The 70375-nt window shown below is 51.9% G+C and overlaps 2 protein-coding genes across 2 annotated transcripts; both read left to right on the top strand.

Annotated features, from left to right (window-relative positions):
* Positions 1 to 6741: 6741 nt before the first annotated feature.
* Positions 6742 to 19929, top strand: LOC128799354 (serine/threonine-protein kinase pim-1-like). The gene is made up of 6 exons (XM_053963698.1): positions 6742 to 6874; positions 12783 to 13378; positions 13750 to 14116; positions 14669 to 14842; positions 15071 to 16318; positions 19629 to 19929. The coding sequence occupies exons 1-5, from the start codon at positions 6742 to 6744 to the stop codon at positions 15175 to 15177; spliced, it is 1377 nt and encodes a 458-aa protein (XP_053819673.1). The 3' UTR covers positions 15178 to 16318; positions 19629 to 19929.
* Positions 19930 to 48867: 28938 nt separating this feature from the next.
* On the top strand, positions 48868 to 53900 carry LOC128799399 (zinc finger protein 572-like). The gene is made up of 2 exons (XM_053963770.1): positions 48868 to 48982; positions 53121 to 53900. Exon 2 carries the CDS (start codon positions 53206 to 53208, stop codon positions 53788 to 53790), a length of 585 nt encoding a protein of 194 aa, XP_053819745.1. The 5' UTR covers positions 48868 to 48982; positions 53121 to 53205; the 3' UTR covers positions 53791 to 53900.
* The last annotated feature ends 16475 nt before the right edge of the window (positions 53901 to 70375 follow it).

A 70375-nucleotide genomic window follows, 5' to 3' on the forward strand; every position in this document is an offset into this window, starting at 1 on the left:
TGGGGCTTCCGTCCTCGAGGGCGTGCCTAGGAAGACGATTACTGGCTCGTAGACTAGGGTCCTCATCTCGGTCCTACTACTTTTAGGTGGTGGTGACCTCCAGAACTCGATTGATGGCATGGGAGGACTCTTCCCACTAGGTCTAGTCACTTGGTTCCTCGAATTTCCACGTTAGTTTGGTGTTTTTAGGCCCTTTTGGTGGATTCTGTTCTGCTTCACCTCATTTGCATATTGCCGAGGCTGTTTCTGGCCGCCATTTTGGGAGCAGCGAAGGCAATACCCGAGGGACTGAATGAGGGTAACAATAAAGGGATTTGACAAGGGGTAACAGGGGGGTATTATGCAACCCTAGTGAACATGGGGGAGCATATAACAACCAGGGGGGTATTACAACAAGGGTACAGTTAGAAGGGACATGGGGAGACATATAGAAGCAGCAAACAGGGGGGTGTATTACAACCAGGGCACAACTGGAATGAACAGGGAGAGGCATTCACAGTGGGAGAAATAACAAGGGGGGGTACAATTGGAATGAACATGGGGGCACAACAAATATGTAACTTTTACTGAATTCATTCATAACAGTCATCAGCCTCCTTTTAATTTCATTTTGCCTGTTTACCACAAGGAGGCCCAGCAGCTCCTTGCTGAGGGCCCATTACATGCAAGAACTGGCACTCAGAATATTAAATCAATTAAAAAGAAAAGGATGGGGGAAGGCAGCAGTGAGGTGGCCTCAAAGGTTCAACTCTGCACTCTGCATTTGTCACCAACATTAGCCAAGTTCCTGTGCTTGTTTTCCTGGAGAATTTGTAGTCAACAGAGCTTCAACGCCTTTGATCAGATCACCTTAAGAGCAGCTCAGCTCTGGGTCAGTCATTGAGACCTGAGCACAGACTGGGGTCCAGCCAACAAAAGAACATTAGCTGCCGACCACCCACCCAGCTTTTCTTATTAATGAGCACAAAGCCTTTATTTTTGCAAACAGAGGGATGTTGGGAGGGTTTTTGCACCATCAGGCCGAGGCACAAGGCTCTGCATCCTCCCAAGGAGCAGAGCCAGCCCCCTTGAGTGCCAGAAGGCACGGCCTCACTTGTAGCCCCTGTGCCTCCTGTGCCCCAGGGCACGGCCCTGGCTGTAAATGTCTTGGGCTGCAGCACAGGGCCAGGGCGGAGCTCAGCAGCCTCACCAGAGCCCAGGGCCGCGGCCCTTCCCTGCTGGGGCCCTCGCCTGGCCCGGCCCGGCCCGGCCCGGCCTGAGCAGCCCGGTCTGGCCCCAGGGGATGGGCTCGGCCCGGCCCCTGTGCCCACAGCCTTTTGGGCCCACGGGTTTGCAAGAGGCTTTCTCCCAGCTTTGCAAAACCTTGGCCAAGTGTCCCTTTGCTGTGCTGAGAAGAGTAAAAAACCCCCTCACATTTACCCTGGTGCACAGCTCATGAGGGATCCCGGCACACCTTAAGAGAGGCCAGAAATACTCCTGTGTGCCTCATGAGGCATCCCTGCACACCTCAGCAGAGACCCCAAAATATCCCTGTGTGCCTCATGAAGTCCAGGCCCAGATGATCCCACTGGAGGAAATGTGCCCTCAGCCCAGGGACGCTCAGCATGGTCTCCCCCAGCCCCTCGGGGCCCCGCTGCTGCTCACAGTAGCCCCTGCCTGGCTCCTGCCTGCCCTCATCGTGGGCATCCACGGCTGCTCCTGGGCACGGAGCTCAGTCAGCGCTGGTGCCGGCTGGGCTTTGCTGGTGGTACCACCCGGACATATCTATGACAACTCTATTTTTTTATTTGAACATAAAATGTGGGCCAAGCCCTGCCCTGGCAGATGAGGCCTGCCCACCTTTAGTCGTAGTTGGGGAACAGGACCAGGGGGCTCAGGGTTGGAGGGTCTCGTTGTGGAGGGGTGGGTTTGGGGAAGGGCTCAAGAGGGTGCTGCAGCTGCGGCAGGGAATATGGGGACAGAAGTAAAGAGCTGGGAAGACGGGTCAAGTTCTCTTTGCCGGAGTTGTTAGGCTTGTCTTCTGAAGATGGGCAGGAGCACCTTTGGAGAGAGGAGTGGCTGAGGCCCCCAGCTGCCAGTGGCACACCGGGACCCTCCTGCACAGCAGGGCCCAGAGCTGGCAAGGCTCCCCAGCACGGCTGGAGCTGCTGGCACACCTTGGCCCAGCTGGACAGCTGCCCCTCAAGGCCCTGGTGAGCAGGGGACGGCTCTGGGCAGGCTCCCTGGCCAGGAGCGGGCCCCAGAGCACGACTGCCTTTCAAGGGCAATCTCGTCCCTGCTCTTTCTCCTCCCCACCTTGCCTTGCCTCTGCCCTGTGCCCCTGGGGCTGGTCTTGGCCAGGCAGCCTCAGTGGGAGCAAGCACTGGCTGCAGCCCCAGCGGGCCCCCCAGGACAAGGCCCAGCAATTAAGAGGCCAATGAAAGCACTGGGCAGCAGCAGAGCCCTCAGCAGAGTTCTTTGGACAACCACAGACTGGCCACAACTCCACTGTAGCCTCACTGCGAATGTTCCCTGACTATCAGCAGCATTAAGGGAAGCTGCTGAGGTAGAGATCAGCAAAACACTCACCATTTTCTCTTCCAGCAATACCAAATTCCAGCAGAGCAAATCATCAGGCAAAGTGCGGCACGAGCCTCAATGGCCATCAACTTAACCAAACAAGGTGTTCCCCAGCAGAAAACTCTTCCCGGCCATGGCCGGGAACAGGCCCTGAGCTCCGCAGGAGGATGGAGCTGGGCCACAGCCAAACTCAGCCCAAGGCAAAGCTGGGCTCGGCAGCCAGGGCTGCTGAGGTCTGGGGACAGAGGTTGGTGCTGACAAATGTTCTGGGCGCCCTCCCTGCTCTGTCCATGCCCCCAAGGGCACAGAGCAGCCTCCTCTCTTGGGCACTTGCCTGTTTTCAATGCCTTGCACAGGCGCTGGCCCTGCCCCACAAGGCCTGGGCTGAGTCCTGCCCCTGCACACTCAGCCAGGCTGAGATGGACACTGCTGGTTTCTGGGCCAGGCTCTCGGAGCCCAGCCCAGCTCCCTGCAAGCTCTGCCAGCTGCCCTGAGCTCTGTGCAGCACCAAGAGCCTCTCCCCAGCACAGCCCAGCCGGCTCTGGCCCCACAGCTCTGCTCAGGCCAGGCTGCTCTGGCCACTGGCCCCATGGCCTCAGCCCCTGGCAAGGGCACAGCAGCAGCTGCAGCTCAGCCAGGACTCAGCCCCAGCCATGGGGGAAGGGGCTTGGCTAAGGCAAAAGGAGGCTCCCTGGCTGCCCTGCTCCCCTCGGGCTGAGGTGCTGAGAGCTCTGCAGCCCCTGCTGCCATCCCATCTGCCCAGGCCAGCACAAGAGCCCCAGCCTTGGGGCCCTCCAGAGCTGCTCCTGCTCCAGGCCCAGGGCCCATCCCAGAGCTGGGGCAGCCACAGAGCTGTGCCCATTTCTGGTCATTGCTGCTCTGATGGGGATGGATCCTCAGCACCTTGGAGGTTGTTGATGAATTTTACTACTCCAGAGGCCTCTTCTTTCTTGACTTCTTCAGTTCAGGAATTCAGTGGGAAAAGCTCATAAACATTTGTTCAAGACACCCAAACAAGAAAGACCTCTGGGAATAATTGGAGTTTTCAATTCTTCTGTAGTTAATTAGACAGATTTCAGAAGTTTACTGAAAGTGAATATACTATATTGAAAACAATGCAGAGAGAACTGGTTTGCCCTGTTTCCTTTTCCTGTTTGTAGATTGATATCATCAATGTCCAATTGATATTGACCCCCAGCACCTTCTAATGCAGTCGGAATAGATATGAAAATCAAGACCCTTCATGGCTGACAATCAATAACACTTTGTCCCCAGCCCCTCCCCACAATTTCCCTCATCCAACTTCTGGCACTCAGAGCAGCTGAGGAATGGAGTCACATCCAGGGGTGTCCCCAGGGCTCAGGACTGGGGCCAAGTCAGTGAAATCTCTTTACTGCTGATCTGGACGAGGCCATCGAGGGCACCCTCAGTCAGTTCCCAGATGAGCCCAAGCTGGGTGGGAGTGTGGCTGGGCTGGAGGGCAGGAAGCTCTGCAGAGGGATCTGGACAGGCTGGAGCCATGGGCCCAGGACAATGGGATGAGGTTCACCAAGGCCAAGGGCTGGGTCCTGCCCTGGGTTCATAACCACCCCAAATCCCCGGCCGTGCCCTGCCCCTGATCCCCACAGCCTGTCCTGTTTCCTTCATCCCTGCATTGCCAGGGACCTTCTGGGACAAGGCAACTCTGCTCTGGGGATGGAGGGAGGTCCAAGTGCCACCACTGGAGTGGGAACCACAGCTCATCAGGTTTGTGTCCAATGGGGGTCAGGAACTGGTGAGACTCAGAGGCACATAAAGTTTCTCTTCATGGCCAACAGACCATAGTTGAACAGGACACAATTTAATAACAATCACACTCTTCCCTGAGCTATGTGCAACGTCCCAGCAGTGTCTGATGAGTCCACCATGCACAAATGATTTCCATACTAGTATTGATTTTAGACAAACGTGGTTCTGTGGTAGATATAACCACAATTAAGTTCTTGTATCAGGATGCTCATCCTGGCAAAACAGCTCAAACAATTCTTGATTTGCAAAGCTTTCAGTGGTGGATGGAGAAGGGAGGTCAGGCTGCTTTTGGTGTTGAGGAAATGCTGAAACCAGCCTGACTAATTTCGTCTTCTCATGGCCTGGCTGATCTCCCCTCTTTCCCCTTCCACCCATTGGCTTTTGTCTCCCACCAGGCCCCCCGGTGAAGAGCCTGGCTCTGTGTTCTCCATCCCTTCCTCGCTGGCACTGCCAGGCTGGGATGAGGAGCCCCTCAGCTTTCCTTGCTCTGGGCTGGACAAGCCCAGCTCCCTCAGCCTCTGCTCACAGCCCAAGGGCTCCAGCCACAGCTTGGAGGCCCTTCCCTAAGCCTGCTCCAGCTGCCAGGTATCTTTCCTGCCCTGGGGAACCCAACCCAGGCCACAGGGACCTGGATAATCCACGTCCTTGATGCCCTGGTCACACAGCCCTGGCCCCTTTTCCCCATGTCAGGCTCTGGGCTGGATCCTGTGGAACATCCTTTGGTGGAGGCTGTGGCTGCAGGTGAACTGGGGGGATAGCGGGGGACAGGGACCCCGCTGGGCATGAACAGCATTGGACTTGTTGGGAGAAACTGTGAGGGGGAGCTGGGGAGGAGTGACCAACCCAGTGACCTCACACAGCCCTCCTGGGATGTCACACAGCCCCTCTGTGATGTCACAGCTCATTCTCTAATGTCACACAGCTGGTCTCTGATGTCACAGCCAACTCTGTGATGTCATAGTCTGCTCTGTGATATCAGACCTCTGCCCTGTGATGTCACAGAGGCAGTCGATGATGCTGTAGCTGCTCAATGACCTCACATAACCCTCTCTGTGATGTCATAGCCCACTCTGTGACCTCATGTTACCAGATGATAAATTGTCTCCACCAGGTGAGCTAACACCTGGAGCTTGTTCTCCAAAAACCCAGGCCTATGGAAACCACACAATGCCCATTGTGAGAGAAGGGGAACTGGAAGTTCACCAGCCTCAGTGTCATGCCAGCTCAGCCAGACCGACTGGAACATTGGGGTCCCCGGCCACCAAGGATCACCAGAGAGACCCCCAGGACAGAAGAATGCATGGGTAAAGGGGAGGGGAAATATGTTAATGATTTGGGGGAAATTATTATTGTCTGTGTGTTTAGTCCAGGACAATCAATGAATATGTGTACAAAATACAGAATATGAACAGAAACTTTCCTGCATTCAGCATGCTCCGCTTTTGGAGGAGCTATCCCCCGCGCATCCAGCTGAATAAAGAATGCTGCTTCTTAATGCTGTATTGGTGTGAAGGAGTTTTCTGTTTTACCAAATTTTTGGAAAGACTCCCAAGGAATGTTCTGTCTCCTGCTGTTCCCAAACAGAGAAGGGCTGGTGGCAGATGTGGGGGTCGGAGGCTGCCTGGGGCACAAGTGACCATGAAATAATCAAGTTTTCAATGTTCTGTGAAAGAAGGAGGGGTAGCAACAAAACTTCCATACTGGAATTAGGAAGGGTAGACTTTGGCCTATTTAGGATGCTGATTTGGGGAGTACCGAATCAGGTACTGATTTTTTTTAAGGGAAACAGCCCTTAAAAACAAAGGGGTCCAGGGAGAATGGACACATTTCAAGAAAGTAATCTTAAGGGGGAAGGAGCAGCCTGTCCCAGTGTGGCAAAAGATGAGCTGGTGAGGAAAATGACTGCCCTGATTGCCCATGGAGCTTTTGTGGGAACTGAAGGGAAAGAAGAGGATGCATCAACTTTGGACAGAATGTCAGGCAACTTAGAAAGTGTTTGAGGATTTTCAATATTAGGACAGGTTGTCCTCAGGACAAGAGTTCTCCTGAGCTGGCAGATGTGCACAGGGAGCAGAACAGGCCCCTGTAATCCAGGAGGAAGCAGCTGGTGACCTGCTGAGCACTCAGATGCTCAGAGGTGTATGGGATCAGATGGGATCCATCCTAGGGGGATGAGGGAGCTGGTGGATGAGCTCCCCAAGCTGCTGTCCATCATTTACCATCAGTCCTGGCTCACCAGGGAGGTGCCAGAGGACTGGAGGTGCCAGTGTGAGCCCATCCCCAAGAAGGGCTGGAAGGAGGATCTGGGGAACTCCAGGCCTGTCAGCCTGACCTCGGTGCCCAGCAAGGTTCTGGAACAGATCACCTTGAGTGCCATCACAGGGCACCCACAGGATGGCCGAGGGATCAGAGCCAGCCAGCGTGGATTTCAATACATGCATTGATGATCTGGATGAGGGGACTGAGTCCAACATCAGCAAAGTTGCAGATGAAACGAAGCTGGGTGTGAGTGTGGAAGTGCTGGAGGGTAGGAGGGCTCTGCAGAGGGCCCTGGACAGGCTGGATCCAGGGCCCAAATCCAACAAGGTGAGGTTTAACAAGTCCAAGTGCTGGGTCCTGCACTTTGGCCACAACAACCCCTGCAGTGCTAGAGGCTGGGGACAGAGTGGCTGGACAGCAGCCAGGCAGAAAGGGACCTGCAGGGACTGATGGACAGTAGGCTGGACATGAGCCAGCAGTGTGCCCAGGTGGCCAAGAAGGCCAATGGCTCCTGGCCTGAATCAGGAATGGTGTGGCCAGCAGGAGCAGGGCAGTGATTCTTCCCCTGTGCTGGACACTGATTGGGCAGCACCTTGAGTGCTGTGTCCAGTTCTGGGCCCCCAATTTGGGAAGGACATGGAGGGGCTGGAGCATGTCCAGAGAAGGGCAACAAGGCTGGTGAGGGGTGTGGAGCACAAGTCCTGTGAGGAGCACCTGAAGGAGCTGGGGTTGCTTATCCTGGAGAAGAGAAGGCTCAGGGGAGACAAGGCGGTGTCAGGGCACAGGTTGGACTTGATGATCTCCAAGGACATTTCCAGCCTTACTGATTCTTTGATTCTCTGAAACCACCCTTGGAGCAGTTGCAGGAGGAGCCCTGGGCCTCCTCTTCAGAAGCTGCAGCAGCCCAGGTCCCTCAGCTTCTCCTCAGAGCCCCAAAGCCCATCCTGTCAGTCCTGCAGAGCCTCTGCAGCTCCTCCTCCTTGCCCAGAACAGGGAGCCCCACAGGCAGACACAGCAGCCCAGATGTGCCCCCCTGGCCTGGGCTGCCTCTGGCAAGGGAGCAGCACCAGGCACTGCAGGAGCCTGCAGACAATTCCTGCAGCAATTGTGGGATGATCCTGCTCCCCAAGGGATGTTCCCATGGTGTCAAGTCAGGAACTGCAATGGGGAGTGGGGCCAGAGAGGAGAGGGCAAATAGGGATGGGCTGTTTGCAAGGGAAGGAACAGGGGTGGGCAAGAGGAAGAAATTTGTATCAGGAAGAGTAAAGAAAGCAAAGGAGAAGCCAAGGAAATGCTCAGGGCAGTTTGGAGGTGCCTGCCAGGCAACCCTGGCTCTGAGCAACAGCATCTGCAGCGGGACAGGACACTCCCAGCTGATGGGAACAAACTTTCTGGCTGACTGCAGAGGCCAGGACAAAGCTAAGTGGTTTCCCTGGCGTCCCCCAGCCCTTCCTGGCCCCAGGGGCTGATGGCATTTGTGCTCCCTCAGGTTCATGTCCCCACAGCACGAGCATGGGGGTGCTCCTGCCTGCTGTGTACAATGCAAACAGGGGCTCCTGAGCCAGCACTGCCGTGTCTGTGCCTGCAAGGATGTGGCACCTGTGTGAGCTGGGGGAGAGGCCAGGGCTGCAGAGGGGGAATGTTGCTGGCAGCTCCATGAGGACGCTCTGGGACGCTGCCCTGGGCTGTCCAGCGCACTGGGGATGGATCAGCCCCTGCTCTGCTGCTCCTTCCCGTCTCCCCCAGGGCCCTTGCAGAGCACCAGCCGTGCTGTTTGCCCCCAGCCTGCCCATGGCCAGCCTGGGGCTGCTCACAGGGATTTTCTGTGCTGAGCATTGGTCTGGCTGTGTCCTTGAGAGAGCCTGGGCAAGGAGCCTGGAGCCCCCAGGCCCTGGCCTGAGGCGTCAGCACTGCCCCAGCAGTGCCCATGACCTGTCCCTGCTGCAGCCCCGGCACTGCCACCCCCAGGACTGTGCCCGGCCCCGAGAGCACTCAGGCCCTGCAGCAACACCAGGACAACCAGGGCAGCGGGGCAGGGCCACAGGAGCAGCACTGGCAACACCAAGTGCTGCTGCTGCTGGGCACAGCTGCTGTGCCAGCACTGATCTGCCCCCAGCTCTGCACACAGACATTGCTGCTGCAGCTCCAGAGAAGGCAACAAAAGGGGGATCTCCAGTGAAAACTCTGCTGGGAGATCCTTTCATTCATTTAAAGTGGCTGAGAGCACAGCTCCTCCTTGACACAGTCTGGAGCCTCAGCAAAGGTGGAGAGAAACAAAATGAGAAATGGCACAAGCAATGGCATTTCTTTGTGGACAACATTAAAAAACCAAATCAGAGGAATAAAAAGAAGAAACCAACCTCAAAACCCAACAAGAAATATCAAAGATTAATTTTATTACACATGATTTGCAGAAATAGGCCGTAAGTCTACTGTTTCTGAAATCGTCCAGTGATCAGTCTCCACAGTTGCAGCCTTGAGCTCCTGGTTCCTCAGGCTGTAGATGAGGGGGTTGAGGGCTGGAGGCACCACCAAGTACAGAACTGACAGGGCCAGATCCAGGGATGGGGAGGAGATGGAGGGGGGCTTCAGATAGGCAAATGTGCCAGTGCTGAGAAAGAGAGACAGGACGGCCAGGTTAGGGAGGCAGGTGGAAAAGGATTTGTGCTGTCCCTGCTCAGAGGGGATCCTCAGCAGAGCCCTGAAGATCTGCACATAGGAGAAAACCATGAACACCAAACAGGCAAAAGCTAAGAAGGTAGTGAAAACAGAAACCCCGAGTTCCCTGAGGAAGAAATATGAGCAGGAGAGCTTGAGGATCTGTGAGATTTCACAGAAGAACTGGCCCAGGGCATTGCCCTGGCACAGGGGCAGGGAAAATGTATTGGCCGTGTGCATGAGAGCATTGAGAAAGGCACTGGCCCAGGCAGCTGCTGTCATGTGGGCACAAGCTCTGCTGCCCAGGAGGGTCCCATAGTGCAGGGGTTTGAAGATGGACACGTAGCGGTTGTAGCACATGATGGTCAGGAGGGAAAACTCTGCTGAGATGAAGAGAAACAGAAACAGCTGAGTAGCACATCCTGTGTAGGAGATGGTGCTGGTGTCCCAGAGGGAATTGTGCATGGCTTTGGGGACAGTGTTGCAGATGGAGCCCAGGTCGCTGAGGGCCAGGTTGAGCAGGAAGAAGAACATGGGCATGTGCAGGTGGTGGCCGCAGGCTCCGGCGCTGATGATGAGGCCATTGCCCAGGAGGGCAGCCAGGGAGATGCCCAGCAAGAGGCAGAAGTGCAGGAGCTGCAGCTGCCGCGGGTCTGCCAGTGCCAGCAGGAGAAGTGGCTGATGGAGCTGCTGTTGGACATTTTTTCACTCTGGGAGTCATGGACTATTGAAAGAAGATATTGACAAGCTGGGAGAGATTTCATTGTGTCATTCCTATGATTTTTTTATTAAGAATCCCCTCAAAAATACTTCACTTTTTTGGCTGAACTTTGCTCAGCCTTTTTTCTCTGAGCTCAGGTTTGTGCTGCTGCCTCATCTTTGACACTGCTCTCAGCCTGAACCCTGGGGAGCCCAGAGGGAAAACAGGGCTCCCTGTGCCCCAGTGCAGTGAGACCTGCTGGTCCCACACAGGTGCCCTTTGCTCATTTCACCTTCCTCTATTTCAGAGTGATCCTACTTCCAATGTGCTTGAAAAATAATGTGGCCTTTTTGAAGACTTCAGTTTCATTGTCAGCATCTCTAATCTTTTCTACATTTCCCTGTGCAGCTGTAAATGGAGGGGTACCAAGGGTTGGTCTGGCTCTCTGCTTTTTTTGTCAGTGCTACCCAGAGTGATTTTGTGACGGGAAACTCAGACTTTTTGTCAAAGGCATCATGATTAGCAGATCTTGAAATGCTCCCTTGACTCCTCATTGTCTCTGCTGGACCCCGCATCCAAGAGCCAAACCCAGCCCCTTCTCTGCCTTTCCTCCCCCTGCCCCAGGGGCTGGCAGAGCCAGGGTGGCACAGGTGACCTTTGGGCTTTGCAGGGCTCAGGCACAAGGGCCGTGACAGAGCCAGGGTTGAGGTCACACTCTGTGGGCTGGGGCAGAGCCCAGCCAGAAATGAGCCCTGAGGCAGCAGCTCTGCAGTGCTGGCCACCAGGCCGGCTTGACAAGGGAGGCTTCTGGCCATGCCCTGCAAGCAGCTGCTGCTGCCAAGGTGCCTTTGGTGCCTCAGGCTCTCCCTGGCACAGCTCCCAGCACGGCACTCTGCCCTTGTGCCCGAGGCCTTCCCTGTACTGGGGCTGGCCTGGGGCTTTTCCTGCAGCAGGACCTGCCCTGCTCCTGGCACAGGAAAGGCAGTTCCTGCTGGAGCAGGAGGCTCAGCCTGCAAAGGGCTCAAACAACTCCAGCAAGGCTCTGTTTGCAAAGCCCCCAGTGGGAAATAAAGGAGGGGGGTCGTGCTGCTTTTGGGGTAAATAATGCTGAAACCAGCCTGATTCCTCCATCCCTAAATTCCACATCCTCAGAGGGAGCTGAAGCTGTGTCAGGGCTGGAAAAATCCCCAGAGAAAGGAACAACCACGTGACACCACTGAGAGCTTCTGCAGAGCTGCTGAGCTGGCTCAGCCTGGGTACATCTGACCAACAGGGCAGCACTTCAGACTAGAAAAGCCCCATCCTAAATTTTAATGGCACTGTCTCCTGACATTTCCCTTCTTGGGGGCTGTGGAGATTCCTCCCTGCAGTGGAGACACCCCTCAAGGTCACTGCTCCAGGCTGAGCCTGAGATTTGCCCATGGTGGTTGGTCTGGGGGAGTGACATCAATCTCTGCTTAAGAACTGGTTTTTGTTTAATACAATTGCTTCAAAATTTAACACAATGGCCTCCTGTTTCAGCCTGAGTGTCCCTGCAGAAGAACAGGGCACCTTTCAGGCAGTTCCAGAAGCTCCGGGTTCTCATTTCATGAGAAATCTGGGATGCAAATGGCCTTGTAAGAAGGATAAAAGCAGAAGCAATGGACTAGAAATAATTAGAAAAAAATACCCTTCTTCCAGACAAAGTTCACCAAGTCATTCCCTGCATTTTTCCTTTTCAAATTCTTTCTGTCACCTGCTCTCAGATGTCCAGCTTGTCCTGGTGCTTATCATGAACTGACTGTGCTCTTGATTTATACCAGTGCAGGAGATGTAGAATCACCCAAACTGAACACAGAAACAAACAACCTCTGTCAGCCCATTTTCATCTTCTAGATCACTTTCCAGGTGTCCATGGAGATGTGGGAATGATTATCACACAACTCTCCATTTCTGGCTGCAGGCTCTGGAGATTCTTTCTCTGCATTGTCAGGCTTGTATTCTCTAACAAGTCCTGGTTCCACCTCCTGTTTTCCAAGGCTGGAACAGTCACAATGAAAACCTCACCAGTGGCACAACTGCCCAGCTCACCAGGAAAAGAAAGAATAAGCTGTCAAGTTCTCCAAACCTTTGTCCTGCTTGGCTGCAAGAGTCCTGCTGCACACACGGTGGAAAGCCAAGAAAAGCTGCAGTTGGTGGCACATCTTGTGACAGGAGCTCAACCTCGTTCTCCAGGAAAGGTTCTTGAGAAGAGCAGACAGGACTGTGGACAAGATTCCAGGAAAACTTAAACAGCTTTCCAGAAGTGAAATGAAAATTGGAAGAAACAATCCAATATGTTTTCCTCCATTTATTTCTCTGCTCCCTTTTTCCATCTTGCACTACTTCTCCATTGCATGAATTCCAAATGCATCTCACCTCTCAGATTGGTGACTTAGTGAGCTCTAGACACTCTAAAATACCATGAGCTACATACAGTTTGCCTTCCAATTTTTGCTGGAAAGCAGTGCTGGACCCTTAAGCACAGGGCCAGGGCCAGGGAATCCTCCAGCCAGGCAATGTGCCCTGATAGGGTTTGATCCTCAGCAGGGACAATGCACAGCATCGACCGAGAGAATTCCTCTGCCACTGTGCAGGAGTCCAGACTCTGGGTCTGGGCTGAACAGGGCAAAGTTTCCGTGTTTGGACAGGCTCAGGGGCTGCCCTGGGGAGCGCGGGGCTGGACGCAGGGGCGAGCGGGCAACGACCAAATGGACACGGGAACAAACGGCCCCGGAGCTTCAGTTGCAGCGGCAGCAGCGGCAGCAGTGAAAGCAGCGAAAGAAGCAGCTTTGTCGAGTCCCTCTTGCATCTCCTCTCCCTTTCGCGCTGTCGCCTCCTCTCTCAGTCTCCCTCTCCCCCTGTGGGGCCGGGCCATGCCCCCGGCCCCGGGCGGGGCTGCCCCGTCCCCGCCCCCGGCCGTCCCGCTGCGGTCTCGGCTCCGCCCGGCTCTGGCTGTGCTGGCGGTGGCGCTGCTGGGCGGGCATCAGTGCCTGGGGCTGGGGCGGCATCGCCGCCCTTTGGCTCCGCCTGGCCGGAGCCTGGCCCCAGCCCCGGCTCCTCCCGGGCCCCGCGGAGGACACAGGCGGCGCGGCCGCTCCCGCCGCCTCCGCTGCGGCTTCCCCGGCCCGAGCTCCGCCGCTCGGCAGCGCGGCCGCCGGCCCCGAGCCGCCGCTGTCCCGTTGCCAGGAGCGAACGCCTGGGGATGGCCGGCCCGGGGCGCTCGGGGGGCGCTCGGGGGCCGCTCCTGGCCGCGGGCCGAGCGCTGACAGCCGCGTCCCGCCCGCAGGGAAGGCGCAGGAGGCCCTGCAGGAGCGGTACCGGCTGGGTTCGCTGCTGGGCAGCGGCGGCTTCGGCAGCGTCTTCGCGGCCACGCGGCTCTCGGACGGCGCCCCGGTGAGCGGCGGGGCCGGCAGTGGGCGCAGGAGGAGGAGGAGGAGCAGGAGGAGGAGGGGGATGGGGTTGGGCTAGGCGGGGGGCGAGCTGAACCCGCTGCTCTCCCTTGCTCGCGGGTGGCCATCAAAAGGGTGCCGCGGGATCACATCCGGCACTGGGGCGAGCTGGTGAGTGAGCGGGGCCAGCGGCAGAAGCCGGGCCGTGCCGGGCGGGGATGAGCCGGGGCCCGGCAGGGTGGGAGCTGCCGGGAGCCCTGCAGGGAGAGCAGGCGTGGGCTGAGCGGGGCATGCAGAGCATCCCGGGCTGGCTGATGGGTTTCCCAGCCCCGGCACGGCCTCAGCCCCACTGACGGCATCGCGCTCCTCCCGCAGCCCGATGGCACCAGCGCACCCCTGGAGATCGTGCTGCTGGCCAAGGTGTCCTCTGGCTGCGCTGGTGTCATTCAGCTCCTGGAGTGGCTTGAGCTCCCCGACAGTTTCTTGCTGGTGCTGGAGCGTCCGGAGCGGTGCCAGGACCTGTCGGGTTTCCTGGCGGAGCGGAGGTTCCTGCCGGAGGAGGAGGCGCGGGGGCTGTTCCGCCAGGTGCTGGAGGCCGTGCGGCACTGCACCAGCTGCGGGGTCCTGCACAGGGACATCAAGCCCCAGAACATCCTGCTCGACCTGGCCACTGGGCAGCTGAAACTGATCGACTTTGGCTGTGGTGCCTTCCTCCAAGACACAGCCTACACCCAGTTTGCAGGTGAGCCCTGCCAGGGGATGCTGGATTAATGCTGGAGCCAAGTTGATTTGAGTAGGGGTGTGAGGGGGTCCAGCTCCCAGCCCTGCTGACAGCCTTCAGCACCCACTGTGCCCTGGGCTGGGGCTGGAGCTGAGGCAGCCAGCCTGACAAAAACCCCCATGGGGGTAGCAGAGAGGGCGGTCTGACCCCGTGCCCTGGACGGTTTGGTGTGCAGGCGAGGAAGGGCTTAGACTGCTCTGCTCCCCTTGTTTGCCTTGGCTTGTTAACATTTTTGGGGGGCTGTGCAGGTAGGTAGTCGAGTGGGTTTCTCCACCAGTGGATGAGTTTTTCTTTTGTGTGTCATGATTGGGCCTTCCCAGGGTTTCTGCTGCCCTCTTCCAGCACCAGTGGCTTCTTTTCCAGCCCCGAGTCTGTACACAAGTCCCAGGTGCTGGTGAGAGGGCAGCGGTCACCCCGTGTGCCACTGGGGCAGCCCCCACATGCCCAGGGGTGCTGGGGCCAGGCTCTGGGAGCAGCAGCATCCCCCTGCTGAACTCTGTCTGTGTTCCACAGGAACCCTGTCCTACAGCCCACCAGAGTGGATCCACCACCAACGCTACCACTGCGAGGCAGCCATCTGGTCCCTGGGCCTCCTGCTGTACCACCTGGTCATGGGCAAGCACCCGTTCAGGAGGGGCCAGGAGATCATCTGGGGGCAGATCTTGTTCCCACGACGGCTCTCTCAAGGTGGATCCTCATCTCTGGCCACGGGGGCAATACCAGTGCTGGGAGACAGCAGCAGCTTGTGGGCATCCTGCTCTGGCAGCTGCTGAGGAGATGGCACATGTCCTGCTCTCCTCCAATCAGAGAATACATGGGGAAGTTTAGGCCCAGCTCTACACACATCCATCATGGGCACACCCATCATGGCCTGGGCATGGGAACTGACTGGTGATTTCTGGTTTCTCTCCCCAGAGTGCCAGGATGTCATTAAGAGGTGTTTGTCCATGCAGCCCTTGGACAGGCTGTCCTTAGAAGAGCTTTTCTGCGATCCTTGGGTGCAGGGTGTTCCTCTGCCCTAGAAGATGGGAGAGTTCCACGTGCACAGTTGGATCCAGGGGCCTGGCAGGTATCAGCTCCACACATCTCTTTGCAATCAGTGACAAAGCCAACCAGACAGGTTTTGTTCTGCCTGTAGCTCTGAGCAGGGGTCAGCAGAAGGGAACATGCAGCTCTTGGGCTGGAGCTGAGCTAGAGACCTGGTGTGGCAAGCACTGGTGGCTACCATCTGAGCTGGTTTTGCTTGTCCTGGTTCACTGACCGCTGAAGCCCTGGGCAGAACCCTGACAGCCTGGTCTGGCCCCAGGGAAGGAGAAAGAGCCCCTGGAGAAGCTGTACCCAGTGGGGCTGCTGCTGGAGACACCAAGGACAACTTCAAGGACGACAATGTCTTACTTGGCCTGGCCAGCTGAAGATGATGGACTTTGATTCTGGCACCTTCTCCATAGCCAGGCTCCACAGGGAATTTGCAGATGAGTCCACACGCAGGGGGATGCTCCCAGATTTGGGCATTGCACAGCCTGGCCGGGAACCAAAGGTTCCCCTTTGCTGGGGCAGATGCAGCTGATCCTTCAGTTGGCTGCCAGGCTGCTTTTGGCAGGGCTCGGGGCATGGGCTGGGGTGGGTACGAAATGGGAGTGGGCTCCTGGCCCTGCCAACAGCCCCCACCACCCACCATGCCCCAGGCTGGGGCTGGGGCTGGGGCAGCCAGCCCGACACAAACAAACCCCCATGGTGGGAGCAGAGGTGGGACTCCAGAACCTGTGCAGGGGCTGATTTGCTTTGCAGGCAAGGAAGAGCTTGGGCTGCTCCACTGCCCTTGTTTGCTTTGGGATCACCATGGGGGGCAGTGCAGTGGGGGAATGGCGAAAGCCTGGGCCTCCCTCACCTGTGGGTGGGTTTTCCTGGCATGCAGGGCTCGGGCCTTTCTCAAGCCCCTGACAGAGGTAAGATTTCTGACCTTTTTTCTTGTTTTCCTTTTTGTCTATAATATATTTTCAATAATTTGTTGTGTGTTTTTCTAGAGGAAGCGTCCTCTAGGTGGGGTCCAGTCTGGATGGGGAAGTGCTTGGGAGCAGCTGCGGCATGGATGGGCCGTGCCCTTGGAGAAGGCTGAGGACATCATTTGGGACCAGCTTTTCTTCGAGCGGTGGATGGCGTCAGGTGGGTCCCGTCTTCTTGGCATGGTGGGATCAGAGCTTTGGGGAGATGGCAGCGAGCACAGGAGCATCCTGCTCCGGGCACCTGCTGAGGGCTGGATGTGCCGTGGCTGGCTGCAGGCTGGGCACATGTCCTGTCCTCCTGCTCTGCTGCCAAAGGCAGCTCTGGGCACTGTTCTGGGCATGGCCTGGGCACCGCGGGTGGCTGGGACAAGGGGACAGGAGCCTTCAGCTGACGGGCGCTATCTGGTTTCCCTCCTTGCACCCGGGCTCTGTGGGTGCTGAGGCTGCTCTGGGCTCTGCCAGGGCTCTGCTGGAGCTCAGCACCGGGCCAGAATCAGCCAAAGAAGAAATGGTCTGACCTGCAGTACAGACTTGCTTGAGCATTTCAGCAACACAGCTCAAATGTTTTTAGAGTGTACACCTCCCAAGGAAAACATGACACCACCCAAAAAATAAACTTGTTCAATAGCTTCTGAAATGAAATCAATCTGGGATAACCCCAAATGACATTTTGCAGCTTGCTCAAGCAAGTTTCTCTGAACTGTTCTCTCTCCCACCTGCCTTTTACTTCCCATCTGCTCCCTCTTTTCCCCCAGTGAGTTCCCAGCCCATGGTAGTCTCCATCACACTGTTGCCTTCCTTGGTGCCCCTCACCACGAGGAAGGCCGAGCCCCTGGCTTAGGGACTCATCCTGTCACTGGCTGAGGAGCAGCAATGTCTCAGAGGTCTGGTAGGCTTTTAGTGTCATTCAGAGCTGCTCTCCAGCCCTCAGCTCTCCTCAATGGTGAGTTCCCACTCCCTTTTCCTCGTCTTTGCAGCTCTGTGAATCCCCTTGAGCCTCCCCACTCTTCTCAGCCCATGCACCCACCTCAGTTAGGCTGAGGCTGAAGCTTCTTTGTCTCCTCTGGCACACCAGTCCAGTCCCAGAGCACAACACACAACAATGCACTCCGGGCTGGAGCAGCTGCCCTGCAGCTCTGGCTTGGCTCTTTGTGGCAAGGGAATGCTCCCTGTTTGCAGCTGTCCCTGCAGGATGGCCCCAGGGCAGAGCCCAGCCGGGCTCCCATTGCAGCCCTGAAGCTTGGGGCAGACAGTGGTCCCAGAGCTGAGGTTCACGGGGAGCACCTGGAGCTGTGGCTTGCAGTCAGTGTTGGCAAATGTTGTGTTTTCATCTCCTGCAGCCTGTAGGGAAAGCAACCTGTGCTGCCAGGCCTGTGTGTGCCAGGCCTGTGTGTGCCAGGGGCTCTTGGATGTCTCTGTACCCATGGACAGAAGGCTCTGTGTGTGCCAGGGGCTCTTGGATGTCTCTGTACCCATGGACAGAAGGCCCTGTCTGGGCCAGGGTTTCCATAATGTCTCTGTACCCATGGGTATAGAATAGCATGGACAGTGACAGTGTCAGTCGTGTTGCTTGCACGCTCCTTCCTTTGCATACAAGACACATCCATGCACACCCCCATGTACAGATACATTAAAAGGACAGGGAGGGAGAGAGATTTCCCACAGAGCTCTAACTTTGGCATAACTCACCTTGTAATCTGGCGGCCAGGGGATTTTTTCCCCAGCTCTGTGTGAGAAGGTGTCCAGGAGCTGAAGGAGCAGCATTTAGAAGCAGTTTCAGGATTTCTAGGCAGGAAGTGGAGCTGACCACCATCCACGTAACTCACCGTATTCATCAGGATGTGCTGCTGGTTTTTTAGGAATATGGCCCAATGGAGACATGAGACTTGGAAAAATCCCAGCTCTCTGTGGATTTGTGCAAAGGGGGAGCAGCAGAAACACTTTGTGTCTGCTTTGGGGACACAAGGTCCAAGGAGCTGCGGTGGCAGAGGGTGACCTGGGCTGGTGGCAGGTGAAGTCCTGGTTCATGACATCCCAGAGTGGCACAGGACAAAGCTCCAAGCACCCCCAACCCCACTGATGAAGTCTTTCTGATTCTGCACATCCTATAGGAAAAGCTGCTGTCACACAATGGACTGGGATTTGTAAGTTTCATTTTCAATACTTTAGGTCCCAGTTTCAAACTACAATATTTTTGCCCTCAAGGCACAGTCATGCACAATCCATCTCTCATCCTCCTGTTGCTTCAACTCCAATTAAAAAAAAAATCTTAATATTGGAAACAAAACCCAAAATCTTTAAAAAATGACGCTGAGGTCAGTTCGTAAGATGGATCCAGGCCATCTGAACATGCACAAAGTAAATGAGTTCTCCTTTTAAAAAGATCAATTACCTCTTAATCCAAAGTTACAGAAGATTTTCACTACACATTTGTTTCTTGTTTTTATCTTTCATATTTTTCTCATTTTTGTTTTTAAGCAGATAACATGTCCTGAAAAAGAAATGTACAGCAAAATGAGATACATTTCTGATAAACAATAAAAATATTTACTTTTCTCTGGATACCCTGATGTAAAAAATATAGCAGATATGAGCAGGGGTGTAAAGTGTTTGCTTTGGATTAAGATGGAGTTCAGCACTGCTGACATCCTGATCCAGCCAAGAGTTGCAGAATTCTTTTGCACATCTCGAGCCATGTGTTTGCAGGCACAGCACCTGCAGTGCTGACACACCAGTGCACGTGAATAACTCTGTTACTCCCTCCAGAATTTGGGCTGTGCCCCAGAACGAGGTGCTACAGCCCTTTGCTCCTGGTTCCCGTGGGGAGCAGCTCCCTTCCCTCTGGCTGAGCTGCTCAGGCAGAGCCCGGCAGCTCCTGGCCCTGCAGGGCTGAGGCTTTTCCCCGTTGCTGGGCACAGACTGATGGAGCAGCACTGCTGAACACGGGCACACAGAGGGACCAGCAGCAGCTGCCTTTGGCCACCTGAGGCTCCAAGGCCCAAACTCGGAGCAGACAGGGCTGGGAGAGACTCACAGGCTCCCTGCTGGCTCTGCTGCCCCACTTGTGCCCACCTGGGAGCCCCCAGTGCCAGCAGGGACTTGAGATGGCAGCCCTGGGCTCCTGGAGGTTGTGCAAGGAATGCAGCTGGGGACTCCCTGTCCATGGAGAGCTTCCAGATGGAAAAGGCTGCTGTGCCCAGGCAGTTCCAAGGGCAGAGAAAGGAGGGTCTCGACCACGGGATCTGTGCCAGTCCCACAGTCCTGGGCAGCAGCCACCAAACCCTGGGGGAGCAGAGGGCACAGCAAGAGGGACAAAAGCAGGCAAAGTCAGAGACTGGAGAGAGCCAGACCTGGGAGCAGGAACAGCTGCTCCATTGCACTCTTGGAGAAAGCTCTTGGCTGGTTCAAAGTGCTGAAAGGCGTGAAGGGCAGAGAGGAGGCCACAGCAAACAATGCTCCTGTTTCCACAGCCTCCCCTCTCTGTGTCCCAGAAGAAATTGGATGGATTGTGTTTTTCTCTCCGAGTCGTCTCGTTCAGCATGAGCAGCTGAGCACCAGGAGCTGAAGGAGCTGAAGCCTCAGGCCACAAGAGCTGGGCCAGATGAGACTTTCTGAACAAATGAATGCTGCTAACATGGACCTGGCTGAATGCAGCAGATGGAATCATGGAATCACAGGATCCTTTCTGTTGGAAAAGACCTCTGAGCTCATCCAGTCCAGCTGGTCACCCAGCAGTGTCGAGCCCACCACTAAACCATGTCCCTGAAGTGCCAAGGCCTGGACAACAGCCCTGAGTGAGGCCTGAACAACAGGCCCTGAGCCAAAGGTGACCTCTGGATGAACCTTCCAACCAAAGGTTATCTTTGTATCCGCTCATTAATGAAATATGCATGGTCATTAGCACTGTGATAGATGTATCCACTCATTAGTGAAACATGTATTGGCCTTTCCCTATTTAGAAGCCAGACAAGGACATGAAATCTGACATCTGGCCTTGTCTGGGGCTGAATGGTCAAAGTCACCTCCCTTGGTTCCTCCTTGGGCCCTGGCCAGGCTTTGGGAGGAACCTGAGAGGAGAATGAAACCAGATGTTCCCACTCCAGAAGTGCTGTCAGTTTGTTCGTTCAGCACTGTCAGAGCTGGGCCCTCTCACAGCGAGGTTGGAGCCTCACCTGTGGCTGGAGGCACCTGCAGGAATTCCCAGTGTCCAGGAGTGGCTCTGCAGCCCTTGGCTGTGACAGCTTCCCCAGCTGCTGTGTGGATCTGGGGGATGGCAAAGCCTCAGGGTAACTGGTGCTGGATCTTTCTTAATCACTGCTGCAATCTTTGGTGGTGATGGTTGGGTGCATTGCTGAGCTGCTCCTTTTGTGATTCTTTGCTGCTTTGAGCTACAGTAAATGACACTGATTCCTTCAGTTGATGTCTGTGTCTTTGGTGCTGACCCTGCCCACTGGTAAGACAAAACTGGCACAGTCTGGCCAGATCACCACAAAATGTCACTTTTTGAATGTAAATGTGAGGAATCAGTCCCATCAGAAATTCCCAGATGGGAAGCCCTTCCCTGGAGTTCCCTGGCTGTGGAGTGGGCTGAGGTGGGAGCACCGTGTAAGCAGTGGGGCAGTCGGTTAAAAGAGGCTGAACCCCTGGATGACTTAAAATGCATCCAAAAATTGCATATGGAAGAAGGAAAAGAATTGTGTGTTTGGGAAGACGAGGGTGAGTTTTGTTAATGGCACATTGGAAACAGCACCAACAGAAGGAAGAATTGGTTTTGGAATGCTCCCACATGGAGGGACAGAGGAAGGTTTAAATCTTGAGCTCAGGTTCATTTGTGCAAGTGAACTACAATGTTGTTGTGTGAAAGCTGGGCCCTCTCACAGCAAGGTTGGAGCCTCATTGTCTGCAAAGCTGGCTGCACCTGCAGGAATTCCCAGTGTCCAGGAGTGGCTCTGCAGCCATTGGCTGTGAAAGTGTTAAAAGCACTGTGCCTAGGAATACTTAGGCAAGAATAAGATAAATTGTACCCAATGTGGAAGCTAGCAAAAATTAACCACAAGCTAAAGACACAGGATGAAACTTGGCAAGAAACAGGGAACAAAACTTGCAGAAATGAAGGGCAGAGCTTGCTAAAACCAGTGAGGAAATTGCTGAAACTGCCAACAAGAGACTGCACATGCCTAGAGGAGAAAGGTGAAAAGGGCACAGTGATGAAGACGTCCAGCCTTCATCAGGGGACCACAGAGGAAGACGCGGAGCCTTCCTCAGTGCCACCTCCAGCGTGCACTGTGCCTGCGCCTGGCGTATGCTGATGATTATAATGAGTACTGAGAAATACTTTGCATAACCACACCTTTTCTAGGGCAAACCGTGAATATGCATAAAGAATAACCCTATATTGTAATCTGCTGTGTGCCTGAGCGTGTGTTAGGAGGAGATATCCCCGCGCACCCGGCGTGCTGAATAAAGCAAATCCCTGCTCCTTGGACTTGGTCTCGGAAGTGTCTCTTGGCCCGGTTTGGGGCCATTCACGTCCACGGGGTTCTGTCAAGTCACAGTGGAACCTTGGTGCCACATTGTTCCATGGCTTCACAATGCTCTCCTGGCTGCCATGAGGTCCCTCCCTCTGTGACACACTGCAGCCCTGGTTCCATGAGGGTCTCTTGGGTCCCACGGTGCACGCCTTTTTCACATCTGAGCCTTGCTTCCATGGGTTCCATGGACTGACAATGGCCGTCTGCATTCCATGGGCCCAGCTAGATCACAGCAGAGCCTGGCTTTCATCAGATTCCAAAACCTGTTCTGCCAGCTGACAGGGGTGATTTAAAGAACACAGAAACCGACGGAAGGAACGGTCTTATTTTACTGTGAGTGTTAAGGCAACACAGAAGTAAAATTATACATTCAATAAAACTACGTGCTTGGCTTTAGCAACAAGCAAAAAGAAGCAAAGTAATGTACCTGATCATTATTATAGGAGAGAAAGAACAGGGATTGAGAAAGATACATCCCCAATTGCCTAAATACTTTACCATCATCCAGAGCCCTCAGTTGCTGGGGAGCCCCGTTTCACAGCAAGGATCTGGAGAACCCTTCCAAACAACTGGGAAAATCAAACATGTTGCATCCACACGTAGGGTGAGGTCTCCGAATTTGCTCCAAAAGTGGGTCCAGCGTTTATAGGCCCAAATCAGCAAAACAAGTGACTTGATGATATTTTTAGCACATAAACTCCTGGGTCTTATAGCACTTTTGCTGACCAGGAGAGCCCAGGGCTTGGCCAGAGCCCAGTCCCTGGCTTGGAGGGTTTCCCCTAAAATATCCTACAAGCCTCCAGTCATGTCAGTTGGGAACATTTCTTAAAATTATACATTTCTTGCAGGTAACTGCACAAGAGTATGTGACAGTTTCTAAAGCAGCCGGTTTGGTGTTAAACAGCTGGAATAAGCATCTGGGTCATCCATTTTTAGCTAACTAAAACTGATGGTGTTAGTCACATAATGCCCAGGGTTCATCCTGTAAGCCAGCTCTGGCTGAAGCCTGCTACTCAGACCTAAGCACATCAGAAGCTGAAGTGACCACGACTGGGAATGGCAAAAACACCCCACTGGGGCCCCAGGACTCCCTGGCGTGGATCACCTCAGGAGACAGTATTCCAGGGAGCCCAAAGGGCTTTTGGGAGAGCTGCTGTGAAGACAGAGGGAATTCCATAGCTCAATCCCTTGTTGGGGCTCCCAGAGGACCCTTCTGCTGTGGGGCTGCTGAGGGTGGAGGAACAGCAGGCACCGATGGCCACCCCAAAACAGGGCCCTGTTGGCAACACGGCACCGACTGGGACTGCGGGACCCCATCCCTGGGGTGAGTCAGGAACTGCAGAGCTGGGAGTGCTCAGCCAGACCCGCTGACCCTTCAGTAGCCCCACATGGCCAGAGCGTGAGCCCAGTGGGGAGTGGCCACTGGCAGGGACTGTGGGGGCCTGAACCAAGTCCCAGCCCCACTGAGAGCGGCTGTGCTGGACATGCTGGAACTCCAGGAGCAGCTGGAGTCTGAGGCAGCCAAGTGGTGGCACCATCAATGTTCCTTTCTTCTCCTTCAGAAAGAACACTGGGAAGCTGGGGAAGTGTCAATGAAAGGAGTAGGTCTGGTAGAAGTTGTAGAACAGCACTAACATGATGTCCTGGTTTAGGGCAAATTTGGGAGAAAACTTCCAAAAGGGGCCCCTTCAGAAAGCAAACCACACAGCCCCTCCCCAAACTGGTTTGGGAAGAATTTCCTCAGAAATTCTTCGAGGTGGAAAAAAAAACACCTTGAAGAATTTATTGAAACAGGCAAAGCACTCCCCAGCAGAAAAAAATGAACAATACCAGATGACAAAACCCATTCGCTGGTTTGAAGAGATGACAAATTCAGAAAGTCTCTCCTGTGGGTGGTCACTCTGTTATCGGTCCCTCCAGCTCTGGGAAATGCTGCTGCTGCCCAGAGAACGCCCCAGTGGGCTACAAAGTGCAAGCTCTCGGTGCTTCCCGGGTCCCAGTCCGGAGCAGGTTTGAACAGTTCAGGTTTGAACAGAAAAGGGAAGGAAAACCAGTCCAGGGAACTTCTCTGCCTCAGCTAGCTAAAACTAACTAAAAATCAAAGAAGCACTCTGTTCTGCTCTGTCCGTGCCCAGACAACACAGTGGAGTAGAATGTGGAGGAGTGGAGGAGTGAGTGCAGGCTGATAACAAACTCTGTGCTTCTTCTTCATCCCGCCTTCACTCTCAGAGCCACTCTTGAAGGCACAGAATGTAATATCCATCATAAACAGAACACACCATTGGGGATACAAGCTTCTAGGACACATGAGAAACCCAAACTCTTCTGAGAAAGGAGGGCAGAAATCCCTGGTGCCCAGCATCCTGCCAGAGAAACCCATTCCCAGAATTACCAACATAAAACCATCCTCCAATTCTCTGGATTGTGCTGCTCCTGACCCACTAAAACCTTCCCACCAGAGTGAAGCTCAGAAGTGGGACTGATGGGGGAAACCTGAACCCTGAGCCATGCCAGGGTCCGTGCCAGGAGCATCCCCTGGCGCTGTTTAACACCGGCTCTGCAGGAACTGGGGATGCAAACAGGACGAACCTGAGCATCTCCCACCAGCAGATACCTTAGAGCTTACACAGCAACACGGCCATGACTCTCCCAAACTGGATTTAGGTACGGCACACCCACTGTAGCCATTGGATCCAGACCTGTCCAGATCCCTTTGGGACTCCTGCTTTTGGTGTCTCTGCCTCCTCTCCCTGCCCCAAGGAGGCTCCTCTCTCCCTCTCCCTGCCCTGACAAGACAGTCACACAAATAAAGACGTGGGATTGCCTGGTGCTGAGGGGCTGTAGAAGGAGCCTTCTCCAGGTCTGGCCTGATTCCAAAACCCACAGAGTCTCCTGCAGCAAGGAACCTCCTTGTTCAGCCTCTCCAAGCCTGTCAAGCTCAGGAAGCTGGGCACACCCTGCCCAGCTGGGGGAGCTCCCGTGTCTCCATACAAGGGGATAAAACCAAACACCTGGGGAACACCCCAGGAACCCTGGGGGCACTGAGATTGTGGCATGGGGACATCTGTATTTATTTCCCAGTGACAAACAAAAATATGGAATGGTGCCAGAGCTTGTTTTGATCTACATCAACCTTTGATAAACGTCCCTCCGCCTGACAGTGACTCCTCTGCAGCTGCTCTGGGAGATCTCCTGGGCTGAGTCCAGTAAGAGGAGATTTCAGTGGTGCTGAGGTGCTCGAGGGGGCCCATTTCAATGCTCTGCTGAAGTCCAAGGACATTGTGTTTCCCCAAGGAGCAACGCTCCTTTCTGGCACCCACTGCCCTGTGAGGGACATTATTCAGTTGCTGCTGTTGGGTGAGTTCCAGCCACAGGGAGAGGGAGGAGGACATGATCCCACCCATGGCTGCTGCTGGCTCCAGACATTGGGTGAGATAAAGCTGAGACAGAGCTTCAGCATCTCCCCCAAAATCACACAATCACAGAATGGCTTGGCTTGGCTTGGAAGAGACCTTCAAGTTCATCTCATTCCACCCCCTGCCGTGGGCAGGGACACCTTCCACTATCCCAGGCTGCTCCAAGCCCTGTCCAGCCTGGCCTTGGACACTGCCAGGGATCCAGGGGCAGCCACAGCTTCTCTGGGCAAGCTCTGATCTCTGCCCAGCTGAGCAGGGACAGGACCTGAGGGAACAGCTGGAGCTGGGCCAGGGCAGGGCTGGGCTGGAGATCAGCAAAAGCTTCTCCCCCCAGAGGGGGCTCAGGCACTGCCCAGGCTCCCCAGGGAATGGGCACAGCCCCGAGGCTGCCGGAGCTCCAGGAGCCTTTGGACCCCGCTCCCAGGGCTGCATGGGCTGCGATTGTTGGGGTGTCTGTGCAGGGCTGGGGGCTGGACTCGATGATCCCAATGGGTCCCTCCCAGCTCAGCCCCTTCTGCAGTTCTCACCCTTTGGCTCAGCCTTTATGTCTCCTCGAGGCGCTGGCAGAGCTGCTGGGGACAGGGCAGGAGCGGGGCAGCCCCAGCGTTCCCCTGTCTGTGACACCCCAGCGGTGACAGCCCCAGCGTTCTTCTGTCTGTGACACTTCAGCGGTGACAGCCCCAGCGTTCCCCTGTCTGTGACACCCCAGCGGTGACAGCCCCAGCGTTCCCCTGTCTGTAACACCCCAGCGGTGACAGCCCCAGTATTCCCCTGTCTGTGACACCCCAGCGGTGACAGCCCCAGCGTTCCCCTGTCTGTGACACCCCATGGGTGACAGCCCCAGCATTCCCTCCCTGGAGAGGCTCCAAGGGAAGCGTCCAGAGCCGCGTCCAGGCAATGGAACTGACCGGTCACTGCCCAGCCCTGCCTGGGCTGATGTGGATTCCTCTGCAGACAGCTTGGGGAAGGTGCCCCTGGCCACCTGCACAGTGCCACAGACAAGTGTCAGACAGTTACAGAGCTCTGCCCAGAGCTGCCAGGGGAGTTAATTAAAAAAAACTAACCAACAAATGAAAAACCCCATACCAAAACAAAAAAGCCCCCCACCCCTAACAAACAAACAAAAAACCCAAATTCCAAACCAAACAAAAACAAACAAAACTAAATAAATAATTAAAAAGCCAAACCAAAAAAAAAAAAAAACAAAAAAAAAATCCAACAAAACAAGAAAATGAGAACTGATAGAAATGGGCCAGGAGACCAGCTCCTTTTTAAAGGTCTTTATTAAGTGATCAGCTCTGGGTGGGGGCCTGAGGGGTCGCGCACACCGCCGCTGCTCCCTTCAGCGACACAGAAGAGCAGGTGATCAGTTTTACTTCACAGCAGAACTGGGACTCCCGTCCTTGCGGGCGTGCCTAGGAAAACGTCTTCCAGTTCGTCGGCTAGGGTCCTCATTTCAGTCCGGTTACCCTTAGGTGGTGGTGATCTCCAAAACTTTGTTGATAGAATAGGAGACTTTTCCCCAACAAGTCCAGTCACTTGACTTTCCAAATTTCCAGGTTCTTTTTTTGGATTTCCTTCTGCTTTGCTTAATTTGCATATTACCGGGACTGTTTCTGGCCGCCATTTTGGGAGCAGCGGAGGCAATACCCGAGGGACTCAATAAGGGTACAGGTAAAGGGATTTAACGGTGGGGGTGATACAACAAGGGTATCTAATAACTAAGGATATATGTAAGAAGATTAACTATGAGGGGTACAACCAGGGTGGGTGTGGGGTGTTAACACAAGGGGCGGTACAACGAGGGTGTCTAATAACATTTATCAGCTTATTACCATTGTAAGTATTTCAACAACTTTAACTTTACTGAACTTGTTCATAACAAGAACTCCTCCCAGCAGAGCTCTTCCATCCTTCAGTTTTCACACCTGCACTCACACAACACCTGCGGGGGGGGCTGCAAACAATGAGGATTCATTGGGCACATTTGCAGGAAAAGCAGGTTTAGGACAGGCTCTCAGCAGAACTGTTCTCAGCTGAGCCAAAAAGGCCCCTTTGGCACCTGCAGGGCCACTGGAAATGCAGAGCCTCAGCCCACAGGGGAGAAAAGGGCTCCAAGTTCCCCTGCCCTGACACTAAACCCTGTTCCCAGGCTGCTTCACACACAGAGTTCTTCTGGAGCACTGCGCAAAGCTGAGAGTAAGCTCTGGCTTCTCCATGTTGCGTGTCCTAAAGCTGCCTGGGAGAAGAAATTTGGGGTCAGCTCAGCTGGCACAATCCATCCTGGTGCAGGGCACAGCGCCGGGAAGGGCTTTGCGTGCCGAGGCTTTGCTGCAGCCCAGGAAAGCTCCTGTCTCAGGCTCATCTTTGCTGCTCAGCCAGAGCCCCGAGTGCCCCAGCAGCAGCAGGGAATGGCAGCATTGCCACGGGCTGGCACAGGAGAGGCAGATTTCCCCTGGAGAGAGGCTCATCTTCCAGCTTTTGCATTCAGGCAGCTGCAGATGCCTCAGCTTTGGCTGCACAGCAGCTGGAAATGCAAGCCCAAGAGCTCTGTTCATGGCCAGCCCCAGCAAGAGACAGCAAGGACAGGGCCCTGGCAGCTGCAGGACATTTGCAGGGAGCGCCTTCAGCAAGCCCTGGGGCCTGGGACTGGGTGCAGAAAACGCCCTGGGTGTAATGAACAGTTTCCACGTGTTCCCCAGAGATGCGGGGCAGGGCCTTCCTAGTTCCCATGGCAACACTAAAAAAACTACTAACTCTAGCTAAGTACCAATATTGAAATGCTAATTAGCTAATTGCTGTTTGTTTTCTCTAAACTACCTGGAGATAACTGGCCTCCCACCCCTCCACGCTGCCATTCTGGGACTAACATGCAAATAAAAACCCCTTAGGATCATGGGAGGATTTTTAGGAGATAAAAAGGAATATAAATAAAAAACTGAACACAGTAGAGGAGTCTAGACAAATGCCCTAGCTGAGGAAGAGGGAAACACATCCCCTGATTGACTTTTAACCGTCGCCATCACCTAAGAAAGAACAGACTATATTAGGTTCTGAGAAGCAGGGCAATAAAAAGACAGAGAGTCCTGGTGCTGCCACCACGGAAGGAGCAGGGACAGCTGTTGTTCTGGACTTCAGCAACAGATTCTGCACACCACGCCTACTCATCCTTGGGCCCCCGGTGTGACACAAAGAAAGAAGAAAGGACAGCTGCTGCTCTGGACTCCAGTGACAGACTCTGCACGCCTCCATTCTTTTGGCTGCTTGGGAAAGCTATGATCGTGGGGGCAAGCTCTGTTTCGAGCCCCCTGCCCAGCTGATCTTTTTAATAAAGAGCTGAACATTAATAAAGGCATTAGCCCTGTTCATTTCACTGGGGGTCTCTGCAGGGAGGCAAAAGGAACAAAGTTTCAGTTGTGGCCTGGCTAGGGAGCAGCAAAAGCGATTCCTTTCCATTGCTGGCCGTTCCAGGAGCCCCAGAGCAGAGCCCAGGGGGCCAAGGACTGGAGAGCGGGGACTGTGCAGGAGCCGGGAGCAGCGAGAGAGCCCGGGCTGCAGGAGCTCTGTGCCCGGGGCTGGGCGCGGTTGCTGAGGCAGCGGAGGATGCAGGGTCTGCCCGTGCTGGGGCTGCCTCTGCCCGGCCCAGGGGCTGCGCTGTCCGCCCAGAGCCACGTGGGGATTGCCTGGCACCGGCAGGGCTGGCAGGGAAACCGGCAATGGGGGGAGCAGAAACGGGCAATACGAGAGCTGCACGTGCTCCAGAAGCCTGGACATGTTAGGAACATGGACAGGGGGGACCCATGGATACCCCAGGACCCTCAAACAGGGACTGCAGACAGTGCTGAGCCCTGGGATGCCTATGATGCCCAACTGGTGAGCCCAGAGAAGGGGAACCTCTGGGATTGCCAGGAGCCCCAGCAGCCGAGAGAGGGGGAGCACCAACGCAAACTTGACCCACAGCAACCCAGACAGGGGGGGCCTCCAGGAGTGAAAAGTGGGGAGACCATAGAGGGGAAACTCAGGGTGTTTTTGCTGAATCTTGGTCGTTTGTATATTTTGGGGTACTGAATCTTGGTCTTTTTGAAGTTTTTATGGGCAGCAGATGGCTGGTGACTTCTAGAGATGGACTTGGGCAGTAGGAACCCCCTAACCCAATGTGCCCATACATTGTTTACCCCAAATCAGGATTTCTCATTCCCAAACCTTGGCTGGATGGAGGAGGAGGCTGCGAGGAAGAGGAAGATGCCCCAGGACCCGCAAGGGGGTGAGGAGGAAATCAGTGCCCCTTTCCCCCTCTCTCCTGCTCCATCTCCCAGCCCAGCACGGCCCCTGGCTGCAGGAGAACCCCGCTGCTGACACCGTCCTGCCGGGGATGCACTGGGGGGATCTCCTTCCCCTTCCCTCTGGCACGGAGGCAAATCCCATCCTCTCCTTGTCCTTCCTCCCCCAGACAAGGAGCTGAGGATGGAGACCTGGGAGGACAAATCTTCACGGCAGAACCTCATAGCAGAGGCCGTTTTGAGCAGCTCCATGGCACAGGAATCCAACGGGGAGGAAAAGCCCCAGAGATCCCGCAGGAGGAGGGGCTGCAAACCCAGCCCAGGGTGCTCCAAGGAGAAAAGACCCACCCTGGGCCACGAAGGTGGGCAGAGCTCCAGCCAGAGCTCAGAGCTGGTGGTCCATGAGCAGGTTCACCATGGGGAGAAGCCCTACAAGTGTTTGGAGTGTGGGAAGAGCTTCAGGCAGAGCTCCGACCTGATCAGCCACCAGATGATCCACACCGGGGAATGGCCTTACGAGTGTGGGGAGTGTGGGAAGGGCTTCAGCTACAGATCCAACTTCGTCATCCACCAACACATCCACACCAGGGAGAGGCCCTATGAGTGCCCCACGTGTAGGAAGAGGTTTCAGAGCAGCTCCAGTCTCCTCCTGCGTGAGCGGATTCACACAGAGGAGAGGCCCTCCCGCTGCCCTGACTGCGGGAAGGGCTTCAAGCAAAACTCCAACCTCGTCACCCACCAGTGCATCCACACCGGGGAGAGGCCCTATGAGTGTCCCCAGTGTGGGAAGAGCTTCACCCAGAGCTCTCACTTGATCCAACACCAATGGAGGCACCGGTAAGGGAAGCCCCATGAGTGCGCCAACTGCAAGAAGAGCTTTGTGCACTGCTCCAGCTTCATCCCCCATTGAAGAACCCACATTGAGAAGGAGACCTGGTGATCCATGCTCCCTGTGATCCATGCTGGGAAGACACCTGTACCTTCTGCCCCTGCCAATGACCTGATGTGGGAGTGAAGAACATGAGAGTCTGGCCATGGCCCTGTCATTACATTCACTCCCACCTCAGGTCATTACCAGGGGCAGGAAAGGGACTTTCTCTCTCTCCCTGAGGAGATGGGTGTCCTTTCCAGGCAGGAGGAAATACGTGGCTTGTGGATATTCTCAGCTCAGTCAGAGAGAAAGAGAAAGCTTTTCTAACCAGGCAAGAGCCTGGGAAACAGTTGGGAAAGAATGTAAATAATTCTCTAATCTATCTTGTTATTCACATTGTTTATAGATAGGTTCTGCTACTGTGCGTCATTCACTGCACACCAATGGTGTGATATGTTTTCACTCTACGACCAATGAAATTAGCCTTCTCGATGTTCACTATATATAGAGCGGTGCATTTGATATAAATCAGAGCTCATTTTCTTTGCCTTCTGATCTGGAGTTCTCTGTTCCCGTCCTGCTCAACAGCGTCAGTGGCTGGGAAGAGCCACTGTGGTGATGTAGTTTTCCCTATGAATAATTTTTCTTATCCCTTCTGTTATCAATATTATTTCTGTTCCTGTTTGTTCCTTCTCTCGTTGCTGTTCCAAATAAATTGTTCTTATCCCAGCCTGGGATCTTTGCCTTTTGTGCTTTCCATGGGAGGCAGGAGGGCAGCGAGTGGCAGCGTGGTTTAAGTGGGAGCAGGAAATTGGGGAATCTCATTCCTGAACCCTGGCCTGTGGAAGCCGAGCATCCCAGCTGGTGCCAGCCCTGGTGGCCATGGCAACAGCCTTGGGAGCGGGTCCGTGGCTGGGGCTGTGGGAACCTCTTCACTCTGGTGTCCAGGGACAGGAGTGGAGGGAGCGGCTGCAGCTGAGTCGGGGCAGGCTTGTGCTGGATCTCAGGAAAAGGATTTTGCCCAGAAGCTGCTGGGGCACTGCCCAGGCTGCCCAGGGAAGGGTCACAGCTCCAGGGCTCTCTGAGCTCCAGCAGTGTTTGGACAGCGCTGCCAGGCCCAGGCTGGCATTGTTGGGGTGTCCTGTGCAGGGCCAGCAGTTGGACTCAAGGATCCTGATGGGTCCCTCCCAGCTCAGCCAATTCTGTGGCTCTGGGATCCCATGACCCTGGGGATGGGACGTCCAATGGTTGCCATGGCAACGGGCTCTGTCTCCAGGCCTGAGCTGGTGTCCATGGCAACCACCCCTGGATGGGGTCTCCATGGAGCTGCCCAGGAACTGACCAGAGCAACAGGGGCTGGTGATGGTTGCCATGGAAACTGACCAGAGCAACAGGGGCTGGTGATGGTTGCCATGGAAACTGACCATAGCAACAGGGGGTGGTGATGTTTGTCTACTAAGGATCAGATTTGTCACAGACCCTCAGAGGGGTTCCGTGGGGACTTTCCGGGAGTCTCCAGGCTGTTCAAGGGCTGGAATGTCACAGGCAGAGAAAGGGGCTCCATGGAGACCTCCCAGGGTTTTCTGGGGATGGTAAAGATCCGTGTGGTCAGAGGCACTCACAGCCATTCCATGGTGACATCCCAGGGCACCTTGGGCTGCTCAAGCACCGATCTGTCACAGGCAGTCACGGGGGCTCCATGGTGACATCCCAGGAGTCCCCAGGCTGCCAAAGAGCCGGGATGTGACAGACACTCACAGGGGTTCCTGTCATGGACAGAGTAGGAGCTTCAGGCAAAAGCTTTATTTCATTATTGGAGAAGCTTCTGCTGAGACATGAGGTGGAGAAATTACACTCAACAGCCACCATGGATCCTCAAACCCCTGCAGGACCCCCAGACTTCTAAAATTCCTTCTAAGAGAGGAGATTGGCAGCGGCTGGATCCAATCCCAGCCCCAGACTTTGTCAAAGGTGTAAAAGATTGGACAGGTGGAATTGAACCTTAATGCAATTTGTCCCACAGGATTAACAATGGAATACCAGATAAATGTATATAAATACAGATCTGATTGATTCTGATCATGACTAGACAAAATGGTTTACTTACATCACAGAAGAAATTAAAAAGAGTTATTTATTCCACAGTATAGGAGATATAATAATTATTAGAATATAGTGCTCTAGGAGGCAATTTTGAAGTAAGCAGGGCCTTGCTGGAGTTGTTTGAACCCATTGCAGGCAGAGCCTCCTGCTCCAGCAGGAACTGCCTTTCCTGTGCCATGAGCAGGGCAGGTCCCACTGCAGGAGAAGCCCCAGGCCAGCCCCAGCACAGGGAAGGCCTCGGGCACAAGGGCAGAGTGCCGTGCTGGGAGCTGTGCCAGGGAGAGCCTGAGGCACCAAAGGCACCTTGGCAGCAGCAGCTGCTTGCATGGCCAGAAGCCTCCCTTGGCAACCTGGCCTGGTGGCCAGCACTGCAGAGCTGCTGTCTCAGGGCTCATTTCTGGCTGGGCTCTGGAAAGCCACTTCTGCACCAGGAGCCTGATTGGGAAGCCATTGGCCCGAGAACCTTGGGGACAAGATATTAATGACAAAACTCTTCCTGCCAGCAGAGACAAGGCAGGGGCAGAGGAAAGGGGAGAGCCAGGCCCAAGGGATAGGGCTGGAATGTGGCAGCAGCTCTCTGGCCACAGAGAGAAACAGACAACTTTCCCAGACATCGTTCTGGGAAAGGCTGTGAGAGGATGAGAGAAAAGAATGAGAAGCAATTCTTATCTTAACTTGCTGCACCTGGTATTGTGAACATGTGGAAAGTGTTATGGAGATTTGTTTACCAAAGGGTGGTTTCTTAATTAGCCAATGGTGATGTTATTTTAATTAAAGGACCAATTAAGTCCACTTGTAGCAAATTAAGGTATAAAAACTATGGATTTCTTACTAAAAGATAATAATCAGCTTTCTGTGAATGCGTGGAGTTTGTGTCAATTATTACCTGACCAGGAACCTGTTGCGCCAGCACTGGAATGGTGATGGCTGTGACTGCCCTGCAGCAGCCTGGCTACCCTCAGCAGACATTCTAGCCAGAAGTGTTGTGAGGGCACCCAGCACATCAGAGAACTGACACAAGAGGAATTCTCTCCTTGGGGATGAAAGGGTTTCACTGGGTCAGGTTGCACAAGGCTCCTGCTCTTGGAGCATTCCTGGGATGGGAAATTCACTTCTCTGGAAAAACAGTTGCAGTTTTTGCCGTTCTCATTGTAAAATATTTTCTCCTTATAACAAATCTAAACCCACCCTGGTTCAGTTTAAAGATGTGAGAAATGATGCTGACTTTTAAAAATTTAATTATAAATATGTAAATATATAAATATATTTATATTATAAATATAATTTATAAATATTTAATTATTCTTACAATGTAAATGTGTTCTGTGTTCTCATTGGTGTTCTTCTGAAAATAATCTTTATTTTTCACACCCCAGTTCTCTTTCCATTTGCTTCAGGCACAGGCAGCATTTGCAAAGTTGTGGTTTCCGCTTGCTCCAGGTTCCCAGGCTTGGAGGTCGGTGGGGGAGCTGGCACAGCCACGACCACGTGCTACCCAAACCAGGGTAAGCTGGACCACATGGTGTCGCTTAACGAGGTTTCTATAGCAGCACACAAAAATTAGGTTACTCAAGAACTGTTATTCCCTCTTTCTCTTGATGCCCTTGTGCTGCACGTTGGGCACCAAAATCTGTCTTGGTTTGAAAAGACAGTTGTCCGCTAAGGAAGGCAGGACCCTTCCTGGAAATGGAAAATGTAAACCTCCTCCCTCCAAATTATTATAATTTTGAAATTAAAAGGCTCTCAGGCAAAGATATGGGAATAGGAATAACAGTTCTTTACTAGGAAAATTAAAAATATAACTGCAATAATACAAACAAGCAAAAAAACCCAAACAACTGACAGAGTCAGAATATGACCTGACACCCTGTGGGTTAGGGTGTTGATAGCAGCACCCCCAAACCCAGCTCGGGGAGCGGAGGTTTGGGGGGAACAATGGGAAGGGGGTGGGAGAGGGGGCACAGGGGGAGGTGGGAGCCGCTGAGGGTCCTCCAGGTCACCCCAGGACCCCCAGGCTCTGTCCCAGCCCCCCCAGTTCCCTCTGCAGCCCCGGCTGAGGGGGCTCAGCCCAGGAGCCCCCGTCGTTCGGGGCTCCCCCGAGGGCAGTGAACGGGAGAGCTCCCGGCTCGGAGAGGCCCCAGCGGAGGAGGGGATCTTGTCCCTCCTCGAGGGCCTTGAAGGGTCTTCAGGCCCCTCTGAAGAGGAGTTTCCCTCTTTTTATGGTTTTTTGGGGGGCTCCCACCACTCCAAGGGTGTTTTTTCCTCCCCATTTTAGGGTGTCTGTGGGGCCGCAGCCCCACAAGCCCCTTTTTAGGGGAGATCATGACAGCTTTAAGTGACATTTTTATGGGGCCCCCACTCCAAGCCCCCCCAGGGTGGATTTTTGGGGTTTAAGGGCCCCCGCTCTGGTCGGGTCCCACTCTAACTCCCCTTAAAAGGGCAACACCACTCCCGCTGATTCCGGCAGCGGAGCCCAGGAGGGTTGGGAGTCCCGGGAGGATTTGGGGGTACCTGGGAGGGTTTGGGGGTCCCAGGAGGGTTTGGGAGTCTCGAGAGGGTCTGGGTCTACCTGGGTGATGCCGATGATGGCAATGGGGACCCCGTGCTGGGTATAAATGTTTATGATGAATTCCTGGGGGCGTTTTGTGTATCTCCAGGATTTTTGGGGTCCCGGTGGATTTTTGGGGGGTTCCCAGGGGGTTTTCAGGGGTCCCGAAGGGGGGGATTGGGCGATCCCAGGGGGAACCCAAGGCTGTTTTGGGGTACCTGCCGGTGACAGAGCTGGGACCCTGTGCCGGGTATGAACCTTCTCACTGCGCATGGGCAGCATCAGCGTGTTCAGGGAGATCCTGGAGGGCCCGGGGTCACCCCAAACCGCAGGGGACCTCAAATGCTCAGGGACCCCCCGAACTCCCCTCACCGCTGGATCTGCTGCACGCAGGGGGGCACCAGCACTCGGCCCCCACCCCCACCATCACAGGGGGGCTGTGGAAGAAATCTGGGGGTGCACGGGCAGGTCGGGGGGGACCCCCAACGTCCTGGGAAAGGGGGAACACCGGGGAACTCCCAGGAATCCCCACTGGGGGGTTAGGGGAGATCCAGGAGGAGTTTGGGCGGGCTTAATTGTGTCACTATTGTCAGGAAAAGGGACTCCAAGGGTCCCTGGTGCCCCCATTCCCAGCAAAAGGTGGGAAAACCCGGGCTGGCTGGGAATAGGGGTCCCGGCTGTCCTCGGTGTTGAGGAAAGGAGGGGCTGGGTGCTGGGAAAGGTAGGAATAGGGGTCCAGGTGATCTCTGGGTGAAGGAAAAGGGGGTTCTGGGGGCTGGGAGAGGCGGGATGGCCGGGAAAGGGGTGCAGGGGTTGTTGGTGCCGGATAAGGAGGTGCAGGGTGGAACCCACGCCGGGAATGGGGGCGTGGGGGGATGGCGGCGCCCGGGAATGGGGGTTCAGGGGCCCCTCGGTGCTCCGGAATGGGCGACCAAAGAGTCCCGGTGCTGGGGGTCCCACTCACCTCTCGCCGCCCCTCCGGGGCCCCAGGAGTGCCCCCAGCCCCAGCGCTGGAGCCATCGCGCTGCTCCTCCTCACTCCCCGTATGATCCCAGTATGATCCCAGCAGAACTCAGTCACCCAGGTGTTTTTGGGGGGTCCCAGTTGGCGGCGGTGGCGGCAGAGCCCTGGCGGGGGGACAGCAGTTTTGGGGAGCCCCGGGAGACCCGCGGCTTCCCTGAGCGGGAGCCCAGAGAGAGGAGAGCCCTAGAAGCCCCCCCGAGAGGGGGGACCCCTGGCAGTGCCGGCACCCCGGCAATGGGGGGTGCTGGGGCTGGAGGGGCGGCATGGCCGGGAAAGGGGTTCGGGGCTCCCGGGGCTGCCAGGGGCTGCTCCCTGCAGGAGCCCAGTTGCTCCCAGTCAGTCCCCATTATGATGCAATTTGCCCCCAGCACAGTCACAGTTGTTCCCAGTTGTTCCCACTTTCCTCCAGTGTGTTCCCAGTTTTCCCAGTTGCCCCTAGCATAGTCCCAGTCACTCCCAGTATGAGTCCAGTATGATCCCAGTCTCCCCCAGCAGGGCCCCAGCCACTCACACTTGCCCCCAGCGTGGTCCCAGTTGCCCCCAGCACATTCCCAGTGGCTCCCAGTGTGGTCCCAGTCACCACCTCCTGCATGTTCTGAGGCACTCCCAGTACATCCCAGTTGCCCTGAACATTCTCATAGTAATTGCCAGGCCGCTTTAATTTTTTTAGAGTACTTAAGGGTTTTATTAAAGGTTAATTGTTTGGTTAAAATGTATGAGAAATTATAGTGGTGTTTGGTTTTGTGTTTAGTATATTTGTAATATGAATTGTTTTACTAAGGTGTGTTAGATTGGATGTTAGCTTTTTTAGATATTTTTCATCTAAAGACTATTAGTTATTGAGTTAAAATTTTCAAAAGGTATTTCTTGGTATATAATTTGTTTATTTATATTTATTGGTAATGTCATAGTAATAGTTATTGTTGTTTTGGTTTGAATAATTATTGGAGTATTGTAAGTAAGAGTTGAAATTATTATATTTCATTTTTATTCTATTTCATTTTAATTAAAATGTATTGATTTATAATTTTATTATAATTTGTTGAGAGGATAGGAAGGACATTCAAGGGCAGGAACATTTTTTCCTGGCTGGGAACTGAAATTCCAGACCCTGGGAGTGTGTGCAGGACCACACAGACCTGGATCCAATATGGACTGGGATCAAATATGGACTGGGATCCTATGGACTGGGACCATATGGATCAGGACCCTACTTATCCATACTGGGATCAGCTGGACTGGGAACAAATATGGGCTGGGACCACATGGAATGGGATTGCACAGATTGGGATCACATGGACTGGGAAAAAGCATTGGCTACCATTGGCTGCCTTTGGCTACCATCCAGATATAAAGGTGGCCACCTCAAGTTGGCTTGATCCTGTTTGGGGATCCCATCCCCCTCTTTCCCCCGCCTTCCCCATCGTTCCTCCAATCCCCACTCCCCTCCCCCGTGTTTGGTTTTGGGGGTTCCAGGCCCCTCCTGCTCCGTTTGGGGGTCCCGACCCCTCTTTGGTTTAATTTGGGGCCCCTGCCCCCCTTCTCACCGCGACCCCCGCTGCCAGGGGGGCTCCCAGCACCACTAGTGCCACCAGTGCGGCCCCAGATGCCCCCGCACGCCCCAACCCCAGGGTCACCTCCCCCCTCCCCAAATTCCGCTGCCGGGGAGCGCTGGGCGCTGCGGCTCCGCCTGGCAACTGAGGAGTCATCAGCGACAAACACTCTGATTGGCTAGAAATGGTCCCGCGCAGTCTCTGATTGGCTAGCGCTGTGAGAGGCGCTGGGCTCTGCCTGGCAGCTGATGAGTCAGAGCCGGCCCGAGCTCTGAATGGCCGAAAATCGCCGGGCGGGGCCAGTGCCCTGAGCTTTTTCTCGGCAACTGGTTTGTCATTAGCGCCGCGTGCTCTGATTGGCCAGGATCTGTTTTGGGGAGGGGACGGGAGGAACTGGGGACCTCCAGCAGCCCCTCGGGTTTGGGGGTTTCCATCCCCCCTCGACCCTCGGGGCAGCCCTGGTGCCACCCCAACACCCCCAAAATGGGGAGGGTCCCCGGAGCCGTTTGGAAGCCCCAAAAATGGGCTGGAAGTGGCAGGAGCCGTCCCAGGAAGGGATTGAAGGGCCCGGTCCGGGAATGGGGGAGACTCCGGGGATGGCTCCGGTCCGGATTGGGGCGGGCTGGAATTGAGGGAGGGTCCGTTCAGCGCCTGGGGAGGGGCTGGGATTGTGGGAGGGGCTGGGATTGTGGGAGGGTCTGGGAATTGGGGAGGGGTCTGGGAGTGAGGGGATTGGTCCATTCCAGGATTGGGGCAGGGTCGCTCCCTGGGGGCGGGGTCCATTATTGGGTCAGGGTCTCTCCCCTTCCCGATCCCAGTCCCGTTCCTGATCCTGTTCCCGATTCCAATCCCATTACCATTTCTGTTCCTGTTCCCGATCCTGATCCCGATCTCATTCCCAATCCCGATCCCACTCCCATTCCCGATCACGTTCCCATTCCCGATCCTGTTCCCAATCCCGATCCCGCCGCTGTTTCCAGGAAATGGCTCCGAACTCCCCCCGACCCCAAACCCGGGGGGTCAAACATCCCAAATCCTGGGGTCAGCTCCTCCCGACCCCAAATCCCGGGGGTTCAAACACTGAGGGGGGGGGGGGGGGGTCAAACACCCTCAAACCCAAACTCTGGGATGTCAAACACTGCCCCCCCCCGGCCCCGAACCGCAAATTTTAGGATCAAATCCCCCAAATCCCAGATCCTGGGGTGTCAAACACTCCCCAAGTCCCAAACGTTGGGGTTAAATCCCCCTGATCCCAAATCCTGGGGTTTGAAACATTTGGGGTCTCCAACACCCCCCCCCAATTCCCAAAGTCTGGGGTCAAACAAGCCCAAATCCCAAATCCTGAGGTGTCAAACACCCCCAACCCCCAAAGTTTGGGGTTAAAACCCCCAATTCCCAACTCCTGGGGTTTGAAATATCTGGGGTGTCCAACCCTCCTCCTCCCCAAAGTTTGGGGTCAAACACTCCAATACCCAAACTTTGGGGTCAAGGCCCCCCTGATCCCAAATGCTGGGGTGTCAAATCCCCCTGATCCTCCCAACTTTGGGGTTAAATCCCCCCAAATCCTGGGGTCAATTCTCAAATTCTGGGGTCAAAACCCCCTGACCCCAAATCCTGGGGTTTGAAACATCTGGGGTGTCCAACCGCCCTGATCCCAAAGTTTGGGGGTCAAACCCCCTGATCCTCAAATCCTGGGATCAAACCCCCAAATCCCAAACCCTGGTGTCAAACCCCCCTAAACCCCAAATTTTAGGATCAAACAGCCCCATTTCCCAAAGTTTGGGGTCATGACCCTCCCAGTCTATCCCCAAACCCACTCCAGCCCTGGGGGGCACAGTGGGGTTTATTTGGGGTTATTTGGGGTTTGTTTGGGGTTATCTGGGGCAGCTCCAGGTGCAATGTCTGCAGAGAGACACTGGGTCCAATGCTGGTGGAAAAAAGGGGGATTGGGGTGGGAATTAGGGGATTCAGGATGGGGAAAGATCCTGGGTGGGAAAAGGAGATTTGGGGTGGACAGGGAAGGATTTGGGGTGGGAAAAGGAGATTTGGGGTTGCAAAAGAGATTTGGGATGGGAAAAGGGGATTGGGGTGGGGAAAGGGGAATTAGGGTGGGAAAGGAAATTTGGGATGCACTAAGAAGGATTTGGGGTGGAAAAACAGGATTTGGGGTGGGGAATTGGGGTGGAAAAGGGAGATTTTGGGATGGGAAAAGGGATTTGGGGACACACAAAGGATCTGGGGTGGAAAAAGAAGAATTTGTGGTGGGATAAGGAAATTTGGGGTGGGAAAATGAAATTTGGGTTGCACAAAGAAGGATTTGGGGTCAAAAAGGAGCTTTGGGATGAAAAGAGATTTTGAGGTTGAAAAAAGGAGGATTTGGGACAAAAAAGGGACGACTTGGGATTAAAAAAGGAGGATTTGGGATAAAATAATTAAGTACAAAAAAGGAGGATTTTGGCTGAATGAACTTACCTGGGGAAGTGGGGGTGTGCAGGGGGTTTGGGGCAGGGTCAGGACCATTTTTGGGGCAGTTTTCTGGTATTTTGGAGTATTTCTGTGGGATTTGGGGGCAGGTCTATGGAATTTCAGGACAGTTTTATAGGATTTAGGGTGTTTTGGGGTGGTTTTGAGGGATTTTCAGGTGTTTCTATGGGATTTGGGAGCACTTCTATGGCATTTTGTGTGTTTCTACAGGATTTTGGGGTGGTTTTGAAGGATTTCAGGGTATTTATGGGATTTTGGGGTGCTCTGGAACATCTTTTGGGTGTTTCTATGGGATTTTGGGGCAGCTTGAAGGCATTTGAGGTGTTTTGGGGCAGCCTTAGGGTATTCAGGGGCAGTTTTGAGGGGTTTTGGGGTGGTTTGGAGGGATTTGGGGTGTTTTGGGACAGTTTTTGGGTATTTAGGGGTGGGTTTGATGTGGTTTTTCAGGATTTTTGGGTATTACAGGCCCTTTTTTTTTTTAGTTTGGGGTTATTTTGGTGGGGTTTGGGGTGTTTTGGGTCACTTTTTGGCAAAGGAGATGTCCATGGCATTGCTCTGGGTGATGCAGAAGCCCTGCAGGGCCTCACGGGCAGCACCCACCTGCACCTCGGTGTCCAACCCCAGCAAGGCGCCCGGACACCCCGGGAATCTGGGATGGGAATGGGGTCAGGAGAGCCCGAAACACCCGGGAACCTTCCCACAGACACACGGGAATGTTCCCCAAAAACCCGGGAATGTTCCCCAAAAACCCGGGAATGTTCCCCCAGACACCCAGGAATGTTCTCCCAGAAACCTGGGAATGTTCCCCCCCAATCCAGAAATGCTCTCAAGAAAAAAAAAAAAAAAAAAATCCTAAAATATTCCCCCAGAAATTCAGAAATTTTCCCCAAAGAAATCCAGAAATGATCCTCCAAAAAATCCTGGAACATTCCCAAAAACTTAGGAACTTCCTCCAGAAAATCCAGAAATATTGCCCCCCAGAAAAATCCAAACCCAACCCCATTCCCCATCCAGAAACAATCCCAGAAAGTACAGAAACTTTCCCAAAAATCCAGAAATTGCCCCTCAAAAAAATCCAGAAATCCCTCCCCAAAAAACTAGAAACTCCCCCCAAAAACATCAGAAATTCCCCCCCTATAAAATCCAGAAATTCACCCCCAAAAATCCAGAAATTTCCCAACAAAAATCCAGACATTTCCTCCCTAAGAAGTCCAGTATTTCCTCCCCCTCAAATTTGGTATTTCCCCCCCAAAATTCAGAAATTCCCCCCTAAAAACCCAGATATTCCCCTCCAAAATCCCGATATTTTCAAAAAAATCCAGGCCCAAGCCCCCCTCACCCCCTCACCCCCACCAAGCCCCAAAATCACCCAATGTCCCAAAGCCTCGCCAGAATCCCCGGAATGCCGGGATTGCCCCAGATCTCACTGGCTGAGGATCATGGAGAGCATCAGCTCCTGGGGCTGCTCAGGGAGCTCGGGCAGGAACAGGATGTGCTTTGGGGCTTCCCACAGCTGGGGGAAATGAGAGAAAAACCCCCAAATCAACCCCAAATCTGCCCCAATCAGGCCCCAAATCTGCCCAAAGTCACTCTGGATGCACACCAAAATATCTGATCCAAATCCCACCAAAATCCTGAGAAAAGCCACAAAAATCCCCCAACATCCCCAAAAAAACCCACAAAATCTCCCCCCCCCCAAAAAAAAAAACCTCCATAAAAAAAAACCCAGAAACCCCGCCAAAATCCAATAAACATCTCCTCAAAATCCTCACCAAAAATCCCACCAAAACCCCCCAAAATCACACCAAAAATCACAACAAAATTCCACAAAAATGCCCTCAAATCCCCGCAAAAATTCCACAAAGAATCCTCAAAAATCCGGCAAATTCCACCCAAAATTCCAGGTAAACCCTCACAAAAATTCCACAAAAATCGCCCCAAAATCCACTGTAGAATCCTCCCACCAAAAATCCTCACAAAAATCACCCCAAAGCCCACACAAATCCTTCAAAATCCCAACAAAAATCATGCCCAAAATCCCCCTAAATCCCACAGAAAAATCTCTCAAAAAGTCCCACTAAATCTCCATGAAAATCCCACAGAAGCAACACAGGAAAATCTGCACAAAAATCCCCCAATCACACCAAATCCACACATAACAGCCTTCCAAATCACCCAAAATATCCCACAAAAATTTCCCCAAAACCCCCCCAAAATCCACCTCAAATCCACTCAAAAAATCTGCACCAAAATCCCACCAAACCCCTCTCAAACCCCCCCAAAAATGCCCCCAAGTCCCTTCAAATCCCACCCAAAGTTTGAGAAAATCCAACCAAAAAATCCCCACAAAAACTTCCCTCAAAATCCCACCAAACCCCAACAAAATCTCACAAAATCCACCCCAGAAGTCCCACAAAGATCACTCAAAATCCCTCGAAAAAAAATCCCTCCAAAAATCCCCCAAATCCTCCTGAAAATCCCCAATAAACCCTCCCCAAAATTCCAGTTAAACTCTCCCATAAAAATTCCCCCCATAAAATACCATATATCTAGAGTCAAGGGCTCTGATGGGAATTGGTACCTAATCCCAATCCCATTAAAATCCCATAAAATTTAATTAAAATTCCATCAAATCTCATTAAAATCCTATAAGATCCCATTAAAATCCCACGAGATCTCACTAAAATCCCATAAAACCTCTCTGAAATCCCACAAGGCCCCTCAGTCCCTCAGATTCTGGGGTCACTCCCGGGCTGTGGGGTGGGGATCAGGGCCATTCCAGGCTGTGGGGCTGTTCCTGGGGGAATTCCTGGATTTGGGGCCATTCCTGGGGGAATTCCCAGATTTGGGGCTACTCCCGGGGCCGGGATCATGCCCGGGGCAGGGGGATGTAGGGTGGTTCCCCCCAGGTGTGGCTGAGGAGACACCCCGACACACCCCAAATCATCCCAAAGGCACAGACAGAACCCCAGAGTTATCCCAAAAGCACAGCTAGAATCCCAGATCGGTGTGGAATTATCCCAAATCCACACAGAATTACCCCACAGACACCCGGCCCCAAAAAACAGAAATTATCCCAAAACCATGAAAGATTACCCTAAATTATTCCAAAATTAAACAGAATAACCCCAAAATAACCCCTAAATGACCCTGAATAGTGCCAAAAATACCCCAAACAACCCCAAAATTGCCCCAGATGACCCCAAAGGCACACAAGGAACCCAAAGAACTCAAATTCCCCCCAAATCCCCTCCAAATACCCCCACGTTCTCCCAAAATGCCCAGGAATGATCCCAAATCCCCTGGAATGATCCCAAATTCCCCAAACTCCCCTGGAATCAGCAAATCCCCATGAATGGTCCCAGAATCCCCCCCAGATCCTCCAGGGACGATCCCAAAATCCCATAAACCAATCCCAAATCCCCTAAACCGATCCCAAATTTGGGCACTCAAGGGCACGGCCCCCTGTGCCCCAATCCCTATCCCAAAATCCCATAAATGACCCCAAATTCCAAAAATTATCCCAAATCCCATAAATGATCCCATAAATCCCCTGGCACTCATGGGCACTGCCCCCTGTGCCCCAGTCACGATCCCAAAATCCCATAAATTACCCCAAATCCTATGAATGACCCCAATCCCACAAATTACCCCAGTCCCACAAATGACCCCAGTCCCATCACGCAGTCTCCTGGCACTCACGGGCACTGCCCCCTGCACTGCCCCTGCGCTCCGGCCCCGCTCTGTTTGGGGCCGGGGCCTCTCCCCCCTTGGCTCTGCGCTTGTCCTGTTGGCGCTCCCGCTCCCACCCCACGAATGTTCCCTTCCCTTGGCTGGGATGGCCGAGCCCATCGGGGCGCGCTGGATCCGCTGGGCCGGCACATCCCGGCATCGGGCACTGGGTACTGCAGGGCACCTGGGGCATCTCCAGCAGGGACTGCGGGCACTGCCCACAGGGATCTGTGGCTTTCCCCAGGGCTGCCCAGGGGCTCTCAGGGATTTGGGGCTTCCCAAGGGATTCGGGGAGGTTCTAGAGGGGATTTGGGATCAGTCCAGGGGGATTTGGGGATGGTTCAGAGGGTTTTGGGGCTGTTCCCGAGGATTTTGGAGGGATCTAGGAGAAGTTCCAGAGGGGATCTGGGGCTTTCTGAGGGCTTTTGGGGGAATTCAGAGGGGATCTGGGGAGGATCTGGGGCTTTCTGAGGGATTTGGGGGGAATTCTCAGGGATTTGGGGGAGTTCCAAGAGGGATTTTGGGGTTTTCCAAGGGATTTTCAGGGGTTCTGAGGGATTTGGGGAGGTTCCAGAGGGGATTTGGGGGAGTTCCAAAAGCAATTTGGGACGTTATTAAGGGATTTTGGGAAGTCCTAGAAGGAATTTTGGGAATTTCAGAGGGATTTTGGGGGAATTCAGAGGAATTTGGAAGGTTCCAACAGGGATTTGGGGTCGTTCCCAGGGGATTGGGGGTGGACTGGCTGGATTTACATTTCTTCCCAGGATTTTGGGCTTTTTCCCAAAATTTCCTGGTTTTTTTCAAGAATCTCTGGATTTTCCCCTGGATTTGGGTCTCACCGGGGGGTAGAAGGGGAACGTTTGGGACATTCAGGGTGAATTTTGGGGGGTTACTGGCTGGATTTGGGTGTTTTCCACAGGATTTTGAATTTTGGGCTTTTTTTCCCCCAGAATTTCAGGATTTTTCCCAAAATTTGGGTATTTTCTCCAGGATTCTGTTCTCACCATGGGTTTGTCCCAGAAGGGGAAGCTTTTGGGATTCTAGAGTGGGTTTCAGGGATAATTGAGACTGGATTTGCCTTTTTTCCAAGCATTTTGGTTTTTTTTCCCCAGAATTTCAGGATTATTCCCAAAATTCCAGGACTCCTGCTCGGATTTCTCTCTGACCGTAGGCTTGTTGTAGAAGGGGAGGCTTTGGTGGATTTGGGGTGAATTCAGGTGGTTTCTGGTTGGATTTGGGGATATTTGAAGCTGGATTTTGAGGGTTTTTTTTCCCAGGAATTCAGTTTCTTTCCCCAAAATTTGGGGATTTTTCCCATAATTTGAGTTTTTTCCCCCAGAATTTCTGTCTCACCACAGACTTGTCATAGAAAGGGAAGTTTTGGGGGGTTCCTGGTTGGATTTTGGGGGTGTTCCCAATTTGATTTCAGGGATTCCTGATAGGATTTGGGGGGCATTCCTGGTTGGGTTTGGGTTTTTCTCTCAGGATTTTGGTTTTTTTCCCAGAATTCCAGGATTTTCCCCCAGTATTTCTGTCTCACCACGGGCTTGTCATAGAAGGGGAAGCTTTGGGGTGTTCAGGGTGAATTTGGAGGGATTCCAAGTTGGATTTTGGGGATATCTGAGGCTAGAGTTTGGCAGTTTTTCCCCAGAATTCCAGTTCTTTCCCCAAATGTCAGAATTCCCCCCAGTCTCTGTCTCACCACGGGTTTGCCGTAGAAGGGGAAGCCCTGCATGGAGCGCAGGGCGTTGGTGACGCTACTCATCTCCTTGGAGGTGACGGAGGCCTGGCCCCGCACGTGGAGACTGTGCCACACCAAAATGTCCAAAATCTGCCCAAAGCGCGAGAAAATGGCGCAGAGGGACTTCTCCAGCTCTGGGGACACAGTGACAATGGGGACAAAGACAGTGATAACAGGGACAGGAACTCCTTCAGCTCTGGCGACAATGGGGACAAAGTCAGTGATAACAGGGACAGGAACTCCTTCAGCTCTGGCAACAATGGGGACAGGGGACAACGGGCATAGGGACAGCTCCAGCTCTGGGGACACACAAGGGACAGAGCAAGGGGACAGACACTGCTCCAGCTCTGGGGACAAGGACAAAGACAGGTGACAACAGGGACAGACACTGCTCCGGCTCTGGGGACAAGGACAAGGACAGGTGACAACAGGACAGACACTGCTCTAGCTCTGGGGACAAGGACAAGGACAGGTGACAACAGGGACAGACTCTGCTCCAGCTCTGGGGACAACGACAAGGACAGGTGACAATGGAGACAGACACTGCTCCAGCTCTGGGGATGTTGTGGTTTGACATGGAAGTGAATTTTTTCAGAAAGTTGGGTCAAACCAATCAGTGGTCAGGTTTGGATATTGGCACCTGGAGTGACCACTGAAGGCATGGACATGCCTCTGAGCACACAGGGGGTTAAAAGCAAGAACTCCCAGGGGAATTCTCTCCTTGGTTCTGGTCAGAGTGCAGTGCAGACTCTCCCCTGCCCGGCCACAGGCTGGGTGCAGGAGGGGAAGCCATGCGGCCTGAGGGAGGTAGGACAGGGGCTGAAGGACTGGAACCGGGCGGGCCCCCTGCGGACGGAAGGGTGGAGAGAAACAGAGATGCTTTTGTTCCCCCCCCCCACCAAGAGGGAAAGAGACAGAGACCCAACGGCACCTGGAATTTGCCAGCAGAGGAGAAGGAGAAGGGGGGGAGGTACCCAGCCTTGGGAGTTGGAGTTCTGGGCAGAGATTTCAGCCGTCCAGGGAGTCTGAACTTTTAACCTTGTCCTGGAAAATGAAGGCTCTGTAAAATATTCCTCCTCCTCAATTTACAGTGGAAGAGAGGCAGTCTGGGACCTGAGATGTTAGAAGAAGAAATTTTTAGGTGGGAGGAGATGATGGAGTGGCTTGTGGCTGGACTTTTCTTGTTAGCCATAGACTGAACCAAATTCTCCTGCAACAGAGACTGCATTTTAGGGGGATGCAGTGGTGAACCAAGGAGACCTGCTTCAGCAACCACCAGCACAGGAATGGAGAGAACAGAGAAAAGCTGGGGAGGGAATGGTGATGCCCTCTGTCTTCAGGAAGAAGATGATCTCTGTTCTTGGACCCTCGGTCCCAACGGTGGAAGAAAATTGGGGGGGGGGGACTGTGGTCCCAAGATGAGAAGCTGAACTGTTGTTTCTTTTGGTCCATGGCAAAGCATCCTTAAAGGAGCCCTATGAGCAGTCTGTCCATGCACGGTGGTGAGAGCACTGTGACATGGAAAAGAGAGTGTTACACTGGCAGATTTTCTCCGGGCGGTGCTATGTGTGACATGGAAACACAGAAGGGTGGCAATTGTGTTTCCTGGGGGGGTCTATGGTGCAAGAGAGATTCCTCTCTCCCTTGATGAACTGAGTATTTATTATCTGAAGGGTGGCAACTTGATCAGGAATCCCAGGTGATGTCTCACTGTGGTTGTTTTGGAAATTGGGTGGGAGGAGGAGTGTTTTGGAGGGTCTTCATCCTGCATTTAGTGTGTGTGTCTTGTTCAGTCGTTCAGTAGTAGTAGTTTCAATAAAGTTTTTTTTCCTTTGTTACTAAGCTTGGGCTTGCTCTGCTCTGTTCCTGATAACATCTCACAGCGTTTCTATTGGGAAGGTGCATTTTCATGGGGGCGCTGGCATTGCACCAGTGTCAAACCATGACAGGGGACAATGACAAGGACAGGTGACAATGGGGACAGACACTGCTCCAGCTCTGGGGACACAAAAGGGACAGCCTGAGCCCCTGGGGACACCCACAGACACTCTCAGACCCCCCAGGACTCCCCAGTCCCCCACACCGTCCTTCTTGATCTCCTCGTTCAGGTTGTTGATGGAGATGCTGGGCTTGGGCCAGGGGTCCTGCACCACCAGGGCCGGGACCCCTCTGTGGGGACAGGGGCGCTTTAAGGGGCGTCTGGGGGGGCCTGCGACCCCTGGAACCCCCCCTTTAGGTGCCCCCAGAGCCCCAAATCCACCCCAGACCCACCTAAACCGCCCAATTACCCTCAGACCCCCGCCAGTTCCCCCCAAAATTGACCCCAGACCCACCTGAGATCCCCCCAAATCCCATGAGACTGCCCCAAATCCTGCTCAATTCCCGCAAACCCTTTGAAATCCCCTCAGACTCCCCCAAATTTCCCCCAGACCCACCTCAGAACCCCCCAGTTCCTCTCACAAACCCCCCAAAATCCCCTCAGAACCCCCAATTCCCCTCAGATCTTCCTAAACCCAACTGAAAATGCTCCAGACCCTCTCAAGCTCCCCCCAATGCTCCCTAAAGCCCCCTCAAACCCACCAAAGCCCCCTCAGACCCCTTCATTCCCCCCAAACCCTCCGCAGACCGCCCTATTTCCCGTCAATTCCCCCAAAAATCCCCAATTTCTCCCCAGACGCACCTCAGACCCCCCCCCCCCCCCCCCAGTTTCCCCCGGCCCCACCTCAGCTCCCTCCTCAGCCGCTCTCCCTTCACAATCTCCCGCCTCCGCCGCGTGTGCCGGCTCCTCCAGCCAATAGCGACGCGCCCCTCCCTGAGCCAACCAATCACCGCGCGGCTCCCCTCAGCAGTGCCCGCCTTCCCCGCGCCGCTCCAGCCAATCAGAGGCGAGCGGGAAGCGGCGCCCCCTCCCCCGGCGGTCCCGGCCCCCCCGGGCTCGGGCGGGTCCTGCGGGAGGCGCTGGAGAGAGCGGGGAAGGCGCGGGAGAAGATGGAGGCTCCGGGAGCTGCTGAGGGGCCGGGACAGCTGGGGACGGGGGTCTGCACAGGGGGTCGCAGGGGAGGCGCTGGGAGGGTCTGGGGGGGTCTGGAGCGTGCTGGGAGGGTTTAGGGAGGGATCTGGGGGGAGTTTGGGGAGGGTCCTGGAGGGGTCTGCAGGGGTTTTGGGGTGGTCTGGGGGGGCTTTGGGGAGGGGTCTTGGGGGGAAGTCTCAGGGGACATTCTGGGCTGGGCCTTTGGGGGTCTCAGGGGGTCCTGGGGTGGTTTGGTGCTCCAGGGTGGTCCTGGCCACCGCTGGGGGGGCTCTGGAGGGTTTGGGGTTCCTGGAGGGAGTCCTGGGGGAGATTTGGGGGGTCCCGGGGGGTCCCAAGCCCACCCTGAACCGGGGTCTGGGGGTTTCGGGGGGGGGCACCACAGGGGTTCCACCACCCCCCCCCGTTTTTGGGGGGGGTCTCCCATGGTGCCCCCTCCTCAAAAGGCTCCGAGGGCCCCCTGAAGTGGCTCCTGTTCCAGCGGCCAGTGCCCCCTGATCCAGGACGACCCCCAGTGAGTCTGGGGGGTTCTGGGGGGATTTTGGTGGCGTTTTTGGGCTTTGGGGGAATTTGTTGGGAGTTTAGGAGGAATTATTGGGGTTTTGGAGAGAATTACTGGGTTTTGGGGGGTTATGGGATCTTGTGGGGTTTTGTGGATTTGGGGGGTTGTTTTGGGGGGGGTTTATTGAAATGTTTGGGAGGTTTTTTTTTTAATTTTGGTGGCTTTCACTGGGATTTTGTGTGATTCTTTGGGGTTTTAGAGGGTTTTATTGGGATTTTTGGGGCATTTGGGGGGCTTTTACTGAAATTTTGGGGGGGCTTTGGGGTTCTCCCCAGGTGTAGGGAAGGACTGAGAGGCACCAAAATTTCCTTAAAATCTCTGAAAGTCCACAAAATCCCAGTTAAACCTAACAAGCTCCTATTAGAACACTCTAGAATCCCAATAAAAGCCCACAAAATCTATTGAAATCCCAACAAACCGCCCAAAATCCCAATTAAACCCCACAAATCCCGCCCCAAAAAATTCCCAAAACCACAAAATATCCCACAAAATCCCCCCAAGACCCAAAGAAATCCTGGCAACACCCTAAAAACCCCACAACATCCTACCAAAAATCCCAAAAAAACCCAAAGAGTCAAAAAAAAAACCCAAATCCTCAAAGAACCCTACTAAATCCCCCCAAAATTCCAATAAAACCCTTCAAAATCCCAATAAAACCCACAAAAAATTACAGAGAATCCCACAAAATCCCCACCAAATCCCAATAAAACCTTCCAGAATTCAAAAGAAAACACAAAAAATTTCAATTAACCCCCAAACACCCCAAGAAATACATCCCCCCCCTCAAAGCACCAATAAAACCCCCAAAATCCAAACCCCCCAAAATTCCCCAACTCCCCCAAACCCAATAATTCTCTCCAAAACCCCCAACAATTCCCCGTAAACTCCCAACACAATCCCCCAAAGCCCAAAAAAGCCTCAAACGCCCCGAGCCCTCCCTGGTCCCTCCCGGTCCCGTCCAGGCCCGTCCAGGGCCGCGGCCAAAACTCCCCGGAGCGAACTCGGAGGTCCCGGAGCAACCCCAGAGCCAATCCTGGGCTCGGCCTCGGGCTCGGCCCCTCTGGGGGATTTTGGGCCGAACTGGGCAGGTTTAGGGTAGGTTTCAAATCCCTTGTGGGGATTCTGAGCCTTTTCGGGTGGATTTTCAGCCCCTTTGGCTGATTTTAGGCCAAAACTGGTGGGGTTTAGGGGGGATTTCAGATCCCTTTGGATGATTTTAGGCCCATGTGGGTGGGGTTGGGGCCTGTTTGGGTGAGTTTAGGATAAACTGGGCCCATATGGGTGAATCTTAATCCTGTGTGGGTGATTTTAGGTCCCTTTTTTGGGAATTTGGGGCCTACTTGAGTAGGTTTTTCACTTCTTTGGGCAATTTTAGGTCGAACCAATCCTTTTTAGGGTGATTTTAAGTCTTCTTGTGTTGGTTTCAGGCATTTTTGGGTGATTTTAGGTACCTTTGGGTGATTTTAGGCCAAACCAGGTACTTTCAGGGTGGATTTTAGGCACATTTGAGAGATTTAAGGGTGATTTTAAGCCATTTCTTGTGGGTTATAAAACATTTTGGGCAGTTTTAGGCTACTTTGGTTGAATTTTAGACCTATTTAGATACTTTTAATCCCATTTGGCTGATTTCAGGCCAAACCTGGTGGATTTTGGCTGCATTTGATGCCCTTTTGGGTGATTTTAGGCCAAACCGGGCATTTTTAAGATCATGCGTCCCCTTGGCCCGGCCCCTTCCCCTCACGGTTCCCGCCCCTTCCTTGCCCCCTTTCCCCTCACAGTCTGGCCTTCGGGAGCGGGGCAGGAGGAGGAGGGAGGGAGGAAGAGGTGCAGGAAGCAGCCAGAGGAGAGGGGAGGATGAACCGCGGGGCTCCGGCGCTGCCTGAACTCGCAGCACCACAGGAGCATCACCGCCCATCCCGCAGGTACCCGGGGAGGGGGAGCTCGGCCCAAATATCCCAGGGGATGCCTGGGTTTGGGGTTTTTTGGGGAGGATGTTTGGAGCTGGCAGGGTCCAAAGCCAAGCCGCAGCTGGCCCTCGGGGGGACATCAGGGGGTCCCCGGGAAGTATTTTCGGGGGGTCCTGGGGCCAGCAGTGGCTGCTCCCAGTCTGAGCCCAGTCATTCCCACTATGAGCCTGGTTACTTCCTCTCACTCCGTTCAGGATCCCACTCGCTCCCAGACAAGGCCAGTCCCTCCCAGTCCTTCCATATGATGATGCAATTTTCTCCCAGCACGGTCCCAGTTGCTCCCAGTCCCTCTCACTTTCATCCAGTGTGTTCCCAGTTCTCCCACTTTCCACTACTATAGTCCTGGTCACTCCCAGTATGATCCCAGGCCCTTCTAGCAGGACCCCAGTCACTCCCACTTGCTCCCACTGTGTTCCCAGTTCCACAGCACATTCCCAGTCACTCCCAGTCTGGTCCAAGTCACCACCAGTGTGGTCTCAGACATTGACAGTATATCCTAGTTGCCCTGAACATTCTGTCAGTCATTGCCAGGCACTCACAGTTACCTCAGTGTGGCTCACTTGCCCCCAGTTTTCTCCCAGTTGCTCCCAGTTCCTCTGATTATGTCCCTAGCTGGCTCCCAGCATGGGCCTGGTAGCTCCCAGTAACCCCCAGTCAGGGTCCAATCACACCCACTCTAATCCCAGGATGATTGTAGCCACTCCCAGTCTGATCCCAGTATGATCCCAGACTGTGCGATCACAGTCTGCCCTGGCATGACAGTATGATCCCAGTATGATGTCAGGACAAACCCAGCACAGTCCCAGTCACTCCCAGTATAATCCCAGTAGAGCCCAGTCCCTCCCAGTGCTGCCACTCCTGGCATCCCCCAGCCCTCTCTGTGTTCCCCCCTCCCGGATCTCCCGAGAGGAGCCCCAAGGGCTGGCAGTCCCCAGGCAGGGTCCCCAGCAAGCCCCAGTTTGGATGTGCAGCCCCCAGTTTTCCCAGTTTCCCTCTCCTTTTGCCCAGGCTGGGTTCCCCCTGTGCCCAGCGGGTGGGAGCAGCCAAGAGCCCCACGCTGCCCATCCTGACCTGTCCTGGCTCCATCCCCGCTCCTGCCACGGGCTGCCAGGGCTTCAGGAATGGGGCACCGAGGGTGTCGCTGCTCCTGGGGGAGGAGGAGGGAAGGAAGATGAAGGATGGAGAAGGAGAGCCAGAAGGGATGGAAGTAGGGCAAAGAGGTGGGCTTAGGGGGGAGGAGGAGGAGGGAGGGAAGAGGAGGGATAGAGAAGGAGAACCAGAAGGGGTGGAAGTAGGAGAAGGAGGTGGGCTTAGGGAGGAGGAGGATGAGGGATGGAAGACAAGGTGCGGAAGGAAGAGGAAGAGGAGGGACAAAGGAGGATCAAGGAAAGGAGAAGTAACAATGAGGTTGAGCACTCCCTGAATTTGCAGCCCCCCTGGGATCATCACCCGCCATCCAACAGGTGCCCAGGAAGGGGGAGCTCGGCCCAAATATCCTGGGGGTTCCCTGGGTTGGGTTTTTTTGGGAGGATGTTTGGAGAATGAAGAACTGCAGAGCTGAGCAGAAAAGGCCCCTTGGGGGGGACATTGGGGGGTCCCGGTGGCGCCTGCCGGCAGAGGCAGCCTGGAGGAGCAGAGCCCTGTGTCCCCCAGGAGCCCAAAGTGAGGAGCCCAGAGAGGGGGGAGCACCGCCATTGGCAGGACCCTCAACAGCCTGGAGAGGGGCAGGGGGGACTCCTTGAAGCCCCTGCACCCCAAAGCAGAGAATAGGGGGAGAAGGGACAGGGGACCCCAAAACCCCCAGCATCCCTAAATGGGGAGATGGAAAAGGGAGGAACTTTTTGGATTGCTGGCACTCCCAGCAGCCTGGGGAGGGCGGGCACCGAGGAGAAAGGGGGACCCCCAATACAAGCGTGACCCCCAGTAGCTGGGACAGGGGGGAACCCCCGAACAGCAAAGGGGAGGGACCAGAGACAGGGAGCTCCTGGGAGGCATTTTCAGGGCTGAATCTTGGTGTTTGAGAGGTTTTTATGGAGCCCAGGTGGCCGGGGACTTCTAGAGATGGACTTGGGCAGAGGGACCTTCAAACTCAATGTGTTCCTCCCTTGTTTTCCCCAAATCAGGATTTCCCATTCGCAGCCCCGGGGAGGCTGCAAGGAAGAGGAAGATCCTCTCCTTGTCCTTCCTCCCCAAGGGAAGGAGCTGAGGATGGACAGCAGGGAGGACAAATCCCTATGCCAGAACCTCCTGGAAGAGGCCATTTTGAGCGGCTCCACGGCGCAGGAACCCAACAGGGAGGAAAAGCCCCAGAGATCCCGCACAAGGAGGGGCTGCAAACACAGATCGCAGGGATCTGAGGAGGAAAGACCCACCCTGGGCCGGGGAGGCGGTCGGAGGTCGAGCCAGAGCTTGGAGTTGGTGGTCCATGAGCAGCTCTGTGATGGGGAGAAGCCCCACAAGTGCTTGGAGTGTGGGAAGAGCTTCAGGTCAAGTTCCCACCTGATCCAGCACCAGGTGATCCACTCCGGGGAGAGGCTATACGAGTGTGATCAATGCAGGAAGAGGTTTCAGACCAGCTCCCATCTCCTTGTGCACCAGCGCATGCACACAGAAGAGAGGCCCTTCCGCTGCCCCGACTGCACGCAGGGCTTCAGGCAGAATGCCAATATTGTCATATTGTGCATCCACACTGGGGAGAGGCCCTATGAATGTGGGGATTGTGGGAAGAGCTTCAGGCAGAGCTCCCACCTGATCAGGCACCAGATGTTCCATACTGGGGAAACAGCCTCATGAGTGTGGGGAATGTGAGAAAAGCTTCAGGCAGCATGCTGCCCTGATCGTCCACCAAAAGATCCACACTGGGGAGAGGCCCTACGCGTGTTCCAAATGTGAGAAGGGGTTTCAGAACAGCTCCCATCTCCTCCTGCACTATCGGATTCACACAGAGGAGAAGCCCTTCCGCTGCCCCGACTGTGGGAAGGGCTTCAAGCACAACTGCGCCCTCGTCACCCATCGGCACATCCACACTGGGGAGAGGCCCTACGAGTGTCCCCAGTGTGGGAAGAGCTTCTCACAGAGCTCTCACTTGACCAGACACCAATGGAGGCACCGGTAAGGGAAGCCCTATGAGTGCCCCGAGTGCGGGAACAGCTTCGTGCGCTGCTCCAGCTCCATCCCCCACTACAGAAACCACGTTAGGCACAGCCCTGGTGACCCACATTCCCTGTGATCCATGTTGGGAACACACCTGGCTGGATTTCTTTTTGGTTTGGCCTTAATTTTCTTCTGATTCATCTTTATCCCTTAAAAATATCTAAAATAGGGTTAAATGAAAGAAATTGATCAAAAATATCTGAAGTTCCACCATTTCACAGGTGTTTGAGGGGGAATTTAGGATTTGGGGACACATTCTGTGTGGAGTGCCCCTGTTGCTAAGAGGCAGGAATTTGATCTCGCCCTTCTTGTATTGCTAATAACTCCTCCCTTGACCCAAACCCTAACTCCAACCCTGGGATACCCTGTACAAACCCCACGGCCCTACCTTTGCCCTGTCTTTTGGGGGTAAGAAATGAATTCTGGAGCTTTCTGAAACCCTTATCCATCTCCTTTGTTCCTGGCACTGGCAGCTGCAGTCTCTTGGACACCATGACCTCTGGAGAATGGGGGCAGCCAGTGAGGACACGTCCTGGATTGCAAGATAAGTGTTGTCTTGGTTCGGAATGGGAGGAAATTTAGGAAAGTGATGCAACGCTTTTTGTTTAACTGACAGTCTGTTGAAGATGTGAGAAGATGGACACACCTCTGTGAAACGCACATGTTAAAGATAAAAAAATCGGGGAACTGTCTCTTTCTCTCCTGGTCAGTGAGGAGGTGGCGGGCCCTGGTCCTGGCCCCGTCTTGGCCAGGCCGGGCCGGGTGGTCCTGCTGCGGGCCGGGCCCCTTTCCCACTCCCTGGGCCGCTCGCCGGCCCCCCATCGGCTTAGGTCCTGCCACGTCGGGCTCCAGCAGCTGCCGGGCAGGAAGGCGAGGGAGGCTGCAGGGCCAGCTGCAGCTGTGAAGATCTTGCCATCAGGCCCACTCCCCCCAGCGCATCTGAGACCAGAGACCCCTGCGGCCGTGCAGAAAACCAAAGACCAACCACGAGGCTGATCCTGAGACGGCCCAGCCGCAGTTACCGCCACAAGTTACCGGCGGGTCAGGTGGGCCTCAGGCAGGATGTTAAGCCTTTCAGTGCTTCAGTCATCCCTCGAGTGAGAGAAAAGAACAAGATGCAAGCATGTAAACAAACAACATGAAGACATTGAGATCAGTGAGGAAGAAGTTAAGTCCCAGATGGGAGGGGTGAAGAGAGTTGTTTTTGGAGCTGAAATTCTCTTGTAAGCTATGGAGAAAAGACACTTTTTTTTCCCTTATAACACAAGAAACTATGGGGAGATGAAGGTGTTCAAATTGATATTGAGCAAAGGCCTCCATGCTAAGATAAGCAGATGTTGAAATAGTTGTGATCCCATGAAATGTTTGAACAGAGGAAGAGAGAAGAGTAGTCCTGTGTTTTCCAGAGAAGAAGAAGAAGAAGAAGGGTATCTACTTATAGCTGCGGTTTGGGGCTTTAAGGTCACACAGGTTCTTAGTTCTTGACATCTGTAGTTTTGCAGAAATCCTGCAAAGTTTGGAAATGTTGAGGTCAGGATGCCAGTGTGGGCCAGTGGGAGTGGCTGCAAAGAGAAGCCATTTTCCATGGGAAAAAGAAGTCATTTCCCCAGGCTCTGGGGATCTACTTAGAGCTGGGGTTTGGGGCTTTAAGGTCACACATGTTCCTCATTGCTGACATCTGTAGTTTTGGAGAAATCCTACAAAGTTTGGAAATGTTGAGGTCAGGATGCCAGTGTGGACCATTGCGAGTGGCCACAATGGGGGCCATTTTCCATGGGAAAAAGAAGTCATTTCCCCAGGCTCTGGGTATCAGATCAGAGGTGGCATTTGTGCCTGGCTCTCAGTGCACATGGGATCGAGGTTCGCTGAGTAGCTATTGTAGGTTGTGGCCGATGTGCAGATATGTTGTTAGATTTCAGGAATACGCATAATCACGGAATATGATTATATGCAGGTGCTTTTATTGTAGAACTCTGGGAATCAAGGGTACAGACCCAAATCTGACTCCAACATGGCTTGCAAGCTGAATGTACTTTATATTCTCTGGTTATATCACTTACATATTAATTATTAATCTTACATTGTTCTATTGTATACATTGAGTTTATTCAAGCATGAGTTTCTCGTGGTCTTTCTCAAGCCCCTGACCACAGTTTCTCATTATTATTCTTACGATTAAACAGTAATTATATCTAATTACTAAACAATCATCACATCTAACAACTATACCATTTACCATATACTAGCTACATAGGTGCAGTTCTAGCAAATACAAGGCCTATACTTTCCCAGGGCCTACTAAGCTTAATTTTCCTTCTAACTCCCCAAATCCTCATGATTTTAAAACCCTTTTACTATCTTTTTCACCTTTTGAAAGGATTTTCACTTCACTATAAGTGCAAATGCTTTCACTTGATACAGTCTTTTAGTTTCTGAGTTTATACATGATGTTCTTCAAATCCAGGATTGATGTAAACGTCGTCATGGATGCTGTCATGAACTGGAGGATCAGAGGATGACAGTTGTGGATCCCATGTTAGTGCCTTGATTATTTTCTGGTTCCAGGATGTCCTCTTCTGTATTTCTCCTTTTAGGACACTGTAGACTAACCAAATTACTAAGAACACAATTAATTGGATTATCACACTCTCGATGATAGACTTAATCCATGAACTCACATTCCACCCTAACCCTTTGAAGACTTTATATAACCAGCTCGTAGTCAAATCTTTTTGCTCTTCTTGTGCTTCATGTTCTTTTTGTTTTAACTGATTGATGTCATATTCTACATCTGCAGTTACATTTGGGATATGAATGTACCAATGATCAATCTGTCTCTTTAAAAATCCACACACTCCATGCTCTTTCAGAAGTAACAAATCTAAGGCCAATTGATTTTGTAAGGTCATTTTTGTGGTGGCTTGTAATTGTACGTTTAATTCTCTAAATCCTTCCCTAGTGACTCTTACCAGTCTATCTACCTGATCTGTAAGTTTGTACAACATTTCTTTATTCTGATAGTTTGCTGTAGGACCAAGCAAAGACTCTAGGGCCCACCCAACTTTCACTCCACTAGAGGGTTCTTGCCAAGTGTCATCCTGATTTTCATTATCTGGAACTTCTCGTCTTGCTTATCTGCAGAAGTTCGTGTTTTCCCTTAAATGGGGACTTTTCCCAAATTGGACATAAAGTAGGGAGGCCTAAAGTAATTTCTTTTACTTTTCCATCTACAGGTAGATGGGTTGTCCAGGTACCATCACTTGTTGCCTGTACAAATTGTCCTGGACTTTGGAGTGTACTCCTGGTACATCCTATAAGTATTTTGTAATTCACTTTACCCTGTTTGTGTTTGATGCCTCTGCAGGCACAGCCAATTTGTAAGGCTACTACCAGTGGTGGCATTTGTTTTATCTCTATATCATCAGAAGTGCAATCATAAGTTTTATTACATGCCCACCAACTTACTTTGTCTGCCTTTATTCTACTACTAGTGCCAGTGTTTGTTACTGCTGGATCTGTTTCATTTTCTGAACTTCCCATTTAATGCACCAAGGGGTGGTTGCCATGTACTGGAATTTTTGAAGTATACTTAGAGACCATGCACTGTCCCAAGGCTCTATTTGACCTTTGTGATCTTTTGCCTCGCACTTCCACACCATAGTGGTTTCTGTAACATTTTCTGTAATCTTTTTATAATGTGGTAAGTAGTATTGCCATTTATTTGGGATGCCCCCCGACCATCCTATTGGATACCCTATTGTGCCATTATTTTGAAGACAGTCTTGTTGACTCAAAGGATGCAACCATTGACTTATTACTTTCCAGGTTACCTTGACTACCTGTCTTGATTCTGGTACCTGTTTACATGTGATTGTTTTGTTCTTTTGTATTTCAGGCAGTTTCGTTGTTATAATTCCCCAATTTATTGAGTCTCCCGCTGCCTTTGGTATTGGCAGACAGGCAGTTATTTTGCTAGTGTTCTGCATTTTGGCAAAATCTTTAACTAATCCAATCATTACATTCTCAGCCCGAATTGCATTGGAAACCTTTATCACCTGTGTTTCTGCCTGTACCTCCCTCTTCATTCTAGAATGAAGAGTGATTAATTGATCTTTTTGCATTCCACATCCCAAAGACCATGAAATGAGCATTGGTACAATTAATGGTAACATTCTTGAAACAATTAAACACACCTTATTCTGCAGCTTTGTTGGTCCCACAGTTTACACAGTCTGCAGTCCGGGATGGGCTTTCTTCACTCGAGTGTAGTGTATCCAGGAGTCGACTCCAGCTACCTTGACTGCTATAAAGGTGGTCAATAGTACCTGATGGGGTCCAGTCCACTTCTCTTTCAATGGTTCTTCATTCCAATTCTTAATGTACACCTCATCTCCCGGATGTATGTCATGAACTGGATTCTCAAGAGTCAGCGGCCTATTCCACACGAGGGTGCTCCAAAGTCCTGCTAAAGTTTTCCCGAGAGACAGAACATAGTTATATACTTCCTGATTTCCTGTGACATGTAAATTTGGATTGGGTCCAGGAGATTCGTATGGTTTCCCGTACAATATCTCATAAGGACTGACTGACATCCCACTCCTAGGCTTTATCCGAATTCTCAGAAATGCTATTGGTAAAGCCTGTGGCCACTGCAGTTTGGCTTCTTGACATATTTTACTGATTTGCCTTTTTAGTGTCTGACTCATCCTCTCCACCTGTCCACTTGACTGGGGTCTCCATGGTGTGTGGAGGTCCCAAGTTATTCCCAGCAACCTACTTACTTCTTTTACCACCGTGGCTATGAAATGGAGTCCCCTATCTGATGATATCCCTAGAGGTACCCCGAATCTGGGAATGATTTCTTGTAGTAACCACTTAACTGTTTCTTTTGCTTGGTTTGTGCCTCTGGGAAGGGCTTCTAGCCATCCAGAAACTGTATCAACCTCTACTAACAGATATTTGTATCCTCGAGTTCTTGGTAATTCTACAAAATCTACCTGCCAATAATCTCCTGGTTCTATCCTTACCCGAAACCCTTCCTAGTTGTGCCTGTCGTCTAGCCAATGGGTTGTTTTCAAGCAGATCTCGCATTTTGACATTATTGATTTTGCCATTGTTAACATTCGTACTGAGACTAAATTGCGTTTTAGAAACTTTACCAATGCCTCTGCACCCCAATGACATTTGTTATGTTTAATTTGTAGAACCTCTCTCATTACCAAGGGGGGTACCACTATCTGTCCGTGTGCAGTTACATACCACCCTTCTGGATTCTTCCGTGCATTCAGCAAATGTCCCAATTTCTCATCTTCTGCTGAATATTTTGGCTATGGAGGTAAATTGAATTGAGATACATTAAGTTTTAAAGGTACCAATGCCATTGCTGTTTTCACCTTTCGAGCAGCCTGTTGGGCTGTCCAGTCTGCCTTTTGATTTCCCTCACAAATTTTGGAGCTTCCCGATTGATGTGCTTTACAGTGCATAATTGCCACTTGTTCAGGTTTTTGTACTTCTCTTATCAGCTGCAGAACTGCATCTTGATGTTTAATGTGCATCCCTTGAGATGAAAGCAGGCCCTGTTCTTTCCATAGAGCCCTGTGCACATGCACCACTCCAAATGCATATTTTGAATCAGTCCATATGTTCACCTTTTTCCCTTCACTTAATTCTAGTGCTCTGGTTAAAGCAACCAGTTCTGCCTTCTGGGTGGATGTATTTGGTGGCAATTCTTTTGCCTCTACCACTGTACTGATTGTTGTTACCACATATCCAGCGTGCCTGATTCCATTCTCCATGAAACTGCTTCCATCTGTGAACAACTCCCAGTCTGGCTGTTCTAGGGGGACATCTTTCAGATCTGCTGTAGCCGCACAGGTGTGTTTTAGTACTTCCACGCAATCGTGTTCCAGTGGGCTTTCTTCAGATATTGTACCTAGGAACAAGGCTGGGTTCAAAAGGTTAGTTGTTTTTAATGTTACATCATCTTGCTCCGTTAAGATTACCTGGAATTTCATCATTTGGCTTGGGGATAGCCACTGGCCCCCCTTTTGCTCCAACACAGTAGTTACCATATGCAGTACATAGACATCTATGTGCCTTCCTATGGTGAGCTTCCTGGCTTCTTGTATCATCATCACAGTGGCTGTGACTGCCCGCGGACATGAAGGCCATCCGGCACTGATGTTGTTAAGTTGTTTGGAAAAGTAGCCCACCGGCCTTTTCCAGCTTCCCAAACGTTGGGTTAGGACTCCCAATGCTAGGTACAGCCTTTCATGTGCAAACAGCTGAAAATCTTTGGACAAATCAGGTAACCCCAATGCAGGAGCAGTTGTCAAGGCCTCATTTAGTTTGAGGAAGGCCTCCTTCTGTGGTTTGCCCCAGGTAAATGGCTGCATCTTCTGGGCCTCATAGTAGGGTTTTGCAATTAGATCATAGTCCATGATCCACAGGCAGCACCACCCTGTCATCCCAAGGAAGACTCGCAGCTCATGTAGATTCTGGGGCTCTGGAATGGCACAAATAGCTTGAATATGGTTAGTACCCATTTTTCATTGCCATTGTGAGATTTCATATCCCAGGTAAATCACAGTCTGTCAGGCAATTTGTGCTTTTTCTTTAGACACCTTATATCCTTCCATTCCCAGTGAATTTAAAATCTTGATTGTTACCTTTATGCAGGTTGCTTTCTCCTCTGTGGCTATCAGTATATCACCAACATACTGTAGCAGCAGATACTGTTCTTTCAGTACTTGCCCATTTGCAGTCCAAATCTCCAGCTCCTTCGCCAGTTGGTTTCCAAATAGGGTTGGACTGTTCTTGAGTCCTTGTGGGAGTCGTGTCCAGGTGAGCTGGGTTTTTCTTCCGTTCCCTGGATTTTCCCACTCAAAGGCAAACAGGTTCCTACTTTCTTTGTCAAGGGGTATGCAGAAAAAGGCATCTTTTAGATCAATTACTATAAACTATTTATATATCTCAGGGATGTCAACAATGTGTAGGGATCAGCAGCCACTGGATAAATGTCCTTAGTTATTTCATTTATTGCTCTCAAATCCTGCACTAGTCTATACTCACCATTGGGTTTCCTCACTGGAAATATAGGTGTATTATATTCTGATTCACATTCTTCTAAAATTTGGTATTTCAAGAATTTATCAATAATTTTTACTATTCCCTGATGTTCTTCTGGTTTTATAGGATACTGTTTGACCTGTACTGCTTTTGCCCCTTCCTTTAATTCGACATGTATTTGTTGTGCTAATTTAGATTTTCCAGGTATATCTGTTTCCCATACTGAAGGAATTACTGCATATTCTACTTCCCCAGGAATAGAAGGAAGTGGTTTTTCTTTAATCATTAGAATTTGTCCCGTCTTTGATTCAGGTATTTTCATTAAAAGTTCCCCATTCTCAAAGGTTATTACCGCATCAAGTTTTGCCAATAAATCTTTCCCTAAAAGGGGAATTGGACACTCAGGCATATATAAGAATTCATGCATTAAGACTTTATTTCCAAAACACAGATCTAGGGGTTGTAGGAATGGCCGATTCTCCTCCTTCCCTGTGGCCCCAACTGTTGTCGTTTGTTTGTCCCCAATTTGTCCTTGCAAATCATTTAGTACAGAATACATGGCCCCTGTATCCACCAGGAATTTTACTGCTCTATCACCTAGCTGTATGGTCACTAAAGGTTCCTTCATATATCCTGTTTCTAGTCAGCTACTGTATTCCCCCAGGACCATTAATTTTGAAATATCCTGATCCTGGCTTGGCTGGTTGCCCTGGTAATACTGGTTTGGGCACTCATTCTTTCAGTGACCTTCTTGTTTGCAATAAGCACACTGGTTAAATCCCAGTCTTGACACTACAGTTCCCCCGTGTTCCCTGCCAAGTCCACCTCCCCTCCCCAGTCGATGGCCACCACTGCCACTCCCTCTGATGCCTGGGTTTCCTTTCCCTTGTATCATTGCCAGGAGATTTTGCTGTTGCCTTTTACTGGTCTCTTTTTCCCTGTTATTGTATACCTTCCAGGCTACTTCGAGCAATTTATCCAGATTTCTTAATTCCTCCCCTTCTAATTTTTGCAATTTCCTCCTAATATCATCCTGTGACTGCCCCAGGAAAATGAGAGCGAGCTAAATCTTTGCTTGTGGTGCATCTGTTTGGAGATCTGTGTATTTTCTCGCTGCTTCCTTAAGCCTTTCCAAAAACACAGTAGGGGTTTCTTTCTTCTCCTGCCTTATCTCATACAATTTAGACCAATTTATAGTCTTAGGCACAACATTCTGAACCCCTGTCTGGACACACTCTTGATATTTCTTCAGCCTCTGCATATGCCCAGGTGCATTAGGATCCCACCCTGGATCCTCGGTTGGAAAATTATCATCTAGAGTTCCTGTTACGAGCCTATTTCTGATATCCTCCCTTGCCCTTTCCTTGGCTGCTTTAAGTTCCATCTCTTTCTCTGTAGAAATTAGGATATCTAATATTACTTGTATATCATCTCAATCTGGATTCTGAGTTTTTATAATCATCTTTACTACCCTTGCCACTTTATTAGGATTTTCCCTACAAGTTCCAGCTGATTGTTTCTAAATTACTAAATCTACAGGCGAAAAAGGTACTTTTACAAACACCAGCCCCTACCTTCCTATTCCCTGTCATAAGGGGGCAATCACAGTCCACTTTTGTCTACCCAGATCTTTTCTGGCCAAAACCAGGGCAGGCTTTGACCAACTCCCAGTCCTATGAGATACTGGTGTCGCAGATTTACTTTTATCTCCACTATCGCTATCTCCTTCACTTATCCTCCCCCCTTCTTTGTGTCACAGTTAAATTTAAATCATCTCCAGGGGAAGAGGGGTCAGGTGATGGTGGGAGAGGAGGATAGGGAGAGAAGGGTTGAGTGGGTGAAATAGGGCTAGACAAAATAGGATTGGGTGAAGCAGGTGATGAAGTAGGGGTAGGGGCAGGCAGGATAGGGTTAGGTTCTCCTGGTCTTGCGGGGGCTACCTGTAAATCAACATCTGTATCATTCCTCCGACTCAGACTTTCTTTCAATGCAAGACATCCTAAACAACATTTCTCCTTCACACAAACCCCACACTTATCACTTGCAGATACTCTAACCACCATCAATCCACATTCAACCTGACATTCTGGCTTATCTTGCAAGTAGAAAAACAAATCAATATATGGAACCTCATCCCATTTTCCTTCACGCTTACAAAACTACATCAATTGCAAAATAGTGTTATGTTGCAAAGTCCCATTCATTGGCCACTTTTCACCACTCTCCAAGACATATTCTGGCCACCATGTATTACAGTAATCAATTAACTTACCCCTACGTAAGTCTTGCCCAAAATGACCCTGTTTCCAATGTGCTAATAAGCACCCCAAAGGAGAAGTACATGGTGTGGGGGCATTACTGCCCAAAATACCTTTAAGCTTCTCCATATTACAGCTACAAGACACCACACAATGCCAAACCCGCAATGCTTTCATGATGACTAACGGACAGCGCCTAGGCAATACCACAGGAATTCCTTTAACCCAACCGAGCGTAGCTTTCACTGCGTCTTATCGGCAGGTACCAGACCAGAGTAAAAGCACCTTACCTCTCTCCCGGGGATGTTGTGAGCAGCAGAGGGTCACGGCGCTGATGGGCTCCCCAAGAGTCCCTTGGTGCCAGCTGGAGTGTGATTGGGTCGTGGGGTCCTCAGCAGCGCTCGCAGGGTCCCATCTGGGTCGCCAAAATGTTAGCGTTCAGGAACACACATAATCACAGAATATGATTATATGCAGGTGCTTTTATTGTAGAGCTCTAGGAATCAGGGGTACAGACCCAAATCTGACTCTGACATGGCTTTCGAGCTGAATGTACTTTATATTCTATGGTTATATAACTTACATATTAATTATTAATCTTATATTGTTCTATTGTATATTCAAGCATGAGTTTCTTATGGTCTTTCTTAAGCCCCTGACCACAGTTTCTCATTATTATTCTTACGATTAAACAGTAATTATATCTAATTACTAAACAATCATCACATCTAACAACTATACCATTTACCATATACTAGCTACACAGGTGCAGTTCTAGCAAGTACAAGGCTTATACTTTCCCAGGGTATTTTCCCAGGGCCTACTAAACTTAATTTTCCTTCTAACTCTCGAAATCCCCATGATTTTAAAACCCTTTTACTATCAACGTGAGTGGACACTCCCGAGTCTCTGCCGAGGCTGGTAATTGCTGCAGCATGGGTAGCACAGCAGAGGCACAGAGCACGAGGAAACCGAGACAAAGGTATACGGGAAGGACACTTTTCTGAGTCTCCAAATATTTAATCTCGAAGTGGGGCAGAGCAAGTGACAAATGTGAACCTGAACAGACTACTTTTATAGGGTAGAGGGAACACGGGGAGGACACAACCTTTGACCAATACAAAGGCATTAGGGGAGGGGTGCAGGGTAAGGGCTCCCCAGTAGAAGCCAACATGGGGAGGGAGCAAACCTTACAATCCAATTCTGCTTCAAGGAAGGGATGAAAGACACACTCCAGAACCAAAGGATTGTGCTATCTTAGACAGGGATAAGACAAGGGAACAAGGGAGGTATGCAGGTGGATTGACATGTGGATTGACATAGATTTTGGCAGGGAAAACTCTGGTAAACAACTCAGGACTGAACCATTAGGGAAGCCAAATGGGGTACAGAGACTGAACCACTACAAACTTATAACCAGGAATACAGTGTTGCAAAACAATGAGCGAATAAAATTCAACAGAGAGTCTTATGATCTTCTGGAGCAGTGGAGAATCATCTTCTGTGACAAACATCTGTGTTTACAATCTTTTTTCTTCTTCTCCGACACACTACCCGAGCTTGATCTCTTTCCTGTCTCTGAGCTTCTGGGGAAATATCTCTGGGTGCTGCATTTGGTGACTTGATGAATGGCTTGACATTCTTGCCAGGAATCCACCTTGGGCCAGATTCTGCAGACACACAAGCACAGCCTCTCCCCCAAGTTACTAATGGAAATGGTCCCATTATTTGTTTGGATTTGGGGTCTTTGATCAGCACAGGGGATTTCTCTGTGAACTGAGCTCTGCTAGTGTTGGAGAAGTGCCTGACAATGGCGGGGGGGGGGGGGGGGGGTGTTTGCTCCATAAATTAATTACTAAGAAAATTGATGACATAAAGACCCTTATATAATCTTTCGACATTTGGAAGTGTTTCAACTCCCCCATGTTGCTGACTAAAGACTCTCTTGAGTGTACGGTGAGTTCTTTCTACAACAGATTCTTCTGTTGGTGAGTGAGGTATGCCACTGGTGTGTTTCACCCCCCATTGATCTAGGAGCTGTTTGAAATTTTTGGAGGCAGGACCATTATCTGTTTTGACAGCTTGGGGGGATGCCTAGGGTTGGAAAATGCTAGAAGAAAATGTTTGGTAACATCTTTGGCCTTTTCTTCTGAGTGGGCTGATGTGAATACAGCCCTAGAGAATATATGTATGGACACATGAATGTATTTTTGTCTCCCAAACCGTGTGTAGTGTGTGACATCTGTTTGCCACAGTTGTAAACTTTTGAGGCCTCGGTGGTTAATCCTGGCCCCCATGGAGGGCAAAGCAAACTCCTGGCAATTGAGGCAGGAGCCCACGATTGCTCTTGCCTGTTCCCTTGTGATTTTAAACATAGGGCTGGTGGTGAAAAAACTGATGGCTTAATTTAGCCTGATTAAAAATGTCTGGTAGGGTGATCTGCACTGCCATGGCTAAAATATCTGCTTTCCGGTTGGCCTCTGTAACTGGTCCTGGGAGGTCAGTGTGTGACCTCACATGCATAATGTGATATGGTTGCTCTCAGTGGGAGAGGAAGTATGTTAACTTCAAAAGCAAGCTGTACAAATCTGGATTTGGCACTTCCTTTAACAAAGAATGTTCTGCTCTTTCAGCTATCCCAGCAACATAGGCTGAATCAGTAACCAGACTCAAGGGTTGTTTGAACTTCTCAAAGGCTCTGAGAATGGCTGCAATTTGTGGGGATCCCTGAACAATCTGAACATCAGACTCCCATTGCTGAGTGTCAGGGTTTTTCCATGTCATAACTGACTTGTGGAATTTTCCAGAGCTATCAGTAAAAACAGTCAGTGCCTTTAAAGGAGTTTGACTCTAATGGTTTTGGGACCAAATTAAAACACTCATTAGATAGTTTGTGTTTCTGCAAATGGATAGACATTTGACCTGGGTAGCTGTCAAGAGCGAACTGGAGGTGTTCATTGGTCTGGAGCAAAGATTCCAGATTACTTGATGTCAATGGAAGGTAAATGCATGTGAACTCACCCCACTAGGGTTTTGAGGCATGATCTGGCTTTTGTAATGAGCTGAGCCATCAGCTCTTGGGGTGTAGTGATATTCTTACATGGTTGGTGCGATCAAAACACCCGCTCTATGATTAAAAGCTGATCCTTCAGAGGGGGGTCCCACTGGAAAATGAGCCCATGGAACTGGAAAATGAGCCCATGGAACTTGGGTGACTTACCCAAGATGACAAATTGGAAAGGCAGGGTAGGATCAGCATGGTGGGCTTGTCTTGTGGACAGTGCCTCTGATACCTTTTAGATTGCTACCTGGGCTTTTGGTGCGATCATCTGTGGTGAGTTGAGGTCATCAGAGCTTCTCAGGAGGTTGAAAAGGGGTCCTCAGTCATGATCCCTAGCAGTGGACAAACCCAGTTTATGCTCTCAGTGCTTAAGTTGCTGTGGGAGAGGAATTCCTGCAATTCCTTTAATTTGCTTTACCCCAGTTAAACAAAAATCACCATACTGTTGCTTTTCTGCAGAAAATGCTACACTTGTTGCAAACAAAATCTTAAAATCTCTACAAACATAACTCTACAATCTTGAGAATCAAATTACTACAATGCGGGGGAAGAACTACACAAACTCACTGGGAAAGGTGGTATCTCTTAAAGTGCCCACTCTTCTCAACACAGCACAGCATACAACATTTCAGCACTTACCTACATCAGCTTCCTCTGGTCTCTACATACTCTGGACACAATTAGAATAACAGCACACAGTAAAATTTTAGGAATCAAGTCTGAGCTACTGGAGTAGAGGAACCCCCTTAGTTCATCTAGCTACGGTTAAAATGTGCACAGTCTACACAAATCACCACCTTTAAACAAAATAAATGTCCTCACCCATGTTTCCCTACTTGTTCCACTTCTCTGCGGGGCACTCCCTGCCCCCACAGCTTATCTCAGCCGGCACCTCGGGCCTCACCTGGCCGCTTCAGATGCAAATAGAACTTCCCCCCGACACCACGGGTACACTCATTCCTTCACTCGTGTATACCACGTACTCACATGATTACAAACACGTTAACCACACAATGTCCGGACACTACAAGCACACAAACTTTGGGTTCACTTGACTCACCTTTAGAGTCGCTAGCTGCCGCTCTATCAGAACAGTGAACCCCTCTCCAGTGCAGCTGCCCTATCGGCTGGGCTGCCTGCAGGCACAGGAACGACGTTGCGCACTCAGACGTGTCTTGAGTGATTTATCAGCAGTCCTGTCTCTCTCTCTCCCCCCAGGGCCCTTTGATATACATACAGACAGCACAAAGTAACCCAAGAGTTCTTTCTATACTTTCTAACAAAAACTGAGTACATGTATAACTAACTATAAGTATAAAGCAAAATCAATCAAATAAATATTCATGAACCTATTGTAAAATTCTATAAATATATAAATTAATAAGAGTAATAAAAAAGAATCAAGAGTTCTCAGGGGCATGCATGTCCTTTAAAGAGGAATAATTCCCCAGATGTGTCCAGTACTGTAATAAACATACCGTCCCTACAAATCTTTATAAGAATTGTAAGGTTTTAATTTTTCATCCACGTTTCACTTGGCCCACAATCTCTGCCCAAAAAACCATAGGGTTTTCTGGCAAAATGTCAGTCCAGGTGGGAATGAGGAAAGCTTGTGCAATGAGTGTGCCCTTAGGAAAAAAAACTAGGTGGGTCTACACATGAGACCGTCATAGTAATTTCATCCCTTGATCCCACAGTTTGGAGTTCCAGAAGTACTTGCAAATTGCCCGGTCCATTAATAGAGTCCCCTATGATTTAGATGTCCCTTGTTCTGTCAGAAGGTCCAAATTTAGCAGTTGGAATTTGGTAGATCGCCTCATCATCAAACTGGATGGAATTTGGTAGATCTCCTCACCATCAAATTGGATTACCAGTGTGCGTCATGTCCCTGCCTGAACATCTTGGTAGATCTCGGAGAGTCAGAACTCTTTCTCATTGTCACAGACATACTCTTGGTGGGGAAAGAGGGTTTGGCATTTGGTGTTGTCACTCAGGGCCACCCTGTGCTCTGCTGGAAGTTTCCCTGGTGTTTCTGGTAGGACAGACGATACTGAACCTGTTGGTGGTATTGAAACTGAGGACAGTGTTTAAAATGTTCTTTACAGTCTAGGCATGCAGTGGAGGGACAACTAGTGGAGGGGTGTTTCTGTAAAAAGTCTTTATCACATGCCACCTTGAGATGGCCTAGTTCATGGCCTTATAGCATCTGACATTTTGTTTATTTTGTGCCACAAAGGCTTCAGCTACTCCTTTGCTGACTGCCAGGGCAACTATATGTTCTGTAGTTGTGAGACAGGTACAGGCTTCCACCATTTGCTGAATGGTGGGTTCAGGGTCTGGAGGGAGTGGTCTCATAATTTTCTTGCATTCCTCATTTGTGTTGGACACTGCTAGTTTACTGAGCAGCTCTTCTCTAGCCCTTGAGCAATCAACCTGCTTATCAATAGTGTCTTTTAGTTTGTCTATGAATTTAATAAATGTGTCATCAATACTCTGACGAATGTCAGTGAAACTTTGTTGTGGGGTGGTGCCATCAAGTGTGGAATAAAGCATTCTGAGCAGCATTTTTACTAATTGCCCTGAGTAATTTGGATTCCAATTTGGATCCTGGAGAGGGAAAACATCCTTAACATCCTGTTGTGTTGTTCTACAAGAGTTCTCTGCTAAGTCCCCTGCTGTTTTCAGAACTAACTGTTTTTCTGTCTCCATTAATACCTACAACAATAACTGTATATCGGACCAGTCTGGTTTATGTTGCTTAATCATATATCTTAACCTTTTGGCTGTTTTTATCGGATCACTTCTAATAGTTCTTGGCAATTCTTTCCCAGCCCTCTAAGTCAATCATAGAAAAAGAAATTTTAACTAATATCCTTTGGTTCCCAGATCCTACTGGCTCTCATAAAGGGGCTTGTATTATTTCCCTTGCTTGTTTTCTAGTCTGGGATGCTATGGGACTGCTCACAAAAGGTTCTTCATTGTCACTATCACTATCAGTCAATAGGAGATGTGACAATTTTTATAATTCGGAAGTAAGTGGAGGAGTAGACGGCCCAGCTTGTCTCCCTTCCAAGGGAGCTGTATCTGCTCCTCTCCTTAGTCCTCCTTGCTCCTCAGGGGATGGCTCAAATAAGTCCAGTGACTCTTTCTTTTGTGTCTCTGCTTGATAAATCTTGTCATGATGCATGCAGCGCTGGTTGATTGAGCACGTACTGCAACATCGCTTAGGTTTCCCTCTACTAGCTGTGTTTTCTTTTTCAAGGGCTAATACCAGGGGAGCAGAGGGGGCTCTAATTCCATAATCCCTCTACCATTCAGGATGATTTCAGAGGGAAAAGAACATGTGTGCATATGAAATCTCACTCCATTTCCCTTCATGCCTGAGGAAAAGCATAAACTGCAGCAAGGTGTTATATTCTAAGGTCCCAGTGTGTGGCCATTTTGCTCCATTTTCCTGTCTGTGTAAAAAGACCACTATTGTGTGCAGTACTTCACTAGCATGCATTTGGATTCTATGCTTCCCAGGCCTGTAATTTCCTTCCAGTAGGCTAAAATACAGCCCAGAGGACTTGCCCTAGGGATTTCTTTGCTCTCTCCTGATCCCATTATTTTTTCCTCCTTGTTCTGTTTTACTTCCACCCAAATCTCTTCTCGCACTCTTGCACAATTTTTTTCCCAACCTTCTTCTCCTACACTCCAAATCCCCAGGACTAAATGTGATTTTCCACATAAATACTCTAAAATTTCTGGTTCAGGGTCTCCCTGACCCTGCAGCCAATGCTAGGGACATGCAATGTGTCTTCTACCAGAGGAACAGTACCAACGGTTGCTGCAGGAC

The sequence above is a fragment of the Vidua chalybeata genome, chromosome 24 (genome assembly GCF_026979565.1).
Source record: "Vidua chalybeata isolate OUT-0048 chromosome 24, bVidCha1 merged haplotype, whole genome shotgun sequence".
Lineage (NCBI taxonomy): Eukaryota > Metazoa > Chordata > Aves > Passeriformes > Viduidae > Vidua > Vidua chalybeata.

Coding starts and splice junctions, on each gene's coding strand:
- LOC128799399 (XM_053963770.1), top strand. CDS start 53,206: ATGGACAGCAGGGAGGACAAATCCCTATGCCAGAACCTCCTGGAAGAG.
- LOC128799354 (XM_053963698.1), top strand. CDS start 6,742: ATGGCCGAGGGATCAGAGCCAGCCAGCGTGGATTTCAATACATGCATT. Junction 6,875..12,782: donor GAGTGTGGAAGTGCTGGAGG/GTAGGAGGGCTC, acceptor AGCTTTGTCGAG/TCCCTCTTGCATCTCCTCTC. Junction 14,117..14,668: donor AGCCTACACCCAGTTTGCAG/GTGAGCCCTGCC, acceptor TGTGTTCCACAG/GAACCCTGTCCTACAGCCCA.